This window comes from Dreissena polymorpha, chromosome 1 (genome assembly GCF_020536995.1).
Source record: "Dreissena polymorpha isolate Duluth1 chromosome 1, UMN_Dpol_1.0, whole genome shotgun sequence".
In the NCBI taxonomy this organism is placed as follows: Eukaryota; Metazoa; Mollusca; class Bivalvia; order Myida; family Dreissenidae; genus Dreissena; species Dreissena polymorpha.
In genome coordinates, this window is record NC_068355.1 from 156369403 (window position 1) to 156441491 (window position 72089).

The 72089-nt window shown below is 33.7% G+C and overlaps 2 protein-coding genes and 1 pseudogene across 4 annotated transcripts; all 3 read left to right on the forward strand.

Annotated features, from left to right (window-relative positions):
* Window positions 1-11362: 11362 nt before the first annotated feature.
* Window positions 11363-12776, forward strand: LOC127859975 (uncharacterized; annotated as a pseudogene).
* Window positions 12777-25029: 12253 nt separating this feature from the next.
* On the forward strand, window positions 25030-30891 carry LOC127867507 (uncharacterized). The gene is made up of 6 exons (XM_052408694.1): window positions 25030-25135; window positions 26037-26294; window positions 26743-26882; window positions 28298-28475; window positions 29047-29100; window positions 29912-30891. Exons 2-6 carry the CDS (start codon window positions 26039-26041, stop codon window positions 29968-29970), a joined length of 687 nt encoding a protein of 228 aa, XP_052264654.1. The 5' UTR covers window positions 25030-25135; window positions 26037-26038; the 3' UTR covers window positions 29971-30891.
* Window positions 30892-32828: 1937 nt separating this feature from the next.
* LOC127857515 (uncharacterized protein SYNPCC7002_A0175-like) lies at window positions 32829-50764 on the forward strand. 3 transcript variants are annotated; one of them, XM_052393928.1, is made up of 6 exons: window positions 32829-33878; window positions 35051-35274; window positions 36371-36560; window positions 36986-37087; window positions 50057-50164; window positions 50645-50764. In XM_052393928.1, the coding sequence occupies exons 1-6, from the start codon at window positions 33716-33718 to the stop codon at window positions 50743-50745; spliced, it is 888 nt and encodes a 295-aa protein (XP_052249888.1). In that variant the 5' UTR covers window positions 32829-33715; the 3' UTR covers window positions 50746-50764. The 3 variants fall into 3 exon arrangements, with proteins under 3 accessions (XP_052249888.1, XP_052249879.1, XP_052249898.1); XM_052393919.1 differs by lacking the exons at window positions 50057-50164; window positions 50645-50764 and adding exons at window positions 38295-38402; window positions 38892-39023 and having other exon boundaries at window positions 33059-33878; XM_052393938.1 differs by lacking the exons at window positions 32829-33878; window positions 50057-50164; window positions 50645-50764 and adding exons at window positions 34471-34608; window positions 38295-38402; window positions 38892-39023.
* The last annotated feature ends 21325 nt before the right edge of the window (window positions 50765-72089 follow it).

Genomic DNA, 72089 nt, shown 5'->3' on the forward strand with positions numbered 1-72089 from the left:
AAATAATACCCTGAAAACATAAAACGGACATTTTATATGCAATCTCTCACGAGTAAATGGTAATTATCTCACATCGCACTGACGATTTAACGCGCTAACAAATCGATAATAATATTCCATTTACTTCACCTTCGTCACCGAAAAACATTGTATTGTAATTCATGAGTAAATCACAATAATACCGATAAAATTAAGCCATTTTACAAATATGTTTTCATTATTATATCACATTATTCTAACATGAAACCATGATTCTGATGCTTAGTTATTCAACAACTCAAGAAGAAAATTGTTGTTACCTGACCGATTAATATCATTAAACCAAATGTCGTTTATTCAATAGATTTATAATAATTTTTATGTCATAAAGGTGTATATATCATCACCAGAGTGTTTTTTTACATTGTGAAGCACATTGCAACACAGTATTTGTTTGTTTTATTATATATTTGAGCCGTGCTCTGTGAAAAGGGTGTTTAATGCGTGTGCGTAAAGTGTCGTCCCAGCTTAGCCTGTGCAGTCCACACAGGCTTATCAGGGACTACACTTTCCACCTTAACTGGATTTTTGCTAAGTGGAGACTTTCTTGAAACGAACGATATCTTAACAGCGTAAAGTATCGTCATTGATTAGCCTGTGCGGACTACATAGGCTAATCTGGGCCGACACTTTACGGACATGTATTAAACCCCTTTTCACAGAGCACGGCTCATTTAAAGTACAAATGGCTGCACAATTCTCTAACATGTGACGTTTGGGAGACAAAGCTTCTGTTTAGTATTGTCAACTTTGTTTTGAAATTATTTCTAACTCTATAAGATGGACATTTTACAGTGTTTGATCGTGGATTTATTAAAAACGATTTTCTTTTTTTTCCGTCTCTAGATTAGATTCATATAAAATGTTAAGGTTTGAAAAGACAGTTAATGGTCAAATAACACTTTTTAATGAATGCGTATTTTAGAATTGCTTACATATAAGTTTTATAATTCGATGCAAACACAAGCACACAATAATTGTCAATATAACCTCATCAACTTGTAAGGGATTCTATAAAATCATGTTCGAACAATCTATTGTATGAGCATCATTTGTGTATGTACATACATTTATCGATGTATTTAAGGGTTTAAGCGTAACGACTACAACAGGTTAATTGCGGTATAGCTGCTTCACAATTGTTAGATAATGTATGAATGCATTATATTATGTCAAAGGTACAGTTTTCGCTGCTTCAGTCAATAAAATAAAACTTTTAAAGAAGTTATGATTTTTTGTACATGCCTTTGTTCAGTCGATATACCGCCTTTAACCCCCCTAACAACAATGAGTTTTAGAGGCTTTGCTACAACCAGGCATACGCTTTGTTTTACTTTTGATTTATTAACAAAATTAATCGTCATAAATCAAATACGTAACCTTGTATACCAACGACTAATTTCGAATCTTAACAACGCCATTTCGTCTAAACACGAATTCGTTTCGTCTACACTTGGTGACTTTTCTAACGCATCACTTTTCAAACTTGAATATCTCAGTTATTAGTAAAGATTTTGATTTAAAATTTTACATACGATCATTTGACTACATTCTATGCAAGCTCACGATAAAATCATTCATCCGTGACGATTGGACGCTTTAGCACGTGGGGTAGGTATGGTTCCATATTTTTGCACGTGGAAATGTTGAAACGTGATTTAATTCTTGTTTTATTTCAATTTAATTATTTTAAGTGGTTCTTACACAAGGAAAAGATAAAATTAATATACAAAACGATATAGCTCGTATGAATATTCAGGAGCGCAATCGCGCACTTAGCATTTTACAGGCTTCCTTTCTCACTTGCTAAAGCGTCCGATCGTCACGGATGAATGATTTTATCGTTAGCTTGCACATATTGTAGTCAAATGATCACATGAGCATTTTTAAATAGAAATAAATACTCCTTACTGAGATATGTAATTTTTTAAAGTTGTCACGTTATGGTAGGAATTTGTAGGTGGAATATTTTGGGATTACTTTATTGAAACATGACAGTTACAAAGTGCACATATGTTCAAATAAGCTTATCGATGAGGGAGAGATTAAATAATAGTATAGTTGACACAAGGCCGGGTATGTTTGTATTGGTCAAGCAAAAATGTTTATACAGATAAAGCTTGTAAATATTTGGGTGGTTTGTTTATCCCGTTCCCAGGGCTTCATTGATTCAAAATCTTTAGTAATCTAGCCAACCAGCAATAAGCACGCATAGAACACTGACCAATGGGATTCATAACTGAGTTTCACGGGGCAAATGTTAGAGGGAAATGGTTAGTTAGCATTAGATCTAGAGGTGAACAGATGGAAAAAGATATAATCATGTAGCAATCACAATGTATTTGTACAACTGAAAATATTAGTTATGTCAGACATTAAACTGGATTAGAAACTGATATATGTGTTGTTGAATATTTTATCCTACATTTTGCAGAGAAACCAACATTAATAGAGAGGGACGGACTTGTCCCATGCGCGACACGAGAAAATGGTAGTTAATGCAAATCTCGTCATCATGACAATACGCGCATAACGAGATATTGAATGATAGGCTACACACCAGTAATTTAAGAGTAATGAACATTGTTAGAAACTATGTGTCGACCATGAACTATGAACGATTACGCGACAAAGTGTTGCGTTAGAAAAATCAACAAGTGCAGTAAAAGGCGATCTGCATGTTATTCCAATTTAATTTCAATTTCATTATTCTAGGTAAGTTTTTACACAAGAAAAACATTACATTAATTAAAGAAAAACAATAGGGCTCGTATGAATATTCAGGGGGAAACGGCTCAATCGGCATGTTGCAAGCCGGTGAGTTATTAAGACGTGTAAGCTTATGCGTCTTACTTTTCACATTGTTATTATTTAACGTTGTACGAGTTTGCGAATTTGACTTTTGAAGTGACGTTTTTAATTGGTGAAGTTTTATATTTTGTTGTTTTTCAATTTCAACTAAAATTTCAGGAATTATCAGATATGTGTTGAATTACTATTGGTCCAAATTTCAACACAAGCCGTTCAAAAATAAGAGAGCTATATTGATATGATTAAGTGATGCGTTAGAAAAGTGTATGTGTGCTTTAATGCGTATGCAAGGGAAGGGAACGTCCGAACGGAAAATTGGTTGTTTTGATCTTTGTTTTAAACACGCATGAATATGTGGACGATGCATTTTGAATAACGCAAATAATACTGCGCAATTAGTAGATACATTATTTTATCTTACACAAACTAATTGCCATGCACGTTTATTAGTTATCAACAAGTAAACCAATTGAAACCAATTAATAAATAGTAGTTTTGCTTTAAATTATTCTGTTTAAAGCTAAAGCTTAAATATACAACAATAAGACCATTGTTGACAACATATTAAAGTACAGTCGAAATCAATGTCGCGCTTCTTGTAAAAATTGTATTGATAAGCGAGCGTGTTCTATATAAACGTTTTTCTCATTCTAGGTTCTTTTTATCATAAACTAAATTATACATTCAATGAAAATTCTCGGGTAAACATATTGAAAGGGAAAACATAATACACGTTATTGGATATAAAAACATTTAATTCCATTTAAATAACTTGCATTCGCTGATGAGTGCATACTGTAGTTAGTTATGCTAAAAAACACAAACATTCTCATCGTCGCGATCAAAAAGGTAAAGTTTCTTATAATCATCCAGGTATCCAAATTTCGGGATTTTTATAGTCGTTCCAAAGAACAACTTTTGCAGACACTTTCAGGTTATAACACTGCTTTTTATCTGCCGTCGAACACTGTTACAAATGATTTAAAATAAGCATTCGTAATCCAATTTTATCCGTGTTAAAAGGTTAAATGTTTTATGTCATCTTTTACTATTATCTCAGCATGACGCATGATTTATTTTTATCTATTCTGGGTTAGGAGAGGTTCGGATTTTCATCAGCAGTCTAAAGTATAAACAAATCAACCACAGAGTTACAGCAAGACCACCGTAACCTTTGTGGTTACTGCGTCTCTGTGCTTGGTATAAACAACGACGGTGCCAGTAACCGCCTTATTCCAGCGGTTATGTTAAACGCACCTCTAAGTGCTTGTTAAGCGCTGGTTAACACACGGACCGAAGGACTAACAGGCTGCTTTTTCTTTCTTTAATACACAGACAACAGCGAAAATTTGGACTAACAAACGTCTTACTGACTATTACTGCACCGAAGGTGTAGATTTCCTTCCCAGAGCTTAGACAGACTTGTCGACCATTTCTACCCTTTTACAACGACAGACACGATGAAACCGGTCTCTGTCAACGCGACAGCAGTTACTTATTACTCTACGATTTTTGGCTATTGGGAATGTTTCATGTGTGTGACAATTTCGTCGTCGTCGTCATTGCTACCTTTTAACCACAGTCGTTAGCACTATATTTGGACTGAAGGACCGATTTGTTTTGCTTCCAACCATTGACGAAACCGACGACGACTGACTAACGACTTCTTCCGAGTTCGAGGTTTTCCTTCCGTCATTGGTTGCATATACGAAACCCACGCCCGAATTATATCACCATGGAAAGCCGGACGAGGCGGCATACGCTTGACGGCAGCATTTTCATTCGATCAACGTGCAGGCAACGTGTGACAGAAACTGTATGTCCATTATAGATCTTCATAGAAATGCACTTTCTTTTAACCGAATGCAATCTTATCCAAAACAAACAGTTCATACTTAACTATTTTCATGATGATCAAAATGCAAGAATTTCGTCTTAAAATATTATACGAAAAAACAGCCATGTTTATATGACACAGTGTCCGTTTCTATAAAAATGCGACCAGCGGAGCAACATATGACTACTGGTGAGTGTATTTACAGTATTTCATCACATATTCTTTCGTATTCGGTTTTTCAAATAACCAACACAAAAAGCAAAATAAAGAAAACCAAATCGTTTGCTGCGCAAAATACTAAAAATATATTATGCTTAAACCGTAATTTAGGGTTTGTCGTGGTTTGAAAAATAAGTCAAGTGAACGTCGTGGCTTGCAAAAAGGTCCAACTAAGTCTTTCAATTGTATTAGACCGTTTTCAAATAACCGCCATGCAAAGCTGTATTAGATATTATACAATGTTTGACCGTATACAACTTACTTCGCTAGAAGCTTTGATAAGCGTACACAGCTCTGCTAAACTGCATTCTAGATTCAAGCAAAAATCAATCGTGAAAAAAATCAGCATTTGCAAAGCTTAAACCAATGTTCTGGAAAATGTACTCTTCTATATATAAGACACAGTCAGTTAAATAAACAAAACTTGTTCAAAAGTAGACTTGTGTGCTATGCAAGATGTAAAAACAGCTAAATTAAAACATTGTTTTATTGATGGCACGTATATAAATTCTGTACATTGAAACGAATGAAGTAATCATTTAAGTCCTAAATAGCTCATGCTTAATGGCATGTACATTAAATCCCTATTAGCTAATGCATTATTAATGAACTTTATAATATTAGACGAGAATTTGTTCAATTTGTTCGCCCCATACGAGTCGAGCGTCGCCAATAAAGCTCGAAACTCGCCTTATACGAGAAAAAGTCGGCCAATATGGAAAAAACACGGCCAATACGGAAAAAGGTCGGCCAATACGAGATTCAGCCAATCAGAAACGAGGAAAAACTCGGCCTTATATGAGAATCTGAATTTTCGACAATTTTGGACGCCATTTTGAAGTTGTATGCTAGGTTTTGGTGCAAAAGTTTAAATCGTTAAAATATAATATTGCAGTTTACTTAAAGCACTCAGCCCCTCAAATATTCAGCGTCCATGTTCAGCTCCCTTTTTCGACAATAACAATAGTGCAGTTTAACCACAACAGTAAGGTTCAATATTTGAGTATTTGTACATAAATAACAACAGCTACAATGAACGCCGAAGACAAAACTAATTCGAAATCATGGAGGATTTACACATTACAAATGCAATTTCTAATGTCAATAAGTAAGTTTTCAATCCTTATTCAGGGGGGCATGCGTATACGGAAGCTTACCGCGTTTAAGTGAGAAAGTTATTGCAAAACTTCAAAGATGGCGTCGTTTGTTAGATTTTCTTAAAGGAAGGGAGGATATTTTCACCCGGTAAGCCCCTTTGTATTTATAATTATTTAAAATGAATACGCCGTTTTGGCTCTCCGCTGTGTGTGCTTCCATCGGTTTTTTATTTCAAGATCTTAGACGTCGGGATAAAAAAGTTATTGAAGGAAAACCGTCCACAAATCTGTTGTCTACTTAAGGGACATTCGATAAATTTGATGTACAAATATCATTTTCTCCTATAATACACAGTATTGACACACGTGAACAGTAAAATATAAATAAAATCATGATTATTTCATTCTACCCACGCCGTTTTATCACTGATAATTAATTTATTGGCAAACATTATTGGTTTAACCCCCTTATTTGGAACTGACTTCCTTTTAAGCACATTTTGGGACCTGACTACCAAATGACAAACAGCTCTTTGATATGTAAAAGAGCTTGGAATGATATACCTACCCATCTTAAATAAAGTTTATATGTTTACTTCAATATTATAGTTTTATAGCATGTAACGTGGTGAAATATAAGTGTTTTCTTAATCACGTTACTTACTGTAGTAGAATAATAATAATGCAGTACGAAAAACCTGCCGACCAATTGAATCAATTCACCTATTTTCAAGAAGATGGGTTGTGTGGTGGCTGATGTACGAGATAATAGAACGTTTATCAGCCCTTTAAGTAATATTATAATTAATTTAATGTATTTTATGACGTGTCGACCTTATTCTGATATGAACTTTTTTCAAACCATTCTTTTACTGTCTTTTCAGATGATGCAGGTTAAAGGGCGAAAATAAGTGCATCTTTCGTTGCAGTATATGTAATGAGGAATTTTACATCAGGGGAGGATTGAGATACCATGCCCCATTCATGGATCACACGAGTTTAAATGTAGAATATGCAAGAAAGAATCCTTCAACAGAGCCGGACTAAAACAGCAAATAAAAAAACACGAACCAAACAAAACATGTACAGCTGATGTTTGTAGTGTTTTTGTTTTATTTATAAAGTCTACATAGACACGTCTGACATATAAATGCTATGAGTGCTACTTACTTACACGTTTTGTTCCGTATATGTCATGATGCTAGTTTCTCATTTTGTTATGAAAATAAACCATTATCTGTGTTACGTCATTTCTTCCTACGATGTCTCTGCGTTAATTTTCAATTGTATTCAGCACTTACATACATGATAAAAAAAGATTTGGGTCGGATTTAATTCGTTATGCATGTGATATATTAACATTACTTACGATTAGAAGGCAATGTTAGGAACAAACGAAATAATCTTTTTAAGTGAACCAATACTTTATTCCCTCAATACAACAGTCATAAATAATTTGTATTCACATAGGTATAAAAGAGAAAAAAATGGATGTATATATTGATCACTTCTACTGAAATCATATCGTGTATTGCATTTGCACAAATCTTTCTATCCACTACAAATTCACTTTTTGCGATTATAATATAGTGACCAACTCAGAACTGGTTTAAAAGAAGGTCGTCCAAATTGTGTCACATCAAAGTCACATACATGTATCAGTATCGTTATGGTAAAACGCGTCAAATGTCATTGTATTTAATAAACAATTTATATTTAAGTTTTCATAAAAAACATCCACCGATATGCATATTATAAGCAGATGTCAGGTTTTCCAAATTGATTCATGTATTCCGAATCGCAACAATGGCAGTATTTGGTTACATCAACCTTATACTAGTATCAAACCGGCTTTACCCTTTTCTGTTTTTCATTACACTTTTATTGCACGTATATGTGATTGTTTGGCATGGTACTTCGACGTAAGCTTATTTGTTTCATTGGTGGGTTTTCATGTACCTATCGCTTTCTAGAGCGGTACAAACTTCGTTACACCGTCTTTTTTAATCTTGTCATCCTCAACATATATAACTGGCGTCTTGATATCTGGAAATAGTAAGCATAGTATTCCGTTTAGTAGGCATAGTATTCCGTTTGATGCATATTCAAACATAAGTATGTCCATATGCGTTAAAATAAACAGGTAAGAATTACACTGTGTTAATAATACCGTCGAATGTCTTATATTACACACACTAAATGTTAGCGTTAAGTACGCGATAAAACATATAATAATAAAAAATAATAATATAACAATTAATAGAAAAAAGATAACTCTTGATTTCCTCAACAGAAAATGTTTTCCAAAACATTCGCACCAATGCGGAATTCATTCACGAAAGTTATTTCGCATAAAACCTTCTAACATAGGAAAGAGCTGTTTATCATTTGGAAGTCAGGTCTCAAAATGTGCTTAAAAGGAAGTTTAGTTCCTAAAATGGGGGTTAACGATATAATTCGGCATTAAATAAATTAATAGACATAAAAACGCGTCGAGATAATAAAATAATCGTGATTTATGTTATATTTTACTGTAAACATGCACAAATACTGTTTATTATGAGAGAAAATGATATTTGAACATCCAACATCTCGAAGGTCAAGAAATTAAACAACAAATTTGTCGACGGTTTTGCTTCAATATTTTTTTTATTCCAACGTCTACGGTATTTAAAAAAAACCGAAGGGGGCACAAACACCGTAGAGCCGAAAGGGCTTATTCATTTAAAAGAAATATAAATATAAACTGGCTTAACGGGTGAAAATATCCGCTACTCCGTCACGAATAACACTTAAACGACGCCATCTTTGAAGTTTTGCAACAATTTTCTCACTTAAACGCGGTTAGCTCCCGTATACGCATGCCCCCTGCTTATTGTCTTTCTGAGTTGTATTAAAAACAACGGTAGTGGATCCGGTGTGGCTGGAATGTTATTCAGGTAAATTTTGCATTATTTCGCAACCTGTTAAAAAGTGTTCCTGCATCATGTATCGATAATGTCTTGAAAGCATCTTTCGTCACATATTAAGTATAAATGCTATTGTTCCTATGCTTTATCAGTAAAATCGCCTTCATATTACAATATTAATGAAAAAAATAATTATTATTCTGAAATTAAATGCATGAACATTTGTTTCCTCTTGCAACAATATTCAATTTTCGTTTTAAATTAACAAGATATCTCTTAAAAGGTATGTTGGTGTACATAACATTTTCAAAGCATTTAAAGCATTTTGCATGGGAATATAAACAGGCCAATACGGCTGTCTTCAGCTCAATAACAAAGCCAATATGAATTCAACTTTTTAACAACATTATATTACAAACTGCATTTGATTTGATGTTAAAAGCAAGTGCTTTCGTTCCAAATACTTATTTTGATGTATATTTAACAAATTTCACATATCAATTATAGAATCTAGCGTGCAGAACGCAGTGATGCAAAACGCAAACATTTATTGCTTAAAACTGTTAACATCCGGGCTGCGATTACAATTATCTTTAATTATGTAAAACGAGCATGCCTAAGTTTCGTTTTTTTGCTGCAAAACGTGAACTGTTATTGCATGAATATAACCGGTACTCGATGCAGTTAATTTGATGCTCAATGCAAGTGCTTTTGTTCCAGGTCCTGCAAAATGCACCCTTTTATTGAACTGTTATTGTATGAAACTGTATATAACTGTTTGTAAACGACTGTATTCAAACTTGGCACACTTATTTAGACCCCTTAATTTCAATGATTTTTTTTTGTAACAAAAAATTGTTGTACCGCCCCACCACATACGAAGATACGTTTTCAAACATACTTTAACGACGTCATGCTGATGGATTTTCAGTTGCATTTTCGTACCTGGGTAGATGAGTAATTTTCCAAGACAGAAGCGCTACTCGTGTTTTATTTACCGTTTCTCAAATGATAAACGAAAAACAGGAACATACACTTAATTTAAATTTTCGAATATTATGTTTTTATAATGTAGAATGTGTCATTTTTGTTTATCCGTACTTTTTATTAGTGTTGGCTACTTGAAAATGGGAATATGAACTAATATGTTTATTTTTTATATTTCGTATAGTTCTTAACTAAATAATATTTGGTATAAAAACGAACCAATGCTGGCTTAATCCAATCGGTTTCCTCTGAATGCACGTACACATGAGTTCAAGCAATATCAGCTTGTCTATGGCCAACAAGCCAGGCCACTTTCGTTTGCTTTCCGTTTAGGAAGATGTTCTATCATTAAGTCCGTAATAACGTCCACTTTTTTTTGTCACCAAAGGTCTTAGCCCATTATTCGCTTATGTTTTGTGGAAGAGTTACAGACGATATTGCATAATGTTTATCTGACAAATTGCGCAAAAATAACAGTGTTTTCAAAATTCAGTGTTGTATTTTTGTTAATTTTACTGTGGTATGTTAACAAATTTCAATGGTTAACTTAAAGCGCAGTAACCATCGTTTGTACTAAGAGAAATATACGGCGGTAACATATAACAAATAACTGATGTAATCAAGTTACTATATTAACCACTATAATTTATAGAATTGGCTGCAAACAATTTTAAATCAAAAATAATATGCATGGACAGTTCCAATGTGGCGATCCCAGTTTTAAATTATTTTTTTTGTATTGTTGGTGTTCTGTAATAACAATAATTTCTCCACTGACTAGTATTTAGTTTTTGGAGTTTTATTTTGTGCTATATTGTCCTGTATTGCAAGAAGATTTGTCACTTGCCTTTAATATAAGAAAAGGTCATGTAAACAATAATGTTCTCCTTCATGAAGACTTGGATTTAAAACCGAGCCCGCGATTGTTTTACATATTACTTGCTTACATATATAGGTCATCTGAAACGGATATTTCTGGTTCAAGGCTTTTAAGATTATAAATGTATGTTTTTGTGAAATAATAGTATTTAATATTTACTGCCTGTAATATTTTTTTTTCTATATGAGACAATATAACTTATTTGAAACCATGTGACTGTATAATGTTTATTTGGTACAGCTGAACACAACCGAGCTTTGTAATTTGGTCTTTTATAAACTTATTGCGGCACCTTACTGCATTGCACGACGATGATATAAATATTACAACTATGTAATGCTATGTTTCTTTTAGCCTTTTAATGCACATGGGAACTAGTTTAAACTTGTTTTGGTTTTATTTCATCGTGCCTGAAACACAATTACGATTGCAGTGCTCTGGTGGGTAAATGATTTAAATAGTGATGTTATGATGTTATTTTTTCTGAACACAAACATGTTTAATGAATAATTCTGGACCAAGTGTCAGGTTTGGTGCTACATAAAACTGGTTTAACCCACATTGCATTTGCATTTACCATTCCATGGCGTTGAACCAAGATGTGTTGATGGCAGTGCGTTGTACACGTGTGTCTTGTCTTTGCCATACATAAAGTACTCATTGATATTGGTAATATTTCTCATCGTGTTTGAACACTTGTGGTTGAGTATTGACTAAGTTTCGATGGTTTTAGTCACCCCAAGGGCATTGTACTTCCCCAAAAAACATTTGTTACATGTTCATCTTGAGTGACGACAAGATATCATTTTGTTTTCAAAAGTTATTTCTCAATTGATGTAGTGATACCAGTTAAATCAGAATTTGTTGACGAAATGAAGCTATATTATAGATTCTTCTGCACAATTCAGAAACAAGAGTTCTGCAATGGAAATTTTGTTGGATTTGAACATAAATGGGCGCTGTTGTGGTACTTCCTGACAGAGGTTATGGCCGCTCTGGTGGAGAAGACATTTCTGAGGTATTAAATCAAAGCGAGGATGACGAGTATTATAAGCTTCAAAAAGATATTTTACATTAAAGTGCCTCACTGGATTAAAAAATTTTCAATTCAATAAAGTAAGTCATTTACATAAATGGTTGAACGCGATAGATTTTATAGAATCTTCGTATGGGAGTGAAAGATATGCCGAGCTCTACACGATTGTTGTTCAAAGATATGAATATGCAAACTTGTATCACACTATGACTGACTTTTATAATGTCTTCCTTTTGCTTGAAATGTTAAATATGAAATCAGAACATGTAAGAATTCTGCTATTGGATGGTCACCCTCATGGTGCCTTGGATACAACATGGGGCAAACTATATAACGGATATATTCGAGCCAGTGATATTAAACAACCTACACTATTTCCGTGTATGATGTAAACTACGGTTGGATACGATAGTCCATTAAATCAACATCAAGTTACCCACGTTCCTAAATTAGAGGAATTCAGAACGTTTTTCCTTTGACAACACGGACTAGCAATAAACGACAGGATCAATTGTAATAATTTGACTTTTTTATTTCTGTGGCGTCGAGATTATTTGGCACATCCAAGAAATCCTTCAGGAACAGTATCAAGAAAAATAAGGAATGAAGAAGAACTAATTGCAGACGCGATATAACATTTCTGTAAACACACAATACTGGATCTTCAACTAGATCTTCTTGAATTGAGGGATCAATTGATAATGGTGTCACAAACAGATATTCTGATTGCAATTGCACGGCGCAGGTCTGTCCCACACCCTATTTCTACCCCAACACGCCGGGCTAATAGAGCTATATCCTACCTACTGTACATTTCAAGTCTATGGCTAGATGGCGTAGCTTACACTATCTTAGTTGGCAAAATATGGACTCGACGAAAGAACTTGAAAATAAATGTACCATTGTTGACGTGAACAGTGTGATAACTCTTTTAGATGATATGGCGCATAAACTATGTTGAACACTATCAAATGTCAACTGCTCCACGTGTAATTGTACAAAACACACTCTGAATGTGTAAAGTTAAAACGCTCGTGGTCAAAATTTTGTTTCACTCATATATTAAATGGATAACATTTATTTCTGTCCTCTACTACATACATATATTATACCTCACATAAATTTGTTTCTTCTTTGCGTATATAAACTACACATTCCATTATTTTGAATAGTGCCCTGTAAAGATGCGCGCGGATCTAGTCCGCGGGCGCTATTTAGAATGGAATAGTGCCCGCTAGAATGGTTATTTGTATCATTTGTGCAAGTTTTTCAACACAGAGATTTTTGCTTTATATACTTAAAGGGATCTTTTCACGCTTTGGTAAATTGACAAAATTGAAAAAAGTTGTTTCAGATTCGCAAATTTTCGTTTTAGTTATGCTATTTGTGAGGAAACAGTAATACTGAACATTTACCATGGGCTAATATAGCCATTATATGCATCTTTTGACGATTTTAAAACCTAAAAATTATAAAGCGTTGCAACGCGAAACGATTGAATAATTTGGAGAGTTCTGTTTTTGTCGTTAAATTTTGTGAAACTACGAAGATTTCTTATATAAGGTATACAATACGTTAAGTATGTGTACTCGGCGGAATAGCTCAGTAGGCTAAAGCGTTTTTACTTCAGGACTCTGGCAGGACTCCAGGGGTCACTGGTTCGAAACCTGCTCCGGGCAATGTTCTTTTCCTTTTTTTAATTTTATTCTTGATTTTTTACTGGAGCTTTTACGATCCAATGTTTACATTTATCAATATAAAGCATTTAATGAATAAGTTAAAAAATGCCAAAATATGTGAAAAGGCCACTTTAAGGTAAACGCACGATTCGTTTGGCAGGCCACAAGTGTGTGTTTTTTTAATTATTAATCAAATCTTAAAAAATACAAAAATTGAATGCTTTATTTATGATCAATGTTTTGAAACATGGTGTCTGAAATAAAAGCATATATGTTTATATTAAATGTATCTCAATATGTGAAATTCTTTACAATAAAAATGAATATTGGACAAAGAAGCAAATTTTTCCGTGTCCAACTTCCGCAGGGAGACAACTCGCGCACAACAATAAAACCGTACAAATTATTAATACATGTAGTAACGATTCGTTTGGCAGGTCACGAGCACAGGTGAAGGGCGCGTGGCCAAGTCACTTTAATACTATCAATTTGTCATAAAAAATTTTTTTTCATCATATTGACAAAAACAAAATTCAATTTTTTTTTCTGATATGATATATATGAACAAGGTAGGTATCTCTTGACACAGGAAAATCACCTTCATCCACATTTTAAGCCATTAAGTGCCTAAATAGCGGTCGATTTTCGTAATCTATGTACCATTTTGTTGGGAAAGGTTGCCTCGTGACGAAATATGACCACAAACGGCTACTTGCCAACATAAACTACAAGAAAATACTTCTCGAACTCGTAGAAATACTTGGTAGGCTTCGATCTGACCGATAGTTCAGTGCCGATTTTACAAGAGTAAAACTATCGAAATACCACAGCTACCGAACATAAAACGCATTGGTACAATAAACAAATAAGAGTTTATCAACTTACAACACAGATTTGTCCTTTTGTTTGCGTTATAACGTCGAAATAATTGTAAATCGGCATTTTTTATCGGCAATTTCGTGTCAAGTTCTATGTCGATTAGACGCACAATTTCAATACGGTTCTCGGTTTCAGGTACTCGGTAATTCTGAAGCGCGGAACCAAAAGTTCGATAAATAGCGTAAGGTGAAGGACGGATCATCGTACATGCTTGAAATAAACATTTAAACTTAACGATTATATTAGTGTTTGGTGTGTACAAAAAGACAAATCTGTGTTTTAGTTTGATAAACTCGTATTTGTTTATTGTAATAATGCGGATTATGTTCGCTAGCTGGGTTTTTTCGGTACTTTTACTCTTGTAAAAATCGGCACTGAACTTTCGGTCAGATCGAAGCCGACCTAGAATTTCTTCAAGTTCGATAAGTTTTTCTTGCAGTAAGTGTTGGCAAGTAGCCGTTCGTGGTCATTTTTCGCCACGAGGCAACCTTTCCCTTCAAAATGGTACATAGATTACGAAAATCGACCGCCATTAAGGCACTTAATGGCTTAAAATGTTGATGAAGGTGATTTTCCTGTGTCAAGAGATACCTACCTTGTTCATATATATTATATCAGAAAAAAATAAAAAAAAATGTTGTCAATATGATAAAAAGTGTTGTTTTATGACAAATTGATAGTGTTAAAGTGACTTGGCCACGCGCCCTTCACCTGTGGTCACGAGTGTGTGTTCTTTTTAAATTATTTATCACATCTTAAAAAATACAAAAATTAAATGCTATATTTCGGATCAATGTTTTGCAACATGATTTCTGTGATATAAGCAGTATTTCTATATAAAATGTATCTCAATATGGGAAATGCTTTACAATAAAAAGAATTTTGTATAAAGAAGCGAATTTTTCCGTGTCCAACTTTCGAAGGGAGACAACTCGCGCAAAACAATAATACGGAACATAATAATACTAGTTACTGATAAATATTTATGGAATTCATATTGTGTTATTAATTTTTATTTCTATTGACAATTGTCTGCACAAAAATGTTCGGTAAAATATAAGAAATAGAAAACCTCACTTCAGGCCCAATGGCTTCGGTCCATATACTATTTGGGGCTTCCTGGCTGGTCACTATTCTGCCATAGGGCCCTCAGTGAGGTTTTCTATTTCTTAAATAAACAAAAAGTGCCACTGAATACAATAATTTAGCGTGTGTGTTTTTATTTATAACCAACTAAGTTACAGACTCTGTTATTAAAACAACAAAAATACATTTATACTAATAAGATAATCACAAACATGAGATATTGTACAAATACCAAATGTCACATGCATTCAGGTGGGATACATATCGTTATTATTATCAAGACGGTCAAGCTTAATCAGCTCGTCGCTTTAATGCTATAGTGCTCTAACTACCATTTTCATTTTTTGGAGAAAAACGCATTTAAATAAAAAACTCTGTATTTATTACACCAATACAAATATATTTTTATGAGAACACTGCAAGCGATAAATCACCACTGTAAATTACTTTTCAAGAATTTGTTCCGCATTTCACGATTATTTACTCTATTTCCGCATACACTTTAGTTTGAACAATATTTATCGATAAAATATACATTCGAACATTAAACCAAACAAGCAAACGTGGTAATATTGAAAAGGTACTAATTGCATATATCAAAACGACACTTCAAATGTAATACACATTATTAAATGAGTAACTATCTGCAAAGATGCTTCAGAAATGACTTGATCATGTTATGTAGTTTGACAGCATTGAAACGGGATAATATTGCTATTGTCAGATTCGCTTCTGTAAAACGTTATCAATACGCAGTTTCATCCTACCTGTTGTAAAAATTGACATGCTGCAAAAAGTTCAGAGCACATTTGATAATGTTAGAAGTAATTGATAAAGTAGAGCGTTATGATAAACGCGCTTTACAGAATGAATACAAAGTGTAGAAAATGGACTGATAGCACAAGAAGAGAATAGGCAGTAGTTTGTCATTGATTAAACACCTTACCTCATTGAGGTGTGATCTAAAGTAAAACATCAACACGGATGAAAACATATTATTTGTGTCTTTCTATTTTCGAATATTTTCAATGCTTGTATTAAAATGACTTGCTCACGGATTTGCGGATTGACCATTGATAATAACAATATCAAAGATTTCCAAAACAGGAGGGGGAAATGATTGCAGTAAATCGCTTGGTCAGGACGAGGTCAGTTGTCGAAACCAACGAGGGTAATAATATAAAACCATTGACCCTTGGGTTTTGGAGATCTTGTTAATGTACTTACACTACAAGTCTATATTAATGATGGAAGACCTGGTGCGTGACCAGTTTTGACATATAGATTTGAAAACAAGAGTGCAATGATCGCCCTCTAGCGATTAATTTACTTAAAGGGCGACTATTTTTGAACCCTTGACCTGATAGAAGGTACGAACTTAGTAAGATATCAATTGAATAGATCTAACTGAACAAGAGATGTGAAACCTTGAAAAAGCTTATTTACTCTGAGGTAGGGAGACAGAGCCTTATTTTTGTCATTAATGCTGCGTTAACACGGAATAATAAACAATTACTTAACAGTCCATATATGCTGTTTATCGTCAAATTTGATCTTTTAAGTGTGAATTTGACATTTGAGTTATGGAGACAAGTGAACCACGTGACAGGCCGTCTTCTAATATATTGCATTTGGTCCACTTTATTGTAAAATCTTTAAAATCCATTTCAACGTTAAGGAGTAATCAGGAATTTTTCAGGTGTTTTGTATCAATTTTAATAATTGACATTTACATGTGGCCTTCAAGTTTTAAATAGGGAGACGGTTGTTATACGCGGCACGTGATAACGGTTGTACCAAGTTATAAACGAATTCCCCAGTATTCGACGAAGCTATAGCTTACACAGGAATGTTCAAGCTATTTGATGGCATAATATGACCTTAGACACCAAGTGTTATCTTGACCTTTTATATAGGAAGACGAGCGCTTCACTCAAAACGACGTTTTATGATGGTTGCATTAAAAAAAAATCTATATAGTGTATATATGGCCATTATGGTTGCGACAGGAAATTGCGCACAGATAGACAGTGCGGTTGCTTTGTTCCCCCATTTTCGAAAAGGGGATAATTTTAATCGAACCTCTAATAGCAATAGCACACATATGATGCCCATAAATACATTTACTGAATATTAAATACCATTGCATTCCACTGTGAGTTACTGCACCATTTTTATTTGTGAGCTAACATGCAGACCGAATTTTGCAAATCAGTATGCCTTAGCTACGCTAGGAACCGTAACCCGTGACTGCCTGTGTGGATAACTACAGTAAAATTTAGCAGACGACAGAATGCTAAAAGCGTTTGCTTTAATCACCGCATCTGCCTGTTCTCACTGGTAAAGTACATAGTGTGTATTTAACAGCTTGTAAGATAAGGTTGGCCAGTATTGCATTAATCATTGAAATTTGTACATATTGGCTGCTTTCAGGGAAAACAAGGCTTAATGCATGTCAAATAAGATTAGCCTGTGCACACTGATTAGCTGTATTAATGATTTGAAAAAACAACAACACACATCTCGACCTGTGTTTTAAGCCACACTCTTTATAAATTTGAATGGTTTGTGGTCATTTCAAACTTGCGATGTAAAATCTATAACATAATTTTGAAAAATGAGTTGCGTCTAAGATTATACAACAGCGAACAAATTCAGTGCCTTCAGCGCTTTGATTTAGTGTGAGCATTAGCTCACACTAATTTTACAGAGCATATTTTGCAAATCAGTATGTGCTTAGAAGCGTAAGCTACACTATGGAAAGACAACCACTGCCTGTTGCAGCAGACAAAAAATGCTAGGAAAGATAACCACCACATCTGTCTGTTTATAGTTCACTACTGGTACACTGCAGTGGGTATATATGACTAATAGTGTTCAACAGCTTGTAAGACGAGATTTGCCAGTCTAGTGTTTATCATTGAAATCTGTACATATTGGCTGCTTTCAGGGAAAACAGGGCTTAATGCATGTCAAATAAGATAAGCCTGTGCAAAGTGATTAGCCTGTGCAATGTGCACAAGCTAATCAATGACGACATTTCTGATTTTAAAATGTTTTTTGTTTAAAGAGAGTCTCTGTTACTGGGATGACAATTTATGCATATGCATTAAGCCCTTTTTCCCAAAATGAAGCTTAAATTATATTTTGTATTAATGATTAAAAAAAAACACATCTTGACCTGTGCTTTAAGACACACTCTTTATAAATTTGAATGGGTTGTGTTCATTTAAAATTTGCAATATAAAAAGCTACAACATATTTTTTTTAACTGAGTTGCGTCTAAACTTCTAAACTTATACAACAGCGAACACCTACAGTGCCTTCACCGCTTTGATTTCTATAGTAATACGAATTGCCGCACTTGTAATATAAGCTTACGTTATTACTTCCCAAGATCGATTAATCTGTTAACGAATGCCAAACACTATCAAATTATTTTGCCAGTCAATGCCACCATGAGTTTAACAGCGAACATTATTTAAGACCAAAACTAACGGCAAATTTGTAATGTGTTATAGATATTCTATGCACAGATCAATGAACCATTGCTGAGGAGTTAAAATTGCTTGCACTAAATTCGAGATTTTGTTTTGTTTGAGTAAATAATGAACTTAAAGCTCAATTAAAAAAGAACGGTTTGTGAAAATCTGCGAATAACGCATTTAATAAAGTTCCACTGATATTACACGTATTTACTTGCTAATCTTTATACCACTTAATTACACGTCTATTTTGGTATTTTGGTAGGCAGTAATTGAGTGCTTTGCGTATACAATTGTATAATTTAGAAAATAAAAATTAAAACAGACATAGAAAAAAGTATATAAAAATACACGAACGTTGTCTTCGTTTTGATGTTCATGTTTTATAGAGAATAAAAAATACTATGGTACCTATTTTCACATATAGACCTCGCCGTTGTGTAATGTATATGGTGTCCACCTACCGACCAGGAGGTCACTGGTCCCCACCGTTGGAGCATTTTTAAGATCTACCCCACCAAAGACACCAAATACTGATTCTATACCCAGAAATCTCACTCGATAGTGTTTCAAAAAGCCTGAGGTTTGTTTGTTTATTTATTTTTGCAATCGAGAATACTATACGTAGATCTTCATGCTTAGTTGCGCAAATAGCTGTTTTGCAGTTTTAAATGATCTTACTAGAGGTTTAAAATATGCTTCTATATAATATACTTGTTAATTTCATTTTGTCTGGTGCTCTGTTTTGGTTACAAAATATAATTTGGCAGCGCTTTGAGAAAACGGGCTTAATACATGAGGGTAAAGTTTCAGCAAAAAACGTTGTGCTTCGTCATAACATGCTAGTTAGTTTCGACTATATTATTTGGCATATAGTACAAGTCCTTTTCTATCTGGATTTGTTTCATGAACAAACAAAATAATTAGTTGAGTTATTGCTATAATAAACTTAAATTATTATTGAAATAACAAATGTTTCGTACTTTATGTAAAACGTGGTATTCATTTCACAATTATTTAATTTAAATCCTCATGTAATTAAATGTTATGATCTCGCTCATAGCCAAAACTAAATTCATCATTACGTACGTCTAAACTTTGATCACTATACGTTTTTGAACAGTCATTCTTAGTTGGATGCATTGAAGTGATATTATGGGCATCTAACAGTATATAGGTGTCTATCGCAACCGTTGTTTATTTTTGGTGTTTTCACTTCATATACACTTATATTTGTTAATGCAGCATCAACATACTAAAACAATATCCCGGAAAGAGAAAAATACTCCATTTGAATATCAACCGTACTTTCGTTTTGACAACTGACGACAGAAATGATTCGATGTACGATGTGAGTCTAAATGTACTTTTCATGCAGATTCGTTCGTACGACACATTTTTGTTTTACGGATCATTTCGGCTTAGAGGACTGGGTGAGTCATGTAAAATATCGAAAATAATATATATTTTTATAAACAACTGTTAACAAGATGAGTTGTAGATAAAAATTGGTCAGTTACCTCATTTTAACTAACTCTTTTGACCAGTTAATTCTTTTCAGCTCAATTCAACAGTGAAAAATGCCCATAATATCACTTTACCTTAAAAAAAAAGTTGTATGTGGAATGTAAGAAACACTTGACAATAATACAGTTTGATTGGTTTTTTAGCAAAACATTAAGCTTAATTGTATTTGTTTGTACCCAGCTTTGCGAAATTTTACAATTGCATCCTCCAAACTTAGAAAATGACATCCCTAATCGTCCATCCTATGGTATTTACATTTCTCAGTTGGTACGATACGCCAGAGCATGTTCATGTGCTAAAACAATATATTTTCTTTTATCATAACTTTCGACGTATATTCGCTAAAGTTAACAAGTATTTTGATATAATTTCAAAATATAATGTTTCTTTTAAATGGCATTTAACTAATGGAATTTTCCACACATCATTATTTCGCGATTATTTGAAGCGTGTTCGCAAATTAAAATATCTTGAAGCAAATGTTTTTATTAAACTTTTAAATCTACTTAACTCATTGTTATCAAAAGGATATTATGCTGACGTACTCAAAAACACATGCTTGTTGGTTTTCGATTCACTTTGGCCTAGTATCACGAACATACTTAAGTCGATATTTTGACTGAACTTTTTTAAATCAGTGTAAACACCTTGCTCAAGCTGGGACGAATTCTCAATCGTGTGACAAATGCACTGTGTGGAAATATGAATCAATTCATACTTTTCCCTGCTGAAGAAAATAACACAGATAGAGTAAAGCGAGAGTTTTACAGCATAGCTGGTACTTTTCTTTATAAGAGTCTTTAATCTAACAGTTGATTGGTTGCCAAGTAAACATTAAAAGGGAGACAACTTTCCATCTTCGTCCTTCGTCTTAATCTCGTACAAAACAGTTCATTTATTTAGTTATTTTCTGAATAGAAAAAATATTTAAAAAATGTTACCCATAGCCGTGAACAGAAACATACTAATAGTTATATATAATGTAATCATCAGTTTGTCATTTCGGCTATATTTCAGAAATTAGCATATGTGATTTAAGCTATATGTGTACACTGTTTTATATTTGTTATTATTACGCATGGGTATTTATGTTTTCGTTATTGCTTGTATGTATTTGATGATGAGCTGTATATGCTTTAATCTTAAATAGTTTAACATTTTATTTGTTCGCAACTATATACCAGTTATGACTATGATGATACCTCTAGGTACAACATAGCTCTGACAAAGACTAGAGTTCTAATAGAACAGACCTTCGGTGCTCTTAAGCGAAGATTTGCTTGTCTGAGTTTATGGGTTGAGGGTGGACGAGACGAGGGCATGTCGCATCACCATGGCTTGTGACGTATTACAAAACCTCGGGATACTAAGACAAGATGTGTATTCGAAAGGGACGCCGCCATCTGACGACCACCCAATGACTGTTACCGAGGCTAACATCCAGAGCGGGGAACACTACAGAGATTTCATCTCTGCGACCTACTTTCGACAATAGGATTGTCAAAGGTATATTATTCTTTTTACTATTACATTTTTTTGTGAGTACACGATTACTTTTTGTATTTTGTTACTTAATTAGATCTCTTTTAACAATAAAAAGATCCAATTATTTATACAAAGAAAAATACCTACAAACAAAATACCTATACTACAAAATGAAAAACAACAACTTAAGTGCTAATATTGAGTGTATTAAGTAACTACATAACAGATATTTTCGTAAAAAATACAACATTAAATATCAGCTTTGTCTTACAACTACAAAAGATCATAATAACAACATCTCTTGAACATTTAGAAAAAATATAATTAATTGTAAAATTCATTACATTTATTTAGCATTATGATTAAAAACATTAACATAACAAATACGTCTTTTTGTTATAAGTATTTATGTTTTAATGTCTGTCTGAGGACAACTTATACAAAGATGTTCAACCAGTGTACTTAAGATAATCTTTCAGCTATACAAATCACTACATAATACAAGCATCACCATAAACAGTCATAAAATTTACAGTAACAGTGTATTTTAATCATCCAATCAGAATCAACATTTGTCGTCTGCTAATAATATAATGAGAGCCGGTTGGATTGTTGGCGCACATGATGCAACATCATTTCGCAGTTTTGGAATTCTTCGTTAACCGCAACAATGAGTAATAGCGACAACGTTTTTGATGTCGTTAAATATCCAAGGACGCAAAACATTAAATAAATCAAAACAATAGCGGATTCTTCAAAACGGTAACGAAACCGAAAATGAATATTAATGACAACTTTGTGAACGCGGTCAACACCTGCTAATTAGTTTGCATTGTCAATTAATAATTGGATTAATCGACTGTTAATCAATAATCCCATATACAGGGCTCGAAATTAACACTCGCACACTCGCAAAATGCGAGTGAAAAATACGGATTGCGAGTTAAGTTTTAAGCCACTAGTAATTTTTTGCGAGTAAAGAAATAGTGAAAAAAAAAGAAGTTATATTGCTAAATATGCTCGACGTTCTGAACGCTAAACCGTAGGTCATAGAACGTCCATATACCCGTATGCGGAAGCCCGCACATTGTTTGTAGACTGGTATACTTATAGTACAGATACGCGGATGGTATTGGTACAGCGAACGTTAAACAGTCTACTAATTCAAACGTGTTCATTGAACTTGAACAGACATATGGTGTCGAAGCGAAAAATAACTAGTTTCTTTTTGCCCACAGGCGTAAATAACAATACGAAAGATAAAGCAAAGTTAACCGTTGAGTAAAAAACCAAAAACCTTAAATTATGTTTCCAGCAAAATTTTCGAGAATGTTTTTGATTTTGCGAGTTGGTATTAAAGCTGCTCGCAATGTTTTGCAAGTAGAAAAAAAGTTAAATTCGAGCCCTGCCATATATGTCCGATTTATATTTTTAAAACCAAATTATGGGTGGGTAATATAGACGATAAGAGTCATAAACAAACGTTTGAAATTTTCTAAAGTGTCAAATGAATTTCGGCATATGGATCTATTTAAAGATATGATGAAATAAGCTCCCAATCAGGACCGTTGTAGTGCAACATGCGTAAATAACGTGCCACGGTTTGCACGCGTTGTGTACAGCTATTTTAGGTTACAAAATTCTACATTTAAGAAATGAATTTCTTTGTCCTGATAAAAAGCGCGCGAAAATTGGCGTGGGTGAATTTATTTGTAAATAAAAATGTCGTAGCGGGTACAACATTGAGATCATTTAATTTCCATTAAAAGTTTCGTTGTGAATTTCAACTAAAGTACCGGGGTATCTCGCGAATTATTTGGCATTGACATTTTCTCTTAATAAAATATCATGTAAACACGCTGTATCGTTACCGTTACGCTGTATCAGTTCCTTCATTATTGAAACAATTATTGTATTGTATACTGACTGCACACAAGTGTCGTAACATACGGATGCAATACGTAAATTCGGACAGTACTTTAAGTCGGACACAAGTAAATAAATGATTAAATACTCTTGATTTCTTGAAACTCGGTATTTGTTGTTAGAAAGGGCAATTGCATTGATTAACACCATACGAGTCAATCGTATTGATCATCTAAACGCTTTATTTACGTTACGACTTAACGTGCTGTCCGAATTTAAGTACACATACATGTGCACATACATGTAATATCTACATGTAGTATATGATTTTCTTTGGTACATTTACATTTAAGTACACGGTGCCTGTACTGTAACATTAATTTACGATATTGACTGTGTACATCAGACTACTTGCTGTTTTATGTATATGTATGTATACATATTATGTACATGTAAATGAAGAAATAAAATAAAGATGAAGACTTGCCTCTTATCATTTTGTAGGAAAATTTTATGGGCTACCAAATATTTTTATTGGTAGCCCAGTGGGCTACCTGAAAAATAAGAAATTTGTCGGACACTGCATAAATAAAACCATAAACAGGGAAACACTATTTCAAGTGATTCAAGTAATCCAAATGGAATCAAAAGGCGGTGGACGTTTCACATAGGGCCTTGGGGTGACGAATAGCTAGAGGTTATTTGAAGCCTATAGCTTTATTGAAGGCAACGGTCCCCTGTCTGTCGCACTGTAAATATTCGTGGCGACTTGATCACTTTTTAATTTTCTAATCGAAAGACAGGTAACCTGAGGAAAACATTGAATTATATTGTTATTTTGTAATTGGCCTTCCGAGGGTTTCGGAGGGTTCGAGGGTTTTTTGGAAATAATTTGTTAAACAACTGACGTTTCAGTCACGAACATGTTTGATTTTAAATCTTTAATTCACACTGATTGTGATTATTCGTGTTCAACTTGATTAATAGTTTGCGCAATGTCATATTTTGTAAACAATTTAGTAATTACAAAATATTTAAAATAAAAATATGCAAACGACCTAAGACGTCTTACCGTGACTACATACGTTATTTAAACGCTTTACTTGCCAGCGAAATTCGGCGAATGAAGTTTACGTTATTGTTCTTGGCTGCACGATGATGTCTTGCATAATATGCTAATTACGAGCCACACGCGTGATTTTTGTATGGGCCTATTTATTACTTTTAACTGCACATTGAATTCATATGTTGTTGTCTAGTGTAGAAATCAAGTTTGACACACAGATAATAGGAGTTACTCATTATTGATTGAGGTGAGATAATTCGTTATAAATATATAAATAAATAAATAAATTTATATGTGTGTGTGTTCGGAATCAAATTAACAGCATTTTTATAAGTTTCAGTGTTTGTTAATATTTTTCGTATTCCTTGAAAAGTATTTTTAAGATATAATTTAGGATTCGATGACTTAATGGCGAGGGCGTCGGCCAATTGTTTCTTAAACAAACATAAGAACGACACATATATGGTCATGTATATAAAGTCGAAGTTTATTCGATTATGAGTTAATATATCGATGCTTACTTAATCTGACAACAACATTTTGTATATTTTCAATGAGAACAATATACTAAAATTTCGTGATAATATTATTTGTTACAAACTTAATGACTGTAACTATGTCTTGTTAAACGAAGATATTTGAGTGCAAAGTAAGGACTTTCAATATTTATGTTGTAATAGTCAAAACTACGATAAGTAAACTACTTACACATGAGATTGAGTTTCTTTTTTAATATGCCAAAACGGCTAGTGTACACTACATAGAGGATATTTGTTGGGTTTGGTGAAATATCGATTTAAATACACGAGTGATCATAGAAAATAATACTTTGAAGAGTTGTATGCTTACAATGATTATTTTTGTTTTTTTGCTGACCATCATTACCACTAGAGCTAATACTGCTTCAACTTCTTCTTATAACATCAATACCTTTGCCCCAACAACACAAATAAGTAAAACTATCGCCACCAGCACAATCGCCGACGCCACGAAGACAACCACAGCAACAACTTCTACTGATCGGCGTTGTTGCTGCATGCAACACACCTTTCACACTTTCGTCTTAATTAATTTAGAACTTTATAACACAGTTAATTTAGTAGCTTATTATTCAAGTTATTCAGGTAATTCTTAATTATTTCCTTCAGCCATGTATCTACCATTAACCCAGATAGTGATCCTGATTTCCCTTACAAATGGACATGTGATAAACCCTGCGTTTTTCCCCCGACCCCCACACTTCCCCTTAAATCACGATGACCTTCAAGTGCCTACTGTGGTATTGAAAAACAGAAGTTCGGTGATCCCAACCATGTCGGAGATGGACAAACCGGGAAACTCTTTGATCGACTCCATCAAAAACACTGTTCAAAACATCCATCTCAAGACATCGACGGACGGAGAAGGTATGTGAACATAATTTGCGTCGCCGTCTTCATTGTCGTTTTCTTTATTCTGATCAATTACATGTACGTACGGAGTCTATTTTATAAGTATGATTTTCAATGGCATATAATATGTTACGTATAAAGATTTATAGTCGATACAAAAAAGAAGGAGACATATATTACGAATAAGTGACATGATGTTAATGGTAAAATATATACATTGTATCCCAACCATTTCGTTAAGAGTGTGTGCAAAGTTGTACATATACGCATTATTAATCGAATTGTTATTGATTCATCCATAATCATGCACGCACAAATCTGTTGACACTTATACAAGTCTTCGATCAGTTTCATGAAATACATACTAAATTATCGTAACAATCGGGCACGCGATCATTTTAAGCTGAAAATAAATACACAAAGTACATGGGCTTCTTTTTAAATTTGATCAATATTTCGCCAGGTACGAAACTTCCGGCTCAAATTCGCGGCGTAACTAACGTATGCAGCGTGATCTGCCCGAGATGGTGCGAGAAACAGAGCAGACCTGGGGCGAACGTCACTCACTGCCATATCGTATGCGGCGATTTGTGCGAGGGGCAGGTAAACAATATGACTTAAAACTGTAAGCTCGTCAAAATATATCTCCGTATTGTACAATGAACCGTCTAATTACCTATAAATATGTGTTTAATTTTATCATTTTGATACGATATGCTCAATACAAATGCCTTATTGACAATGTAATATACGCTCCTTATTCAACAATATTATGCATTTTGTTTTTCAAAATATGGATTTTCGGGAGAATGAAGATTTAAAGAGTGCTCTTTTTGTTTTAACAAGTAAAGGGATTGTTTAGATCCGCAATTTATTGGAATCAGGTATACACACATTTTTCCTCATAAATTATATAATTTTGGCTCTGAGTTTAAATAACTTAATTCAGAAAATAGCTTGACGTACTAAAAAAATAAATTTTCCGTTCTCATTCAATACTTGTAACAAATTAACCTGCCTTGTTTGGTAAACATCGGCTATAAGTATTTGTCTAAAATTATCTTTGAAAGAAAATATTAGAAAAATATATTGCTCACATTTAACTTCATTAAGTAAACGAGATTTACATATTCTTTCATTTCTTGGAATGTGTTGGCGCCAATCAGTTACTATAAATAGAACACGAGAGAACAATCTCAAGTTTGCTATTATGTTTCTATATTTCGAATTGTAAATTTTGTCCAAATAAACGGATCTTTCGAAAATGGAAATTGAAATAGTGCCATTTACATTAGTTCGCCATTTTGAAATAAAAAATAATTGTTATCAATGGCGCAAACTTGTAAAAAAGCTGCTAACATGACCAGATTCCGGATATGATCATACGTGATTAAAACGTGATTCTTTAAAATGATTCCGAAAGTTTGATGCCCATAACTTTGACATAAGGTTTTCAGATGCTTTTGAATCATTGTCTACGGTTTGCCTTAAATACAGTTAGACGATTTTCCACTTACAGAAATTAACGAAATATTGAACTATACGCGTTAATATCAAAAGAAAAAAATAATATATATATATCAGGATTTCGGTATACAAAGCATTTGAGTTTATGGACGCTTTCACATTTAAGAGCCATAAACATATTTTGCGTTGGACTCGCTCAATATTCTGAGCTTGAGTACATCCCCACATCTCGCAATAATTTAGAATCGATTAAACATAGGCAGCAACAGATTAAATATGATTTTAACAGGGCATTCAAAGACTTTAAGAACAGTGATTATAAGACTATAAATACTAATAATAAGAAACTTGCTAATCTTTCTTATCGAAAAGTTTCATTTGAAAAGTCAATGGAAACGAACAATCTATACACAATTTGAACATTTAACGTAATTTAATTCTTCAATGGGCAACAACAGTAAGCAAGTGTTGTCGTCAATTCTATGAGCGTATTTCAAAACGTATTTTTGAAGATATGACACAATTATGCTTACTAGTGTGTTTACTTTTAGATGCAGTCCAACAACCCCTACGTGGGCAACCCATACTTCGAAGTTGTCGCCACCGACTTTGAGTTTGAACGGTATGACACCGACGGGGATAAGCGAATTTCTGTGAACGAGTTTGCAGCAGAAGAAAACGTGCCTGTGGAAGACGCCCAGAAGACATTTGACTTCTCTGACTTTAACGGTTTGATGCCAATATATTCGCGTTTTAAGTTAAATAGTTTTTGTTTATTTTGTGCTGAGCGCTTAAACATGGAAACATATATGTTACATAAATTCCAATATCTTTGATTTATTTAAATCACATATAGATCTATAAAGAGGATATTTGTTATAATATTAAATTAATTTTTATTTAAATTTTTATCCGCGTTATTAGTCACGTGCGTGTTTTAAAAGTGCGAACATTAAATGTTGACAATAAAATCGTAAATAATCGCTCTTATCAATTACAATTCTAAACTACGTCTTAAAACGTAAATTTTAATTGATGCGAAAACAAAGTCGCTCGTGAAAATATTAAATGTTTTCCTTTTAAGTGACGACATAACGCAAACCGCAAAAATATCTTCTTAACTTTCAACCATCCCCGAACTGCACTGATGTATAATTTATTCGTAAACAACACACCGCTCAACCATCCCCGAACTGCACTGATGTATAGCTTATTCGTAAACAACACACCGCTCATTCATTTTAAGTATCAGCGTAATTTCAACGCTGTTTTTAAACTAATTATTTATGATCTGCTTCAGACGATGGCTTCATTGACGTAAACGAGTTTCACGGCGGTCCATTTATTTTCACAGGTAAAAGTAAACCCTTTCTTTTACACCTAATTATAAAATATGACATTATTGCAGTGAAATAACAGCAGTGAAAATAAACAAACTGTTAACAAATTTTCGGAACTCCTTTTTCTATTTCTAGATTATCATAAATAATTTTATATATATTTTCTATGATCACGCGTGAATTAAAATCGACTTTCCACTGAATCTAACAAATTTTATTTTAATTTTATGCTTTTTCACCGTTTAATGACATTGTAAAAGAGTTTAACTGGAGAATTTCGCTGGTATTATGATGTCATTTCGTCACACTAATGACGTCATTTTGTGTTTTGAAATGTATTGAGGCACGCCACGGGAGAAACGGTAACTTGTCAGCGAAGGGGAAACAGCTGTTAATTATTTTATTGAAAGAGGGGCATAAAAGAAACAGAAAATGTGTTCATGTCAGTGTAAGATCGTTTGTTATTTCACTCGTGATCATAGAAAATATATTTTCACGAGTGGCGCAGCGCACTAAAATTAGTATGCTTAGGCTCAAATCAAAACATCAAAAGAACTCCGTAAATGAGTACGAGATGCGAGCAGTATGTCAATGATAGTTCTAATGTTTGATTTTTCCGATATAATCATAATCTTTCACAACTCTTCTTATACAATCTTGGTAAAATCCCTACAAATTAAAACTACAATTATTTCTTAACTAGATATTTGTTCTTTTGCGCTTAAATCCCGTAAGGGTAAACATATTTAAGTCGGCGTATTTGAAATTGTAAATGTAATTTGGTACCAACTCACCATCAATTAATTTTAATTTGTATGTTTTCAGTCCAAATGGCTGCCGAATTCTCCAACATGGGACGCATTGGGCAAAAAGCTGCTGCGTAGTTAATTAATTAAATGCGTGTTGGTATTATTTTGTACATCTTATTTAACTGACGCTTTCATAAATATTTGCTTTTTTAAGACCTAGATAACATTGATTATTGCAATTGTAAAGTTAAAAAAAAATCATGACATGTTGAAAGTTAAACTGATGAATATTTATATTTAGAGAAAATTTCACACCAATTTGCAGAGTAGAAAATGCCCTCAAGTAAAAAACAAAAGTCAACCAAAACCACATAAATTTCTTATCGCTTTGATATAATCTACAAATGTGTGTGTACATTAAAATATGTACATAAATGTTTGGTTCGATCCTCACATCGGATTATTTCAGTGGATTTAAGCATGACAACCGATAAATTATTGCATGCAAAGATATTTTTATGATTTTAAATCAAGCATTTTGTGCTTGTGCGACTTTTCTACAGATTTTGTATGTCCTTTTTGCTCAATCAAATTCTAATTCCTCAGGGATGACTAAATTAAAAATAAAAGATTATTTTGTTTTACTTCTAAGTATCGAATTAATTATGTTTTGACACTTGTTAATATACATACATTTTAAGAAAGATCACCACATATTAAAATATTATTGTAAGGTATTGTTTAACTGCAATACTTTTATGCACATCTTGAATTGTAATGTGTTTTTTGTTATTCAGTTAACATGTCTGAACATATGATTAGCAACTTTATATACAGAAAACTGCAACATTTAGGATAATCTCAAACAACGGCTAACGTACTGCAAGTACGAACAGATACACGCAAGAATATTATCGACTTTTCTTTGCAAATTGATTTCTATGTGACAAATGTTATTATATTTTTTATATTTGTTTTAGATAGTGTTTATGTCGATATATATTTGATGTTTTCTAATAAAAATTCAAATGCGAATCATAAAAAGTAAATGCCTATAGAGCTATAAATTATTTTCAACATTTGCCGCACATGGCTCATTTGTTTCTTTCACGACATCTTCGTGAGGTTTTCTTAACGTTGGAATAGCTGTGTTTTTAAGGTCCACTTATCATTAACAAAACTGGTAACCCATATGTGTAACGCAAATTACATAAAACTTGCGCGTAGGTTTTTAGAATCAATCTTGCAGAAACGTGGACAAGCACGATTTCTACTTGCTCAAGTGAATTTTCTTATTAAGTTTAATTTCAGCGTTCTTATTGAAAAATAAGACAATATGTAGTGAAGACGCTGTCCAGACGTTTAGTACGCCAAAGTTAGCGAACTTACGGCGACTGTCATTAAAAAAAAATAAGTATTATAAAGTTCGGCGTTGTTACTGCGTCCTGGCTAAAACACCGCACTGTCTCTATCAATGCGCAACATACACGAAGCAACGCGTTAAGTACAGACGTACACATGCGAACAAATACTCTGTTGATCGCTTAGTTCTTTCGAAGCACTAAAAGACGTTCTTATCACGACCAGTGGCCATAATAAATTCGCAGTAAAAAGGCCAAGGTCCCGATTGAGTCATAGAAGACACGGAAAGTACAAAGTTTTCACGCCGAATATGTAAATTAAAATTTGTTAATTTAAAATACGCATTATTAAGTTCGGCGTTCTAAATGCGTCCTGGCTAGAACACCACACGGTCGCTCTCGTTGCGCAAGAGACGCAGAAGTAACGCGTTAAGTACAGACGTACACAGACGATCAAATACTCTGTTGATCGCTTAGTTCTTTCGAAGCACACAAAGACATTCTTATCACGACCAGTGGCCGTCATAAATTCGCAGTAAAAAGACCAAGGTCCCGATTGAGTCATAGAAGACACGCCAAGTACGCAGTTTTCACGCGAAATTTGTAAATTTCAATTTGTTAATTTCAAATAAGTATTATAAAGTCCTAAATGCGTCCTGGCTAGAACACCACACGGTCGCTTGCAATGCGCAATAGACGCATAAGTAACGCGTTAAGTACAGACGTACAAAGACGATCAAATACTCTGTGGAGCGCTTAGTTCTTTCGAAGCACTCGTACAATACAGTTAACACCTAAACATTCAGACTTCCTTATAGCAAGAGCCACAATTTCAACGCTGGATGTGGTATGATTACATAGATTTGTGTAGATACAAATTGCTCGTTTTTATTTATTTGTGGCACAATTATTCCATTTTAATTTCCCGCGAATATATCTATTCATACGACACACGAACACTAAAATGGTACCAATACAAAACAATAATAAAAACGAGCATTTTGTATCTACAAACATCTATTTTACCAGACCACATCCGGCGTTGAAATTTCGGCAATTGCCATAAGGAACAATGATTTTTAATTGTTTAGCTTTATTTTACGAAATATTGTACGAAATGTTCGTTGATTTTGAGTAGTAATGTCACTTTAAAGTGATATTATGGGCATCTAACAGTATATGGGTGTCTATCGCAACCGTTGTTCATTTTTGTCACTTCATATACACTTATATTTGTATATGCAGCATCAACATACTAAAACAATATCCCGGAAAGAGAAAAATAATCCATTTGAATATCAACCGTACTTTCGTTTTGACAACTGACGACAGAAATAATTCGATGTACAGTGTGAGTCTGCACGTAGTTTTCATGCAGATTCGTTCATACGAAACAAAGACACAATTTTGTTTCACGGACCATTTCGGCTTAGAGGACTGGATGAGTCATGTAAAATATTGAAAATAATATATATTTTCATATACAACTGGTAGCAATATGATTTGTAGATAATTGGTCAGTTACCACATTTAACTAATTATTTTAACCTGTTAATTCTTTTCAGCTCAATTCAACAGTGAAAAATGCCCATAATATCACTTTAATGAGTTTCTATTTTGCAACCTGAATCGTTGGTATGCCTTTTGGTATGTAATCTCCTTTTATCACGTATGGATATGAATAGTACTGACAGGATAATTTTGTTTTTATTCAGAGGATGGATTTTATAGTGTCACTCAATACAAGGTAAATATAAGAATTAAGGTCTTCAAAATATACACAATAAAATACACGTACTAGATTTTATTCTTAAACATATTTGGTTCTCTTGGTATAATTCAATTATAACACGAACTGTATCAAAAGGAATTCATTCGATATATGCATGCGTTTTGTGGTAAACAATTAAATAAAAGGATATAAGATTATTTATTAGATTCAAAGCACTAATGTCTTAAAAGGAGACCAACAGAAAATTTCCCATCATAGAAAATACATAGGCTTTTCAATTAAATGGCAAATTGTACAAAACATACGAAGACTGAAACACACATACAAATACACCGCTTGAATTAAATATGCACATAATTTATGATCCTTCAATAATGTTTACATCAGCCAAAGCAACCTTACAGAACACAAGGTCACATACTACTAAGATACTAGCCCTCTTACAAGTATTCTGTATTCATTGCGCAATCTAACAGTTAAGCTGATATGGTCCCTTTCACAAAACCGACCACATGTCACGAAACGAGTTGAACTGATAGCGGTCCAAACCAAACCTTATACAACTGCTCAATGTTACCACTCAAACCATGGAATGACATTTGAAGTCTTATCTACAGCGAATTATGAACGCTTATTTAAGATAAATGTTAACATGAAGGAACTGTGCCCAAACACGTGATGAGCAGTTGATAAGAGTCTGTTTGACATCGAAGACAGCATAGTTTCAAGCAACTCGTACAAGGAAATTCGTTTACATATCTTTAGTTGATAAAATAAAACACAAACGATGTTTAATTTATTTTTGCAAGTATGCATTTTACCTGCTTTTCTGCTTATCACTACGCATGTGGAGTCTAAAAGTGTAATTCAACTCGCGCAAGACCTTGGCGCAACCACTCTTGTTGGTTTTATCAAACAAGCTGGGCTAGAAGGAACTCTTTCAGGACATGGTAAGCGGATGCGTTTATTTTGTTAGTAATTCGGTGTATATAAATAGTTTAAGTGCGTATAATTTGATTTAATGAGCATACATTTATGCTCCAAGTTGAATATAGAACACATTGGAAATGCAAAATAATGTTTATGTATTGTCATTTTGGAATGACGTGAAAAGCTATGTTTAATGTGAAGCGAGCGGAAACGAACACATCATTTTAACGAAATACATTCATTTTGTGAATGATTATGTAGGAGGTTTGTAAAAAATCTGAATTACAGCTCAAACATCACTGCATATATTTAAAGACATTTACCAATAGAAAACGCATATTCATTACCCGCTATTAAAAGAGCTGATGATCTTAATGCAAGCAATCTGCCTTTCCCACATAACTCGAATTAAACCCAAACCAAAAAATGGCAAAGACACCGCGTAAAATGAGGTAATACGAGTTAAAGTGATATTATGGGCATTTGTCACTGTTGAATTGAGCTGAAAAGAAGTTACAGATCAAAAGAGTTAGTTAAAATGTGGTTACTGACCAATTATCTGCAACTCATCTTGCTTACTAGTTGTTTATAAAATTATATTTTATATTCGATATCTTACGTGACCCACCCAGTCCTGTAAGCCGAAATAATTCGTAAAACAAAATTGTGTCTTTGTGTCGTATGAACGAATCTGCACTAAAACTAAATTTAGTATCACATCGTACATGCATGATCAGTTGTCAAACGAAAGTACGGTTGATATTCAAATGCGTTATTTTTCTCTTTCCGGGATATTGTTTTAGTATGTTGATGCTGGATTAACAAAAATAAGTGTATATGAAGTGAAAACACTAAAAATAAACAACGGTTGCGATAGACACCTATAAACTGTTAGATGCCCATAATATCACTTTAAAAGCACATACTCGTAAATTAGTGTCAGATATAACACCAACTCGTGCCTCATTTCGTTCACTTCGCATGATAAAAGTTATAGTGGCTCACTTTTATTTGATGACGGTTTTCTTAACTCTATGTGTATAACTGCAAACCCTTGATTTGTAGCTCTTACGTAGTTATTCATATTTATCTCTCCGCATCGTGGTTTGTTCGATCACATTATTTCTCAACAATACGAAGAAAGCGTTACAATAACACTGCCTTTCAATGACATGTTTTGTTTTCGTGGTAGGTCCATTCACAGTTTTTGCCCCAAACAATGCAGCATTTGCCGCGCTGCCTAATGACGTAAAGGCGAAGCTGGCCAATGACACAGATCTCCTTAAACAAGTGCTCACTTTTCACGTAACAAGTGGGCGGGACTATTCAACGGCACTGTCCAATGATATGCTTGTGGCTTCATTAAACACTCCAAATAAAATACGGGTGAACATTTACCAGACGGTTGACACGCAGGTAATCAAGACAGCATTTCACTGTTTTCATTTGTGTTGTAATTCTGATTTGTCCATGCATGAGTTCGACATCGAATAACGGCCATTCTCATTAAATCAAAGTTGTGTATTAAATATTCATAAGTGGATGTATGTAATGCAAACACAAACTTGAGCAGTTGGTTGATGCACTTTAAAGAACGCATAATGATACGGCAAGATTTGCAGATTTGTCAGTTTTATACTCGCAAACTGTGTGCGTTGCTAACATATAAGCAATAAATCTGATTTGGTGACACTGTTCCCGCACAGCGTTTTCGGTTTAAAACATATAGGCGTTCATATTCATACATAAAGCCAGTTGAAATTGTAAGCTGTATTACCAAATTAAAATATAGTGCAAACATGATGCAACTTGTGTTATGATTAATTGTTTATGCGTAGCTGTCTACACCATTTAAATCTATTAAAACATCTCGATACGAGACCGAGCACAAGTATCTGTGCAAGTGTGATTTAAACGGTTCACATGTAAGTACATGGACTACAGCTGACGTATTCGTTAAGTGCTTCATTATATCAGCTTGGGTCCGTGTTATATACATATATTGAACTGAAATGGTCATAATTACGTATCATATATTGTATTGAAATTGCAACTTTAATGCATGTTTGTGAAAATTTTGAAATGCGAACGAAAATCATTGTAGCGTTTCTGTTAAACGCCGGCTTTGGTTGGCAAGAGTTTTTGATCTGCTTATTATGATTAATTGTAATATTTCTCTTTATAATAATTTAAATGTTACATAACATATATTCGATAAGCACTTCAACTTCCTTGATAAACGTTTCTGAGGTACACAAATATATATATAATCGAGCCTAGCGACCGGGAGGTCACGGGTTCGATTCCCGCTGTGGGAGCGTTCTTTCGATCTCCCATATAGACACCAAGTACTGGTTCTAGGCCCAGGAAACGGACTCGAGAGCATTTCAAATAAGTAGGAATTACTTTCTATGCAATCGAGCTAAAATAAATAGGTTTAAACTAAATATATATTTAAGAACATAGACTTAATTTGCAATCACTCATTTCTGCATCCATGCATATATTTCAGATATATACTGTGGATGGCGCAACCATAGTGACATATGACCAGAACGCAACTAACGGGGTCATCCACGTGATCGACAAGGTCATGTTTCCCATTCCCATGGGGCCGATTACAAGCGTCGCAGCCCTTAACCCTAACTTTGGGACATTGATTTATTGTCTTCAACAAGGACAACTCTTGGAGACACTTTCAGGTGAGGACAATTCAATTACCTCCCTTTGCACACTGAAACACATGATAAAGGTTATGCATGCACATGTCTGTGCCTTCAATGTGTAATACAACATTAAATGTGCTATCTTAGTTTTCAACATGACCAAGCTGCCAATATATCTCAATACATTGTTGGATCGATAATGCCATCAGCGATTTTAACATCAATCATATGCCATTCGTTATCGCCGTCTGTTAACGAATGAAATGCGTGCTGTAATCGACATAAAGGTCTTTATTTAATTAAATAAAAGGTTTTCATTGTTAATGGAACCGTTCCTTCTACGTTGATAGCCTGTTGTAGTAGGCATGATGCGCTCTAAGTGTAAGTGAGCTATATAACAAGATAAATATAAGTTCACAATTTGAATACTTTTTATCCAAACCCCATTTATTCAATATCAGGAGCTGGACCTTTCACAGTGTTTGCTCCTAACAATGCTGCATTCGACAAACTGCCTCCAAATGCCCTAAGCGACCTGCTTAGTAACCAGACTGCATTGGTCGGTAAGATTTGTTTTGACACATGATCATCTATATAACATCATTTGACTATTTATAGTACTTTTCACGAGAAAACTTTATTAAATAACGTTTGGTTTGGAGTGCTTTAACAAGTATGAATCAGGGTTAACTACTCCAAAAGCTGAACTAATTGTTGAAACTAATGTACGAACACATATGTAAGTAAATTGCCGCGGGTGTGTCAGACTAAAGTGTATTATGAGCGTAACTGTTATCAATGATGTAACAAGTATATCGACAATTAGACTTTTATCATCCAATAGGTTTAAACTTGAAAGCTTTCTCATGGCTGAGCATGTAAACGAATTTAACAAGAATTTGTCTCTGTTAATTAAATATCAAATGTAATAAAGTCTTACTTACGGTGGCATAGAGGTGACACCGCTCTTTTTTTAATTGTACGCCGCTTTTATTTAGTTTTGCATTAAAGCAGGAGAGCAATTAAAAAAAGAGAAGTGAATGTCACCTCTATGCCACCTCTACTTACTGCATCGTCAGTTGTGAAAAGTTTGCCAAAATATATGTATGTGCATTCATGATAATGTTTATTGTGTTCTCTTTTCACTTATGCATGCACCTTTTTATGTATATCTTAGCTGTATGTATACGCATATATGATTTACTTAATTGAAAAAGTTAATTGTTGCATGATTGTCGTACTGAACATGAGTATCACGAACGCACCCACAAGGTTAGGGCATATTTCCAGTTTAATAACACATCATTCCGATATCCTTATGTACCGATATTTTTTTCCAATTTTTAAATTAGAATGCGTTGAATTTCATCGAATATTACCATTGGTAATTTATTTACAGTTTAGTTAAATACTAGTCTAATTAAGGAATAATTTGGGACAGAATTATACTAAGAAATGAAGATATATTGCATATTGGTAACGCCTATAGTTTTCATAGACGATTCAACTTAAAATGTAAATAATTGACTCTTGTATTAAAAATGATGTAAATGCCTAAAAACGGGATGAAATTTCTGTCGAAAAGTGCTCTTTGTTTGCCTAGAAAAAAATCATCTTTTTCTTATATATATTAATAAATCTATAACAAACAATAAACCAACCCACGATACCAGTGTAAGTGTACCAATCACTTTTCAAAGCTTAAGGTTTATTATCTGACTTATAAAAATGGCGGTCTCGTTGGTGTCATAGGTATTGTCTTTGTTTCAGCTGTATTAAAGTATCACGTGATAGGTGCCACTTACTTTAGCGCAGGCCTAAACGAAGGGGATATCCCCACCCTCGAAGGCAAATCTGTCAAAGTTTCAATTGGGAATGGTACGTAGAAAAACACGTGTTCTAACCAATTGCGCTAAGGCTTATTTTAGCCATGTTTTATTGCTTTATACCGTTGTATTTGTCTCTAACAACCCGTTCCCCCAAAAAGTAAATTTTTGATCTAAATTATTTAGAAAATACCAGTTTACAAAATAACATAAAATAACGAAAACGTTATTGTAACGGTTCAAAAGGCTATTGCTTCAGCGTTTATAACTGTTATGTTCTGCTGCGTTGTATGTTTTGTCCAGTCATTCATAGACGATTGGTCATTTGTCGTTGAGATACGACTTGTGGATGAACAGAATAATTTCTCCCCTGATGATAAATCTTTTTATTTTATTTTAAAGATAACATTTTAAAATTACAATTTAGCCTAGCTCCTTGTTATCATATTACAGCCTTCTTTGGTTTATTTATTCCCTTCCGCACATAAACAAGTTCGAAACAAATGACGTTAGTTTACATAGACTCTTCCTCTTTTTTCAGATGGTGTGAAAATAAACAATGCCAAGGTTGTAACAGCAGACATTCCAGCGACAAACGGTGTCGTCTATGAAATAGATACCGTTCTGTTGCCGCCAAATTAATACCAGACAATGAATAAATAATTTTATTTTACATTTTTCAATAGCAAGTTGACATTTCTACACAAGAAACATGGTGCTGTTTATCTTTATTCCGGACTTTCGCTCCCACGGACAATCGCTCCAATATTATTTGGACAACCCGGCCAGTCGCTCCTACATTATTTTTGACAACTAGGAAAATCGTTCATTTTCCGGCATTCTATATATACAGTATTTAGTCTGTGACAATCTATTTGGACACATTACTTTCAATTTTAGTATTTGGCCTTACATAAGTCCTTGAAATGACTACGGAATACATTTCCGCTAATTCAGACAATGTCATCTTGCGTTGTCAATATCATTTCGTCGAATGTTCAAAACAGTGAATGGTTGAAGTCCGATGCAGCGTTGCGTGGCACTATTAGCAATGGATACACGTTCAGCCTCGTTCTGGAACTCTGTAAGTCACGTGACTTTGCCTTCTTATCGATTGAAGTATAATGAACAATTATATCGGAAGCATATTGTTAGAACATAGCAAAACATAGAGAATGTTTAGCAATTCATTGTGATTCATAATTTGATAAGCACAGGGTAAACGAACATGTAAAGACAGTTTGTAATTTTCTGTCATAAAGAACAAGAACAGAGCATGGTAATGTGACGTTTTATACAGTTATTCGCCGACGAAACAAAGATTTAACTTATCCATAAACCGGCACTTATGTGCAATTCTTGGATTGCCTGAACGCGGACCCGGTAGAGTCATATTAAAAGATCAACTATAAATGCAAGATATTACACAATACATTCCGGTAAATCTTTTTCCGGTAACCGGTTATTTACCAGTAAACCTTTTTAGTATTACAAATGTAAGTAAACGTTAACATGTCATATCGCTCGAACATGTATTCTATGAAAACAAAAGTAATTTAAGATCACTTGCGATGATAACATATCAGTTGCTTAATAAAAATGTATTTTAACGTTTTATTTCAATAACTTTGTAAATGATATATTTTTTTTGGATTTTACATTCCCTGCATTTAAGTTTAAGTTATAAGAACTACACAATGTTCATTGTAACTTATCGTTAATTTTATTCTGGTTGGGCCGTTTATATTACGTTCGCATCGTATCTCCCTCAATAATGTTGTGTTTCCGTGTTCATTCTGTTTAATTTTGTTTTAACTTAAATTCACTTAATATACAAATATTAAATAAAACTTGTGCAACACTATCTCACAGTTGAAACAAATCAGCAAACATACTCTGTCCACTAGCCCCTGGCTGATGCGGTTGCGAACCTTGGTACTAATACCTGTTTTCGAGAACACTCGCTCCAATGGTACCGATGAGGTTGGCACGGACAAAATCTTCTTAGGCCACATACAGAGTTTTGGGTAACGTTGTTTATTGTCACACCACCATGTCAGCGAGTCGCCATCGGGTTAAAATTCCAGGCGCATGTTTGTTAACGTACCGTGCCGCGCAATTTTTAAGCAATTGCTCTTATACCAAATGTAATGATTTAATAAAAAATAACCTTTCAATTGATTTTAATTAATTCAATTAGTTTAATAAACAGCTTTCTTAAATCAAACTTGCCTCAGACGGTAGTGGTGGCATCGTTGTTGACGTAAATAACTTCTTATACTATACATTGCTAATAAAACATCAACGCGACAGGTGTGTAATGACGAATGAATTGATAGATACAATTGTTTATTATAAACACTTTTTTATTAGAGCAATCGATGTTGGATATTTGTTCACAAAACAGCAAAATAAGCCGTCAAATGTCCCAATTTATTTTTATCGCGAGTTAGAAAATGTGAATTACGTCTTCGTTAATCGCCCCTCTTCCTGCAGTTCGCAAGTAAAATTTTCCCGAGTAAAAAATAGCCATTTATCAAAATGTACACCCTGTTTGTAACAATAAGGTACTGATTTAGTGCTTGATTACTTTGTTTGTTGTCACGTAATTTATTACCGTGGATGGTGAGGAATGTTGTTCTAATTAGTCACAAGCGCAAGCTTGAAGTATGTCGACGCAAAACGTAAAATCATGCGAATTATTCCATGAAAAGAAAAGCTTTTTGGTGTCGGTCTTCTACGTCTACACTTCTTGTGATAAGAAAACAAGAAAAGTCATGACATTTATAAATTTTATTAATATCTTCTGGTGCTTTATTGTTTTGCGCGTAACTTTTTGCATATATGAATACAAAAACCCAACCAAACGTTAGTAAATCTTTTGTTCGGACATCATACATTTTTTACCAAGTCATGAACATCTAACTTTATATTGACTGATTCCGGGTTGAAGAATTCACATGAAATGTCAACTAATGATACGGAATGTAATAGTTTACATTTTACATCTCTTTAACGAGACACGTTCTACATGTCACGAAGCGAACTGAACAGAGACCTATGGAAGGGTATTTAGGTAAAAATTACATCCTTCTTTGTGACTGCGTCATGATTCTTGATGGTACTTTCAATTTGTATGTAGACACCTTTTCATGCTTGATGACACTTAAATCTTGCCTGATGTCCAATGTCTATTTACATTCTGCTAAATGGTATCATGCATGTATACAGATGCAACATTGTTCGTTAATTGCATGCTGCATATGTGTATGTTGGTTTGTGCAGAGAGACTTGTGCAATAGGCGCAGTGCATAATGGAATCAAATATTGATGCGTTGAATAAATTAACGCGATGGCAAGATGTGAGTTTCACCCAAGCACAAAGCAAACATACAATCATGCATGATACAATGATGTCAATTGACAGTCGTTCCGAAATGCTACGGACGACTACGGAAATTTACGGCGTAAAACGGAAATTTTATGTTATAGGAGAAGTTGCGTCCCTTGGTAAGATATTTGCTACTGAACCGAAATTAACCGCGTGTTTGTAGACGTAACTTTTTTTTGGTTAACGACTAACCATAATTTTGTACATTAATTTACCTTCAATAACCAAAGAAATTATATGGATATATTTCAATATATGCTACTAATGCATGTATGCAGAGCTCCAGATAAGACGCTTAAAGTCGTAAAAAATGAATTAAATTTAGTAAAAAAGTAGACTTAAATTCTGTGCGTACGGTTACACATTGGAAAAATAAAATAAGAATTCAAAATGTGTGATCATGCGTGAAACTCAATATCAATGCATATAATGTAAACATTTTATCAATGAGTTCCCACTCGTCTAGGCCCTCATTACAATTATGAAATCAACAACACTTTAACGTTATTATGAATAACAGACCATCTTTAAAACAGTCGAAAAGCCGAACGTTTTCCATTATCTGGTCCTTTTATCGCAAAAAGTCTGCTGTAACCCGGCAATTGTCATGAGCTCTTCTTAGACTATAAACCTAAATGCGGATGTGCCAAAAAATATACTTACCTGAAAAAAGGATAGAGTGTAAACCAAGATTTTGCTGAAAAAGTTATCTGGAACTCTGTATGTATGTTGAGAGGAAATCCATTACATAATTTCAAATCTACTAGAGTACCTTTATATTGCACCACATAAAATGCTATACAACTATTATATTGAAGTGCACGTATAAACTTTATTATAGATGGGTAGGTATTTCTTGTCAATCTCTTTCACATATAGAAGAGCTGTTGGTCATGCTTTAAGTACATATAGATGCATGAATCAATTTAGATTAAGCAAAATAAAACACTAGGTATTTGCCAAGAGTCAAATATATACGAGCAGTAAGAGCGTACTCGTGCGCAACGAGACTTACTCATGTAGAATTGAAACTCTTATTGCTTTCTTTCGAGATAATTTCATGTGTCCGATCTAATATGCAATATGCCCGGTGTTTTTTTAATGCGGATAAATGCTCCGTTTTAGATCCATAATTAATGAATGCCTCAATATTTGCAAAAATTAACACCGGAATAATGTTCACCGACATTTTTTTATACAGATTGGATATAAATATTATAGAGCTTAACAAAAAATACATTAAGCCCTGTTCTCCCGGCACACGCGCTGGACACACAGGTGGTTAGCGTGTGGCTATAATAATAATTAGTGAAAACATCTTTTTGAATGATAAATAATCATATTATAAAGAAAAATCAACTTTTCTATAAAAAAATTCACTATCGTTTCAAATATAACAAGGTATCCAACTGGAAATCATCCGAAAACGGGGTGCATCGTTTTGAACAGCCATTTCTAAATTACTTTTGCAGCGATTTTCATGAATCCGGTCTTATTCAACGCAGAAATGAATTTCCTTTCAGGAAATCTATATATCTTGTTATATATCTACACATGCTGGGTCAAATTTTAAGAAATAACGCTATACACAATTCGATTGACCCAGTTGTGATCGATCAGACGGTATTTATGAATGAAATCTCCAGTTGTAAAGACACACCTCCGCATTGGACCAATCAAATCGCTCGTGTGTTTAAAATGTCAGTTAGTTGAAATGCATGCAAACAAAGGTTTCAAAATGCGCTGGACAGTTAATTTTGATGCACAATGCAACGGCAAGCACGGTAAGGATGTTTTTCATACGTTTTATTGAATGATGGTATCGACGTTCGTGAACTTTGCAGGGAAAATGCCCTTTACTCCGTGAAGAGTTCAGTCATGAATACTGTCAGATCGATCACAACTGGGTCACCCGAGTTGTGCATCGTGTTATTTCTTAAAAGTTGACCCAGTATTTGTAAAAATATTGCAAGACATATACATCTCCAGAAAGGAAATTTATTTCTTCGTTGCATAAGACCAAGATCGTGAAAATCGCTGCAAAATTGATGAAGTAATGGCTGTTTAAAACGATGCACCCCATTTTCTGATGATTTCGAGTTGGTTACCTTGTTATATATATATTTGATAATGAAATATTTTTTTATATAGAAAAGTTGATTTTTCGTTACAATATGATTATTTTTCATTCCAAAAGATGTTTTCACTAATTATTATCATAGCCACACGCTAATCACCTGTGGCTGGACATACACCTTTAAAAAACGCTATACAAATTCAAGTACCTATGCACTTAATTGATTGTTTACAATGACGGTTGAAGTTCGTGCGTGGGAATTTTTCTGGTAACCAAGAGCGACGTCAACGTTCATGACAGACCTGTTTATATGACATTTATTTATTTATTTTTTCCAACTTGATTGAAAATTATGTTTTATGATATTTTAATACATGTAGTAGAAGTAGTTGTTTTCTCAACGAGGAGTACAATAGTTGTACAGTATTAGTCACGAGTTCTTATAACTTTCAGGTTTCTCTTTATACCACAGACATTATATAGTCATAAAATGATAAATATGTGTTTATAGACATTGTAATTTTAGCCTGGTAAACAGACTAGAGAAATCTGAAAGTTTAACGATAAGGTCTGTGGCAATGGGGGTTTGGGCTACTTTATAAATATGAGGTCGATATACAATGCACATCGGTAGATTACGTCTACTGTAATTATTTAACTAGGGATGGGCCACACTTCCAACACATCAGCCCCGTTACGTCCTGAATAAAATACATGTATAATTTATTGATTGCCAATTGCATCTTACAAATATCAAAAACATTCACGGCAGTCAATACATTGTGTAGGGGCCTACTGGTCTTCATGGCAATAATACACGTATTTAGTTTAATAGAGATTGTATAACAAAGGGAACTTATTCAGCTTATTCAGTTTACTAGTCAAAATGATTTGGATATTTTCGCTTTTTTTTTCGAAAAGTTATTTATTCAACATACGGAAAATAAACGCGCGCCACCTGTTGTCATAATTTAGTTACTTGCCTTCTGCTTAGTTGCATTCTGCTTACTGCCTGTTGCTAACTGCCGTTGTTAATGACGCTTAGTGGCAAACCCGATTATGACTGGTTTCAGGAATAATGAACACACAAACATTGGATAGTCACCAAGCATGTTGCAAGAATCATCCAGTATAACCGATAGAGAACAAGCATGTTGGAACTGTCATGAAGCATGTTAGAATAAATATCACGCATAATGAAAATATTCATCATGAATGATGTATTGTTGCAGCAATCATCAAGTATAAACGAATTGACAACAAGCATGTTGGAATTGTCATAAAGCAAATATTCACCACGAATGATGTATTTTTTACCTAAATACCCTTCCATAGAGACCAGTGCAAACGAACCAAAATCTTACATAACGGCGCAATGATACCACGTGAACCCTTGAGACATGTGAAGTCTTATCTACAGAATACGAGACATACTACAGAACATTTCAGAACAATGTCAAATTGACATAACATAATTGTGTACAACACGTGAGAGGGCAGTTAATACCAGTTTGTATAGAAACAAACACAACAAAGCATTCATTTTATATAATACAATTAAAACACAAACGATATTTAATTTACAATTTATCGTTCGTGTTTTGCCTGCGTTGTTGGTTATGACTACGCCTGTGGAGTTGCAAAATATAATTCAACTCGCGCAAGAACTTGGCGCAACCACTCTGATTGATTTAATAAAACAAGCTGGGCTAGAAGGAACTCTTTCAGGACATGGTAAGTGGATAGGTTTTCTTCGTTAGTAATTTGGTTTAAACAAATATATTAAACTCATAAAATATGTCAAATTTAATATAAATCTTAAATGTGCATGTATTGTAATAGTGGAATTTTATGTTGAGGTGTGTTTAATGTAAACCATGCTGAAAAAACAACTCATTATTTTATACTGATCATTTGTAAGATTTGTATGGTAAAGAAAGTACACAAACAATTTGAATTACACTTCCAGCATTATTGCCTATATTTGGAGAAAAATACAAGGAAAAAACGCAATTGCAGATTTATTTAAGTGTATTTATGAAGCTTTTGATCTTTATTGAAGCAATCCGCATTTCTTAAATTTCTCGGTTAAAAGCCCAAATCTTCAAATACTTCCAGGATAGATGACGTAATATGAATTAAATAACTAATAATTAATAAGTGTTAGATACAAAAACTTACCCATTTTGCTTTTTTTTCATTTCGCTTGATGAGTAGTTTTGTTTGAACACGTTTTTGTTGACTAAATGTTTGTATTACTGCCAAACGTTGGTTAGTTTTTGAAATATGACGAATTTATTCCTATTAATCTTCACTTTCTATCGCGGAACGAGTAATGAGAACGTTGACTTTAAATAACATGGTATATTTTTCTGTTAAGGTCCATTTACCAGCCTTTGCCCCAAACAACGCAGCATTTGCCGCGCTGCCCGATGACGCCAAGGCGAAGCTGGCAAATGACAAGGGACCTTCTCAAACAAGTGCTCAATTTTCACGTAACCACTGGGCGGGTCTATCGAAGTGTTCTGTCCAATGATATGCTTGTTTCATCATTAGACACGCCCAACAAAATACGGGAGAATATTTACGTGAGAATTGACACGCTGGTAAACTAACTGCCATTTCAATATTTAAAGGTTTTTGATATTATTAGGTGTTATGATGTCGATTCTTTCATGAATAACATGGATTTCGAACACGCCCATTCACATTGAAATAAATTTGTTGCGTTAATATGCAGACGTTTTTGTAATGCTCAGAAACATTGGTATAGTTGGGCAATATATATTAAAAAATGACAGAAAAATTGAACATATAATAAGAAACATATTTTGGTGTCAAAGCGTTTTTTGTTTTATATCATATAAACGTTCAAATTGATATATAAAACATATGTAAAGTTGAAAGATCATTTACCTAACTATAATATAGTGACACAATGAAGGCACCGGTGTTTATAATTAACAGTTCTAGTGTACTCTTTCCACACTCATTAAACCTTAATGAAAATCCTTTGATAAATGGCAAACTTCCATTTTCATTTCTTCGCATGTGTGACTTGTTCGGTTTAATTAAATAGGAAACAGTTTACTTTGACTTCGTGCTGATTTATTCGTTCAAGTGATTCATTATAATAGTTTGTATCAGTGTAGGTCAATGCACATGAACGTGAAATTTGACAATTATTCATTAAATGCTTATTTAAAACAGTAAAGTAAGTAATTGACTGTCATAAATGTTATTGACTTTGCAACTTGAATGAGTGTGTCAACAGTTTAAAGTAGAAACGAAAAGTCACGCAGCGTTTCTGTTTAACGCGGAATTGGTTGGAAAGCGTTTTCTACATTGATATTATGGTCCACTGTTAAATTTCTTACAAGTTACCTGACGAGCTAAAATAATACTTATTTAATGAATATTACAACGCAATTAATAATGATTTACGAGAAACGAAATACATTTTATAAGAACATTGTATAATTTGCACCCACTCATGTTCGCAAACATGGTAATATATTAGATATATACGCTTGATGGCGCAATCATCGTGACATATGACCACAACGCAACTAACGGGGTCATCCACGTGATCGACAAAGTCATGTATCCCCTTCCCACGGGCCCTATTACAAACATCACTGCCATAAACCCTAACTTTGGAACACTACTTTATTGCCTTCAACAAGGACAACTATTGGAGACACTTTCAGGTGAGTACACTTAGGCGTTATCTCCTGTCGCACACTGTAACCCATGCACAAGAAAGTACCTTCAGCGTATTTTTTTATAATGCCATTAACATTTTGGAAAGTAGCAGGTCATATATTTATTAAACTGAGGTAACACACACTAGTTTTGACGGGCTAGGGCTCTGCTTATTTTAAGAAGAATATTGGCCTTTTTTTCAGCTACGAAAAACTAAGAGGGAACCTAGTGCAAATACAGTTTTCATATCTTAACATATGTACATACGACTGACATAATGTTACTGTCTTCTTACGTTTATTATATCTTACGTTTAATAATTGATACATTTTGTGTTTTTGAACAGTTTTAATTAGTACCGACCAAACCCCTTATGAATACTGAAACATAACTTGCTAACATAGACGAGCCTACTGAACGAATATTTCCGAGCTGTTGTTAAAAAATAAATCGGGAAAGTAAAGACAAATTTACTAAGTTTAATCTTATAATATCAAGTAAATTGTGTTTCAAAAATGTGTTGATAAGATACAGATATGTTGAATTCTAAAAATGGATACAATATAAATATTACACTCTCTTACTGCACCGCCAAGATTCAAAAGACAATTTCACTGGCATGAAATTGTAGTAGTTGTGCCACTTGTGTAATGAGTTAAAACAGATCTTAACAAGTTCAAGGCTACGCATACATGATCTAGTTGTTAAAGCAAGGCTTTATTTTTTAATTTATTAATATTTCAACATCAGCTGCAACATACGTCGATAACGAATATAACGAAAGGAAAGCGGTCCATTTTCGACATAAAGGTATTTAAAAAAAAATAAATTAGATAATATGACTGGTATTACAAAGCCACGAAAAGGGTTTCGTGCTTGTATTGCTTAATAGGGCGTTAACGATGCGATGTTAAAGTGATATTATGGACATCTAACAGTTTATAGGTGTCTTTCGCAACCGTTGTTTATTTTTGGTGTTTTCACTTCGTATACACTTATATTTGTTAATGCAGCACCAACATACTAAAACAACATCCGAAAAGAGATCAATAATGCATTTGAATATCAACCGTACTTTCGTTTGACAACTGGTCATGCATGTACGATGTGAACCTAATTTAGTTTTAGTACAGATTCGTTCATACGACACAAAGACACAATTTTGTTTTACGGATCATTTCGACTTAGTAAAATATCGAATATAAAATATATTTTTTATAAACAACTGGTAGCAAGATAAGTTCCAGATAATTGGTCAGTTACCACATTTTAACTAACTCTTTTGACCTGTTAATTATGTTTAGCTCAATTCAACAGTGAAAAAAGCCCATAATATCACTTTAAAGGGGCCTTTTCACAGATTTTGACATTTTTTAACTTATTCATTAAATGCTTTATATCGATAACTGTAAACATTGGATCGTAAAAGCTCCAGTAAAAAATCAAGAATAAAATTAAAAAAAGGAAAACAACATTGCCCGGACCAGGTTTCGAACCAGTGACCCCTGGAGTCCTGCCGGAGCCCTGAAGTAAAAACGCTTTAGCCTACTGAGCTATTCCGCCGATTACACATCCTTGATATATTTTATACGTTATATACGCAATCTTCGTAGTTTCACAAAATTTAACGACAAAAACAGAACTCTCCAAATTATTCAATCGTTTCGCGTTGCAACGCTTTATAATTTTTAGGTTTTAAAATCGTCAAAAGATGCATATAATGGGTATATTAGACCATGGTAAATGTTCAGTATTACTGTTTCCTCACAAATATCATAACTAAAACGAAAATTTGCGAATCTGAAACAACTTTTTTCAATTTTGTCAATTTACCAAAGCGTGAAAAGATCCCTTTAACGTTGACCAGCTATACAATAAATAAATAAATATAAGTCCAAACGTTGAATGTTGATTATTTAAATCAATGCATCATTTGTTACATATTAGGAGCTGGACCTTTCACAGTATTTGCTCCTAACAATGCTGCATTCGACAAACTGCCTCCAAATGCTCTAAGCGATCTGCTTAGTAACCAGACAGCTTTGGTCGGTAAGCATTGTGTTTATAAACATTCTAAGATACATGTTGATGATGGTGTATTAGTATACTGTTGAATTTGAGTTCTAACAAAAGAGTAAATGTTAAAAAAAAAAACACGGATTGTGTATCCTTCATTTTGTAAGCTTACACAATCATACCTAATTGTAAATTACAAAAATATTAAGTATATTTTTCCGAATTGCAACTTATGATATCGTGTACAGGCAATACATTCAAATATTCTTCAAGTTCACAATTCTTTATCTTTACCACCAATGCTTAATTTGAGCTCGCTTCGTGCAAGGATATATTTATATCAAGATGCCATCAGACTTTTTTAACTGTTCAACCTGGTTTATTCGCACCAAGTATCTTATCAATTCAAGCAAGGCATGTATTGATTGAAGTTCTATTCGCAACTCTAAGACTTGATACAAAAGCGCAACTTTCGGGAACAAAGTAATTTATTTGAATGTAACCTTGTGTTTTTCAGCTGTATTAAAGTATCACGTGATTGGTGCAACATACTTCAGCCAAGGCCTTAACGAAGGAGATACCCCAACCCTCGAAGGCAAATCTGTCCACGTTACATTTGGAACTGGTATGTCTGGAAAACTTCAAATGCATTGACGAAACGTTTTAATGACCCCGCTGTATTGATTTGTACAACATGTTGTATTTGTTTCTAACAAACCTCAGAATGAATACATTATGTTTTCCATTTATATTATGAAGATATAATTGGAAGATACATTGAATAAGGTTAACATTATTATGAGCTTTAAAAAGACGTTGACTCCTGATTATGTCACTACTGTGCTGTATATTTTGTCTTGTACTGCATAGGCGGTTTCATGCGTTATTAAACGAATAGTGGATTATAACGACAATTACCATCTCCATATGTTATATAACATAATGTTTAATGAGTCTAATTCTTATAAATATCATTAATTCATTTTTTATATAATTATAATACAGCTTTACTTCGATTGTTTAAATAAAGATAAGGCTCTGGATCAAATAAAAATTTTCGAAAGATAATGCCACAAAATTTATACTCGCCTATCTCTTGTTTCAGATGGACTGAACATAAACAATGCCCAGATTGTTACTGCAGACGTTCCTGCGACAAATGGGGTCGTTCATGAAATAGATACTGTTCTGTTTCCACCAAATTAAAATCCAAATGGACACACTGTATGCAAACTTATTATGCTATACATGTGTCTGACAATGTACTACACACGAAATATGGCGTTATTTATCTTAACAACTGATTGAAGTTAAATGAAATATGAAATCGGTAGTAGATTACTAGAATGTAGCAATATGAATATATAATTAGATTCATCGTCATTTTTTTTGCGAGGCAGCAGGTATTCGAATCTATACATATAGTTTATAGAATTTTCCTGGCATAACGAGCTAATAGCCGAACTTAAGAATAAGGCGCTTTATCTAGTAAAAGAACCCGCAAAAGAAAAAAGGTTTTACTCAGCCATAAACTGTTGTTTGATTAAAGCATTGCCCGAACACGGACCTGGTAGAATATTATTTGTTAAAATGAAGTAAGCAAGAAATTGGTTGTCATTAACTTTAAAACACATTATATTTTTTATTTAGCTCCGTGGTGTTTTATTTTGATAGCCATCGACCTGGTATTTCATTAACTTAGGCCATTTAACTTGTTTGCGGTATTAAATGCTGACAAGACACCTTATGATCATCCCAATCACTCGTTCTTATCTGTGCAAGCACACTATACTAGCCATGTTTTGTTCATCGCCAAATCTCTATCCCTGATGTGTTTACTATTATTAGCAGAAACGTCATATATTTGTTTTTCGGTCCTGTAGGTCCTTACTGTTTCCGATGTCGAAATAAGAAAAATCCAGAATTACGAAGATAAAACATTAATATCCGGTGATGCTTTATTTGTGGTACGTGACTCATTTCCACATACAAGAACACAAATCACACAGAGAAAAACATGAATATTACTTTGGTCCCGACATATCCATTGAGTCCGGATTAAAGAATTTACAAAATGTTTAATATAGTGTAGACCATGGTTTGAAAAATCATGGTGTTAGTCAACTGAAAACCTTTCAAGACACGTGAGTTAATGTCTCTACTCTCGATAAGGCATTTTTGCGGGTGTGAAGGTCGCCAACACGTCAACCAAGCAAGAACGACAAATAAACAAGCCGGAGCGGCTTATGAGGATTATATGGCGTGTCCACATCTTAGCGCCAATCACATCCGCCAAAACACAAAAATGACAAAAGAGAAGCGTCAATGCGTCAAATGTGTACAGGCCAGAAATAAATAAGTAACAAATAACGTAAACGTAAGATGTGAACTTGTGTTTGTTTAAGTGCGCCACTTTTGTTGTTATGGCATGTTTGCGGGTTTTCACGACAATCACAGACTCCTATACGAGAAATAATGCCCCGCTGTTGTATTTATTAATTTAAAAGGCACCTAAACGACAACAAGACAACGTATTTACGACTAATGTCACAATAATTGTTGTTCCGACCTGTCATTTGTCATTCTGCATTGGTCCTTTTCAACCCCGTCATTACGAAAGAACCACAAATGTACTAATTGTCGTACGGGATATTTGCAGTTCAGAACGAATAATTTATTTACCTTTTAAGGCGAATTCAAAATTGTCTTGTTAGCGCCTCACATTTTTCGCTCCGGGTCCTATTGTGACAATACACACATATTTACCCATCTACCCGACTAAAGGTATTTGTTGTTTTCGCGTTCATCTGTGTTTTGAACCAGCCAACAGACCAGAAAGATAAGGCAGAGATTAGTCTTCATTATGACCGTATATCAACCACTACTCATCTGAATATTGGTTTCTGAGAATGGTTGAAGCATACGCGAGTAAATTTGTAATATCCACGGCATTGTTCAATACCTAAATAAATATTGACGTGTTTTAAATAAGTGTCTTACATAGGCTATTTTACTACGATCGACCTTCCGTTACTAATACATGTTTTTTTTTACTGTTAGGACCTTCCGTTATTGATAAAAACAGTTCCAATCAACAAACACGATCAGTTTGGTATTACAATTAAATGTGTTGAATAGTTATAGTCAGTTATATTTGTTTTCTAATTAAACAACAACAATAATCTGTCACAATTACCCCTGCTTAAATGTTTATTTACCAACGAGAAGATATTGTGATAAATGTTTTTGTGATTGATGTGGTGTTTAATGGATCAGTTTAAAGGGGCCTTTTCACGGATTTTGGCATGTTTTGAAGTTTGTCATTAAATGCTTTATATTGATTAATGTAAACGTTAAATGTTAAAAGCTCCAGTAAAAAATCAAAAATTTAATTTAAAAAAGAAAAAAAGTAGCCCGCAGCAGGGCTCGAACCAGTGACCCCCGGAATCCTGAAGTAAAATCGCATTAGCCAACTGAGCTATCTTGCCAGGCATACATTAAGTGCGTATTTTATACATTATATAAGCAATCTTCGTAGTTTCACAAATTTAAACGACAACAACAGAACTCTCCAAATTGATTATTCAATCGTTTCGCGTTGCAACGCTTTATAATTTTTAGGTTTTTAAATCGTAAAAAGATACATATAATGGCTATATTAGACCATGGCAACTGTTCAGTAATACTGGTTCCTCACAAATATCATGACTAAACCGAAAATTTGCGAATCTGAAACAACTTCTTTCAATTTTGTCAATTTAACAAACCGTGAAAAGATCCCTTTAACATAAACACTTGTCAATATTAATTCATTTTTTTGTGATGTTGCAATAACAGTTATTTACGATTTTTTTTAAAAATATACCTTTTTATAATTATTTGCGCAGAATGATATACTTTTAGAAACATCATACTTTTGTAACACCAGCAAGATGTATGGAAGTCAGGAATGTGTTAGCGATGCAACGGTAAAACTATTCCGATACTCACGAAAAAGATGTATTACTCGTTTCATCCACACGCGGACGATCTAACGTAAACCGTTCAGGAATAGCACAAGAATATTCAACACAATTATAGTGCTAAGGACGTTTTAACTGGCCGAAATATTTTTGTAATTATGTTATGTGAAAAATGTATGAAGACATATGAGAGAAACTTCTCCCAGGCGGTCATGTTTTTCAATAAGCCGATTGAAAACCCGTAACCATTTCAGCTTAAACAGAACAAATGCCTGAGCTAGTGATGATCGAGCAAAATGAGTTTTTCGAAGTGATTAAATCCACACACCTTGAAATGAAATACACGTTAATCAATACATATTGAAGCAATTTGAAAGTGTGCAAAATTGCCATTAAGTCTATAGTCTAGTTAGCAAGTAATTTATTATTTTTCAAACGGCTTTTAAAACCGAAAGTAGGATTTCTATACCTATACATATGTGCGTTAATCTCGAAAAACGTGATTATTTTTAAGTTTTTAAAGCTCAAAAAGACGAATTTCTACCTTGCAACCACTAGATATATTATGATTGGCTTAGATAAAATTAAATCTATAGCCTAGTTAGCAAATAATTTATTATTTTTCAAAGGGTACCGCTTTTAAAACCGAAAGTAGGATTTCTAGACGTATACGTCCGTTTCGACAAACGCGATTATTAAGTTGTTAATCGTAAAAAAGACGGATTACTACCTTGTAACCACCAGGTATATTCTAATTGGCATAGATAAAATAAGTTTCTTATTTATTCTTATATTTACTATGCCAGATAAGGTGTGTGGCTTTAAAAGCAATGTTTGAAAGTGTTCGTTTTAAATTTGATATAGCAACCTAGTTTTATTTTCTCATATACATATTTTGATCTCGGACCAGATATCAAATGTCATGATTATTGGGTAATAACTGTAGCCTCTTCAGTATTTACAATTTAAACGCTGAACGTGCACGGAAACCATCTGGCAACATCTGGCAACATCTTGAACGCCGATGATTAGTGGATGTACATGATTTTCGGTGCGATGTACATATTTCAACCTATGCATGCTAGTGATACGTGTTTGAATCGGTGCCATATGTTCCGAACTGTTGAAAAGAATGTCAAACTTGCAGGCTTCGAAGTTGTTCGTAAAGTTTTATTTCCAGGTATTTTATCTGCATATATATATATATATATATATATATATATATATATATATATATATATATATATATATATATATATATATATATATATATATATATATATATATATATATATATATATATATATATATATATGTATATCGATTCGATGTCTTGTATTCGTGTCAATTCATTTTGCGCACATTTGAGCATTTATATATAAGTATGTGCTATTAATGCCAATGTAAATGTTGACACATTCAAAAGATTTTTTATGATGAATATGATACAGAAGGTGATTATTGTAATGATTATGATACGGATACTTATGATGATAGTTGCATTCAACAAAGTTATTACAATGTAGGAGCTTATGATGGCAATGATGGTGATGATTACGGTGTTATGCTGATGGTAATTCTAACCTTTATATGGTGATGATGTTAAAAAGATTTTTATGATAATGAGGATTATAATTATTGATGATAATGATGATGATGACAAAGTTGACGACGATTGTCATTGATAATGATGATGCTGCTGCTGTTGATGATGATGATGCTGATGATACTGATGATGATGATGATGATTATGATGATGATTATGATTATAGTGATGATGATGATGATGTGGATGATGATGATGATGATTATGATGATGATGATGATGATGATAATGACAACAATAATGTAGATGATGATACATTATTTATTATTGTTGATGTTGAGGAGGAAGAGAAAGTGTATGTCAAGGCAACTTTTACAATGAAGACAAATTATAGTTACCTTCTCCCGTCGATGTCTGAACGTGAATGTGTTGAGCAGTGTTCCTGATGTCGCCGATCAGAGAGTGGCCCGGCTTTCCCAACTCCGACGGGGGAGGGATATCTCCGCGGTTGTGATTTAGCACTACTGTAGGAGCCGGTAAGTCACCGTGCTTCATTGGGAACAGTGGGGGTCGGGGAAGGATCGCTGGACTTATCACGTGACCATGTGTTAGCGAACACTTGGTCAGTAACTGGGCTAATAGCAGATACATGGTTAAAGTAAAAACAGTATACACAATATTTAGTATCGTTGAAAATAGAGTATACAGCAACATCAATGTAGAAATATTAAACGTGGTCGATTAAGAAGCAAACATAGCATTCAGAAGTTATTAAGAAGCAATGTGTTCAATGAAGTATGATGTTAACGGTATATACACGAAGTATGAAGTCAAGTGCATGCGTTTTGAAAGTACGCTTTTGTGACATACATGGTCAATACAAAGGATTAGTGAAGCGATTGACGATAAAACATGTCTTTCACAACAAACATGTCCTCAACACCATATACTTCCGTGCAGATATATAATTAATTATAACACATGTGATAGCTAATAATGAAGCTTTATTTGCGATTTATTTGTGCATTATGTGCTGTGGTTATTTCGTCGCTACTGACGGCATTTATCTGGTCTCATCACATCACTCGATTTAATGCTAACATTTTTGTGGAGCAACCGCAGCGGAATAGACCGCCGATCAATTTAAGCGTGAATGATAGAGGAAACCACACATGGGCGTCACGTATTAAAAGAAGAGAACGAAGGACGCCAATGATTGCTAAAAGCGAGTTTTGCAATGGAAATTTCATTGGATTCGAAAATCGTTTTGCTATCTTAAGAAAAGTGCTGATCGACCCCAAGAAAGGTTTAGGGCGCTCAGGTGGGGAGAAAATTGAAGATGTTTTGTACCAAGACGAAGACGACGAATATTACAAATTTATGCAAGGGTACTTCCAAATACAATGTAAAGTGGAACATGAAACATTAAACTACACATTCACCGGAATAAGCCACCTTAATAAATGGATAAATGCTTTAAAGTTAAGTGCTAATGTGGTAAGAAGTATGCAACGTGTAAAATTATATACCATTGCTGTTCAAAGATACGAATATGCAAACCTTTATCATACCATAACTGACTTATACAATGCATTCTATTTTCTTAAAGTCTTCAAAATCCGCCCAGAAAACGTACTTATTTTGTTTCTAGATGGTCATCCATTTGGAGCTCTGGACAATACATGGGGGAAATTATTTAATGGATTCAAACGTGCTAGTGATTTTAAAACATCGGTCATGTTCGACAATATGATATGGTCAACGGTTGGATATGACAGCCCGCTAAATAAACATGTATTATCACGTGTTCCAAATCTAGAACAATTCAGACAATTCGTCCTTCGCCGTCACAATATTTACGAAGACGACAGACTACAGTGCGACAATCTCAATATCGCGTTTATTTGGCGGCGAGATTATCTGGCCCATCCTAGAAATCCATCGGGGAGGATACCTAGAAAAATACAAAATGAACAGGAACTTCTCGAAAGAAGCCGACACAAGTTTTCTAATCATAATATCCGTGGTGTTCAGATAGATTTACTAGAAATGGGGGATCAACTTAAACTGGTATCGCGGACAGATATTCTGATTGGAATGCATGGTGCAGGTTTGACCCACACTCTTTTTCTACCGCGACACGCGGGTCTGATTGAGTTAAAGCCCATGCATGGATCAACCGAAAATAAGCATTTCATGGCCATGGCAACATGGCGTCGTTTACATTACATGTGCTGGCGAAATACTGACAGTTTCAAAGAACGTCCTGGGGGTTATACGATTGTGGACGTTGACAGGGTTGTCAATATGATTAAGCAAATGATCGAGGAAATATGCAAATAAAGCACAATCATGTTTTACTAAAACGGCTAGTGGCAATCAAGTAAAATAATTTATAATAACGGTAGAGCAACAGTCGTCAATTAAAGGTAATATATAAAGTATACAATGCATCGCTTATTGTGTGAGCGCGGATGGCCGAGTGGTCTAAGCGATAGACTTTTTTTCAGGGGTCGGTGGTTCGAGCCCTGTTGAGGGTTACTTTTTTGTTTCTTTAATTGTATTCTTGCTTTTTTGTACTTGTGATTTTAAGATCCAATGTATAATTTATCAATATAAAGCATTTAACGACAAACTTCAATATCTGTCAAATCTGTGAAAAGGCCCCTTTAAAAGAGACCTCCTTTAAATGAAAGATACCCGTGAGCTGCACAGCTGATCTAGGATGCCACCTTATGCACATACATAAAAAGCGGTTTTCCCGGCACATATGAATGAAATGTTCCTACAGTACTACCTCATACTTGCGACCTTTCTTTTTTATTAACCTTTTTATATAAGTTTCTTTACGAGATAACCAATATAATAACATGGAATAAAATTTGCTTTAATATGTTAATATATTAAATTGTATTATTGTAAATATGTCGACAGGTTTCCTTCAATGTTGTTTATGCTCGCATCTTAGGTAATTTCACCTGCTCTTGGCTTTTTATAAAGACACTTTAAATTATCAGAATAACAACAAACATTCAAGAAAATTGGATTGGCACCAGAATAGTTGTAGGCGAAAAACGTCGACTGTGGAAGAAAGAGCTATTTTACTAAGTAGAATATTTTGGTCAGATAATTTCGCCCGAAGGATGTTGTGCATATTATATATAGCATTACCAGAAGATCATATGGGGTAATCATATGGTGATTAAACAGTTATCAAGACGGCGACCTCAATGACATAACATGTAGTTGTAGTGGGGTAGGGGTTGGAAACAACTCATGCCCTTCCAAGGTTAGGATGTTTATGAGCCCGAAAGTATATCGGGAATTATATATATATATATATATATATAATATAATACAGCCTACAAGTACAAACAAAATAACAGAATTACAACACGCCGCGACATTACAAACACAAATACAATGTTCCATATAAATTAGATTCATTTGCAATGCAGACAAAATAAATAGATGCAAATACAAATAATTTCAAATTCACCAGGTTGGTAGATGAAGTGCACACAGCAATAGTGTTAAGACAAGTGTGTCTTTCGACAGCCTATGAGCAAATAAAAGCAGGGTCAGTAATTTTTACAGAATTTTACAAGGGTTTTAGAACTGACCAATGCAAATCTTGTTTATTTGCTAATTCACATTCTTACTGGACAAAACAAGTATGACATCACAGTGCATGGCTGGACGCACACAGGACAAGGGACTGAATCTCACAAGAGAAGCAAATGGACACATACAAGACAAGGGACATAAACCATAATACATGAGACATAGACACATACAGTTACACAGAGTGACCTATCCTACATATTTGTTTTCCGTCGTATACTCTTTATTTCTGTATTTGTAATGCGGCCCTCTTTCAGCAATGTCAGCGGGGACTGTTGCATCCGTAATACGTGGAGTATGATGGGATTCACGAAGAAATCTTATCATGAAAATATAGACATTCACAAGCAAAAACATATAACGTTTATTCATTGCCTATTTATTAATCTATTTGGATTAGGAAAGCATGCTGAAAAAAGGTGGGGGTATTAATATACACGCTTACGTGTTATCTTTGTGTTATTTTTTCTTATTTTATGTGTTTAACTGAGTGTAATGAATATATCTTACATCAATATATGCCATTTCATATTCATGCAATTACAGTGAGCTACAGAAAGTGATACACATAATAAAGCAGTCGATGAATATGGATCTTATTTAACAAAAATCCACAAACGTATCAATTAATTAATGTTTGTCTTTTTCCATTTTCATACGAAATTCTTGGCTTACGATTTTATTTGATAAACAACTGATTAAGTGACATTCGTTTAATTCGTATGTGTCTTATAAATTTGTGTTGTTTTTTCATCTAAAACGTATTCTCCATCGTTGATGGACACAAGCATTTGATTAATTCCTTCTTTCTACATGATGTCCGTCATTAATGCAAGACATAGTTCTCATATTTTGTAATGTATATTATCCATTGTCGGTAATCTTGGAAAAAATTAAAGTAAACTACATGTTGGTATAGAACGTATAGTGGTACATGTACGACTAAATTCATGAACAAATATCTAAGGGTGTTGTCGTTTGACAACAATTCAAGACGCCTTATAAGCAAGGGTGGGAATTTCTAGTCATTTTATGCTTTTCATCGGTTGGTTTCAGGTCCTGAATATCGCTTAGCTTGATGACCGTTACACTGTTTAAAATCTTATCTTTTTTTCTGTAAAAAAGCCCTATTACAAATGTCATAGATGCCTAGTAGATTGAATGCTTTTAACATAGCTAGCATAAAAATAATGCCTCTTCTTAAGCTGGGTTTCGCTAGACATTAATATATTGGCTTATAATTAGACTCGTCAATTTACAGCACAATTATATTCGGTTAAACAAGAAGTGTTTTCGGGCAAACAAACGAATGTCATCGTGACTATAATTTTAGTGAGACATTTTTAAAATGAGTCACGCCGAACGGTATTACACAGAATATGTCGGTTTTTAATTAAATCACTAGAAGGAAAACATACTTTCTTGCATGTCCTAAAATAATTCCTAAGTCCAATGCTCTCTGAAGTAAAAACATGTCTTTTACAAGAGAAGCATTATTACGGGGATTATAACATTCTCGTTCGCTGCGTTAACATGCGTGATTTGGCGTTCACACAGGACTTAACGAAAGTCGTAAGCAGCAGACGGCAACTAAACCGCTGGCAAACATCGCATTATGGCATTAGGCAACAGACTGTACAAACAATGCAATGCATTGTTGAGAGCATTAATACTTGTGAAAGTTTATTACGTGCATTTCCTTGAAAAGTATGTCGTTAATGAGCAATGCGTTAAGCTAATGCATACCGTAACACTATTTGATTAAAGAACATAAATCGTTTTATTTTTTAAGTTATTTAACGAGTTTTATTGGTGTTGGTTGTTGTTGTATATATGTTAATTTGATATGATTTGTGCAGAATTTCTTGTTTTGGGAAAAACAAATTCATACAATAATTATGGACGTTGGCCTTAATCATATTACCATTACATGTTTGTTTATTTAAATATCAAACCTCCGTATTGAATATCCCCTTGACAAACTTGAATATTAATATTTACTGTTTGTTATTTTACATTTGAAAGTTACACTGGTAAGCACTTGAGCCTACGAAGTTTAAATTTTGCTCGAACGAAATTCGTTTTTTACATTATTAGCGATTCTTACCATTTATATATTCCAACATTGTACGTTATTTGCATCAATTTTCGTTTTTAAGAAGTTTGGCATTTGTATCTGTTAACATGTTTAAATTGAATAAAGAATGTTAAAACATTGTGCGTCAAACTTTGAATAGATTTGATAGTGTCCTTGTTTCATGGAACGCCCGTGTCGCTACGTTCACGGAACGTCATTGTCGCTACGTTCATGGAAAGCCATTGTCGCCACGTTCATGGACCGCATTTATCGCTACGTTCATTGCTCGTCATTCTCGCTATGTTCATTAAACGCCATCTTCTCTAAGTTCATAGAATGCCCTGGTCGCCACGTTCATGGACCGCATCTGTCGTCACGTTTATGGAACGCCATTGTCGTCACGTTCATAGAACGCTATTGTCGCTATGTTCATAAAACGCCATTGTCGCTAAGTAAAGGGCATTGATATATGTTTACCAAATTATAAGGTGCATTTGGAGAAATGAACAATGACATTAAACTATTTTTATATTTCAGCTCAATGAATTTGAATTTCACACGATTTCATAATAAACGCCATGTTTTCTACGTTCATAGAACGCCTTGGTCGCTACATTCATGGAACGCCAGTATCGTCACGTTCATGGAACGCCATTTTTGCTACGTTCATACAACGCCTTTGTCGCTGTGTAAAGTGAATTGATACATGTTTACCAACTTATAAGGTGCATTTGAGGAAATCAAACATCAAACTATTTTAATATTTGAATTAAAATTAAATGAAATTGAATTTCACACGATTTCATAATATCATGCACAAGCTTAATGATTGTATACGTCATCAATCAATGAATAAAAAAACACAACAATGTCATTTGTTAAAAAGGAGAGGATTTTTTTTTATTTATCAAATGTCTGTGTTTTATAATCGTTAGTTGGGAACCGTGTTAAGCTTGTCCTATTTTATGTCGACAATAGATTAAATATTTAATAACAGCAGAAGTAAATGTTAAATTTGTCGTAGTGTATTATGTTTCTTTTCGCGCGTTGGAAGCATTATCTGTCAACTCGGCATGTTTCTTGACTCCTACACAAATTCACTTTCTAGACTCACTACAGTGGGTCAAATCTTGAATATGGCTATGATTTGCAGCCATTTAGTTTTTAGACATAATTACGTTTGGTGAGATCTTGTTCTATTAAGGGAAGCCGGGGTATCCGCAGGAAAATACATATGTCCGTTATGGTGAGGGTCAACCATTAATAAATGCACAGGGAGTGGGTAGTGAACCAGGGTCTTCTATGTTTCGATGTCGTTTGCTAACCATTTAAGCTCACTGAATAGTTGAAATAATCCAAATCACAGCTATTGACCTCCCGGGTCGCTGGTAGTTGGGACGCGTTAGGGCTTGTTCCATTTAAACTCGCCGCTTTGCATCCAAGCGGTATTTGAATCCGTAATATGAGCCACATAAAATGTTTCCTAACCTACGTAAACAAGTTTCTAACACATCAACGGTTATAAAAATGTCCTAGTTTTTGAAATAGACAACGCTGAATATTGCGGATTTGAAAAATATCATCGAAACATTACTTTCAACAGGTTTCTGTTGATCCATCTTTACACATGTGAAACGATTGAAAGGGAGATAACGAATGAACATCCAACAAACACGGTCGCTCAAAGTAATTCCTCTTTCCCTATCAATATCCGACAGCAACACACATGCAGTTTACTGAGTTTAGAGTATCCTTTGTTAATTATGGTTAAGATAAGTAATTGTAATATGTATATCTTTCTCGACATCTTAAAGTCGCAAGATTTCCGTTGATATGAGATATTCCAATCGTTTTAAATGCTTTTCCTAAACTTTTACTTTATTCTCTATTATACACAGGTTGCAGGATCACATGACTTTGTGGAGTTCCCCCGTTTAACTTTGAACGATGTATACACGACGGTAAGAGGTGATTTATTTTGAAATAACTTTTTAAAATTATTTTTTTAAGAATTTCAACTAGTGCACGAAAGACCGATTTTATTTTGATTCCTATGGCAATGTGAGATACATCGGAATAACTTTATTATTAAGACTGTGTTCTTGTTAAAAAATGAACGCAACGTAAAATTTTGAAAACGATTTCAGACTTATTCGATGATTTATTCTTATACCTTCATATATCTACACAGACTACAAAACAAACTGTCTGTTATGCACTACAGATTTGTGTAAATGTATTTCAATAACTTGCGATTTTTGCAAAAGTTCTTAACGGCGTGTTTACATTCTGTCCAGCCCGTGTGTAAAACCCGGGAAACCCCGTTGATTCTGCACCTTGTACAATGCATTATTTTTTTTTGTTTTACTTCGGTGTTGACTAATAAAGTTCAAGTAGGCTTTGAGAAGCCTGTTATTCTGCCATAATGATCATCAATCATAAACCGAAAATATAACAGTTTGACACTGAACATAAAAGTGATGAATTGCATCGCACTGCACTTGCCCCTTGAGAATCCCATGAGTCGAAGCTAACACGGACCTTTCATATGTGCTGAGTATCGTCATAAATATCGATGATATAGAGCGACAGATAATCTGACACAATCTACCGTCAGTAGTATCTGCCTCACGTACAACATTGACATATGAAGCACCTCGCAGTCAATAGTTTATTTGTTGTCAGTTATGATTAATAAAAATAACATTTGAAACAAAACAAATTATGTGTAACCTTATTAGGAAATGAAGAATCACAAACGGCATAATCTTCAAGAAGTAAAATGTATTTTATACTTAGTAAACAAAAAGCGCGTGAATAAAGTGCACACCAGCGTCATATTTCTAAGTATTTGACTTGCAGTTTATATATAGTGTTTTGTTTTAAAGGGTGATTCTTCTTTAGTTAGGTGGGTGAATAACGAACACCGAGATAATAGCACGGGAACATTTAGTTTGCAGAGCACCATCTGTTCATTATAAAATTTGACCAAAGTGACAAATTAACATGACAATAAACTAAGCACATTAAAACAGGTCTGCGTTTAAAGATTTTTTAACAAGTTGTGATAGCAAGTACTTTTACACTTCATCGCCATGCTGTCAGAAATGTTTCTATATTAAGCTCTTCATGGTTATTTAATGAAAGATACAGGCTGCTAATATGTTCTTTTTTTATTTTTATTTTTTTATTTTTTATTGTCTATACATTTGCCTACTTCTCCTGAAAACATAAACACAACCCCTTTAATTCACACTGATTAAAATATTTGGGTAGATGAACTGGTTTTACATATTATTATTTGTGAATGTTTTAGTATATTTTCAGCTTGATTTTGGCCATCACCACTTCTCATCACTCTCTTGAAATGAATTGCTTTCCGTATATTTTCACTGGAGAGCGAACGAAGTATCACGTTAGGCTGTTCTATTCGAAGGCTTGTGAATGGTAGCAATCGAGTCTCTGTGTAAACAGTGCACGATCCACTGACCTCCACTTGTTATTATTACACAAGTTTCAGTGTAAAGAGAACCAAGATAATACACTTTGCTTCTTTACCAACGTGTTCTTATTGATTAAATTTTGCCGATTTGAAATGCGTGTCATTTTCAACAATTACGCCGCCATCTATCCCATTTCGCCGGACAAACCCGTTATAATGCGTAAAACATATTTTGCCACGATTTTATTGTTAAAATAAAATCTTATGTCCATACATTAGCAGTCACTATAGTGTCAGTATAAATCCTATTCCTTAACGCTTAGTAAATGAAATTCATTGTGATTGCTCAAGTATTACTGGAAGACAAATCTGAATGCGCATGCTAATGGCGTGTCTTACAAGACAATCTGGTGCCATTTTGGTCTCTTTTCGGCGCATATGTTACGATGGAAGGTGTGTATAAATCGCTCTCTAAAGTTTAGTACGTATTTCAGGAGTATGAAGGTGGCAGCAATCTAGTCTACGTTTATGATAAAATAATTGAATTTATATTTGTTATAGTTTTATTATAATTATTATACGCAATCAACACAGTTATATTGCCTTATGCCTATTTAGGCGTATATTTGTGATCCACATATTAACCAAAATTTAAGAAGCACTTGAAACTAGTTAATCGTTCCGCGTTTTAGTAACGTTTTGTAATTATATTACTTTCTGAAGATAATTTTATTATTTGTGGGTTATACGTTCGATCTTGTTTGAACCGAAAATAAAACACTACCACTTTAGTATAAAATATCTTGTTAAGAGATTTTTTATAAAAACACACTTATATTTACTATTTTCATTTATTTTACTGCCTATTGTAACTTATGCATCATATAAACATTCTCTTTGATTTTCCTGTAAGATTACGCTCTGACTTTAAGTATTGGCAACCAAACTCTAGCAGTCAGCTTTACTTTTATATATCAAGATAATGGAGTAGGTGCTATTGTAGTGTTGCTACAAATACAGCAGGGTTACACGCTCTGTTCTTAATCCTGTATGTGTCATTTTACGGTATACGCATACACACTAAAAGCTAACTTGCCGTGATACTGTGTCACGTTTAAGTATAATTATATATACATTAGTACATGTGTTCTACGTTATATAAAGTAATGATAAAAATCCGCTTACCTTTGTAAACCGCGATAGTGTGAACTATAATATGTAATTATCATATCTATGATAGTATTAAACACTTCTGGAGCACAAAGGCATGTCGAAATCGGTTAGTGTAACTAATGGTTTGCTTGTTTTGTATTTGATACTCGTAAAAAGCTTTCAAGATAAAGGCATGTTTCTCATAAATCATTGGTTTAAAATATGACAACTTGACACTGATTGCACATATGATTTATGTTCATCGCTATGCTAACTTCAATATTAAATCTTTAGCGAAGACAAAGATATATCTTGATTGATGTTAAAATCTTCAAATATGAACCCATCTATTGCAAACAATCGGTTATCCTACACACATAAGCAATTATTATTTACTATCAATCTTGGGAAAATGTGTGTCCTTGACTGGTCTTTAAAATAACATGATTGGTGTTTTAGAAGAAACAATAACGTTCCGAATATACATAATAAACCCAAAATAATGTAACAACTTAATGTATTCACTTTCGCAATAGTGTATATTATGATTATGAATATGCAATATTGAACTTTACTTATTCGCGTTATATCAATGAAACAAATTGTCAAATAATAAAAAATCTGCTATTTTCTCAAATGTATATGTGAAAGTGTGTTAACTTAGCGATATCACATTTTATAGAATGCATAGAATTCTAACAAGGCACGCAAATTGTTTTTATGGACAAAGAAGGAAGTCAAGTGTGGGTTATTCTGCAATAACTTATGGGCGGAGCTTAATGTTTCGAAAAAAGATCCGAACAAATAAAGAAAAAAATGCAGTAAAATGCACGTGCTAAAACCGGCTCTAAAAGAAATGTAATAAATGTACCAAGTCTATAAATGTAATGAAAAAACAAATTGTATATTTAGTGCTAAGTGGTATAACCACGCCTACAAAGAATGTTATAGTTAGGAAACGTATTTAAGAAAACATCTATAACATGTAAACTTTTCAGTAGCATCAATAAACGTGACGTAATTTAGTTTCTACGTTTGTTTTTCTCAATGAAAGTGACGTCATTGGCAAAATATTTATGAATGAAAACGACGTCATATGTTTGTACAATTCAATGACGTCACTAAATAGTGAACTTGTACTAAGTATGGCGGAGTATTGAAAAATATAGTTCACGTCCAAAAACTTGAACAAAATCAATCAGAATCGTTTTAGAATCGAAATAATATTTTTTATGATGGTTTGTCGTCACATAACCCATAGTAAGGAGTATAGATGCGTGCTATCAAATTACTCGTGCTTAGCACTCGTGATTTAATTCCTACGCATCTATACTCCTTACTTTGGGTTATTCGACAACAAACCATGATAGAAAAATATTATTACTTAAACAATAATTTTATTCAAACTAATCGTTAACTCTTTTAAACAATCAACAAACTGCTGTTCCAGGCAACACGCTTCTTTACAAAAACAAGACGCATGTAGGTGTAAAAAGACAGACAGACAGTTTATTCAGACTTATACATAAGTACATCGTCTTCATACTCAACTATACACATTATTTTCTGTCAAGTAATTAAGTATAACCACACTCATGTTGCTTTGAATTAATACTATTCATTGCTAAATAACACTCGCATCAGTAAAGGTGCTAAGTTCTAATATTAGTTCTTAGCTCATTCGATCAACAAGTCCTTATGGTGATATTTGTGGTGACAATTTTTTTTACTTGTGTTAATTACATTTCATCAACTTTCACATTGTTAACACATAGGAAGTTATATCAACTGCCCCATCATCCTAAGGTTTCATCAGTTAATTTCTTACCTTATAGAGAGTCATGTTTTATAAGATAAAACTGAACATACAATGAAGCAGTATATATGTCAGTATTCTTGAATCGTGTCCAAACCAATTAATATGTCGGCCACGACAAACAGAACATTTCGGCCAGTGGACAGACCAGCTTTTCTTATATGGACATCTTATGATTAGACTGCTCGTTAACATGATGATGGCTCTATTATTTGTTGCTTTTTATGAGATCTCAGCCGACTTAAAAAAGTCTTTTAAAATTTCGGTTCAGGCGGAGAAAGCGGGACAGTTGTCCCAATATGCCTGTATTTTTATTTGCACACATAATACTAAACATCAAACACACAATTTCAGCCCATTCAAAGTTGTAATATTAATTTTGTTTTAGGCATATTGTATACGCAAAACTTATACTTATTAATACATTTTTTTCAGAAACTTTAACACATTCCAAAGAAAAATTAATAATAGGATATTTCCATGCAAATCGAAACACCATCAAAAACATCAAAAGGCAACCGTGGACTAATTGCAAAACATTTAACGTCATTACTATTTGGTTTGAAATACAATTCGTTACCTATGTCTCTCTCAAACACATGTTGTATTGTATTCCATGTCAAGACAAACAATAATAGTAACGAAATAGTAAATGTTAAATACGGGTTTTTATCATTGTTTATCGGTGAATTATTTGGAGTTCTTAAGTCTAGGAATTACTATAATTATTGCAATGTTTCTGGTGCAGATTTTACCCAAGATAAACAGGATGTATAAAGACGTGTATGATATTCAATTTTAAAAATAGTTTTTCTTTGGTGTTAAGCATCCTTAAGTTGTCGTTTACAAAGTCTGTAACACAAGAATCCTCATAAGATTAAGGCGTTTAATGTCCGAGGTTAACATGATGTGTATATAATACATTTTTGTTTTATCTTTTTTAGTGCGGCCCGTTCTTATTGGTATGTGTAATATAATAGTTGTCCTGTACAACAAATTTCAAATAATGCCCCTAGGGCAAAACTTGCAAATTTATAAAGACTTAAATGCAATGATTCTTTTAAACAATCTTCCATTGCGACACATAATCCAAGATGTATTATTTTTTGCATTTAAAATGAAACATCATGTACAAGTCCTCAACTAGATTTTAACTCAGATTTGATGTGTGACCTCAACATGATTTTGGTTTTATAAAATATTGTATCTTCAAACTGACTTCGCGCCATTATAAAAGTGAACGATCTGGGGCCCGCCATCTTGGCTCTCTTGTTTTGATAATGATACAATAAGTATTGATATTATTAATTAATTGCTAGTTAATACACCAATAGGTTGGTGGGTATTTTTAACTTATATATATATATATATATATATATATATATATATATATATATATATATATATATATATATGTATATGCAAAAAAGGAAATTTGAAAGAAAGTATAAACAGTATAATGATAATACATCGCCATGATTTCTATGATTTTGTCTGGTAAACGTTCATGTGAAATGCAATACACACGACCCTTGGATAATGATATGTCTTCAATGCAGATTATTTCGTGAATTGGCAAGTCAGTATGTGTAAGCATAATTATAATTTTAGCTAGATGTTGCAACGACAACAACAATGTCTAACGAATATCCGTATCATATAAGTATAATCGTAAACGTACGCAATCAATAATTGTCGTTGCACTTGCATAAACTCTAAGGACAAATGTCACTTGGTAAGCTGAACAAATATAGATATTTTTATGAGAATTGTGTGTTAAGCTTTTGCATTTGGTTAAGAAATACGAGTGAAAATATTGTTTATTCAAAACAGGAAAATGTATACAGTACGACATACCAGTTTTTTAAACATCATTATTAGTTCTCATCAAATATTATATACAAAAGGAACACCGCAAACGCATTTTTTTCAGATGTAAGATTTTGACGACAAAGAACGTAATTAATGGCTTACACATTTACACTTCCAAGGTGTTGGCTAGATAGCGATGATGACCATCCAGAATATTATTAGACGATATATCAACCGATAGTCTTTTATCTAAGGCATGAGCCCGATTTCCAGTACAATACATACAAGCAAATACAAATAACACGACAAAAAACGTGTAAGTAATATGGCTGTTGTCACCGCCTAGTAACACATCTGTGCTTACTGTTCTTGATTATATTCAGTTTGCGGCTATTGAAGAAAATTAATTACTTCTCTTTGTTTGAAACATATTGCGAACATAATGCCTAAAGCGACTGTTCCATCAATAAATGAGAGGATTGGGAAACTTGTTCGTGAAAGGCAGGTGAAAGAGAACAAACATGAATGTGTTCATAGCGACGCCGACGTTGTAGTTTGAAGCACTTATAATTGATACTAGGGTAATAGGAACCGCTGTAGAGAACAAAAACACAACGAAACCAGTACCAAGCTTATTGTAGCTTTAATTTTTGCCCTTCGCGTTGTAACGAAAGCCTCGTTTATGTTGCCAAAGTCCGTTGGCGCAACACGTGCGACATTGCGGATTATTGGAATGATGTTAAGGTAACATTCGCACGTTAGCGCGTTCGATATCAGTATAACAAGCAGGTACAAACCATTTACAATAGTTTGCAGCTGAGCCTTTTGTGTGTCAAAATATCAATACCCAGTGTTCTTGCGCAGAATTACTAAAGGGGATCAGAGACCGATTGGAAAACATATCATAAATGCTCCGAAAAATTAAGACATCCTTGCTGACATCATTTTCCGATTGTTGATCATTATGGACCGATGGGTAACGGCGGTAACAGTGATCAGTGTAGTCGAGGCTTTTAAGAAAATGAAAAAAATCATGAAATGAAAACTGCAAAGACTTGATGGAATGAAGTAATTCCACATTTTCGTGATCGTAAGAGTAAATGACGGTCCGCACACTGCCAACGAGCAGATATCACAGACTGCAAGATAGAACACAAACCAGTCAGTCGCTGTCGGCTTTTTAAGTCGCCCATGCACAAGCAGGACGAGTACATTTCCTGGCAGTCCGAAAAGCATAGCTTAGGCGATGTAAGCTGTAATACCGTACATAAAATCTTCAAATGCAGCAACGCTGCCTCTAGTGCCTTGTCTTGTGAAATTTCGTTTGTACCTTTCGTCGAGCTTGTCACATTTAATGAATCCATTCCGATTTGGGTGCTCAAGTTATGTCGCGTGTTCTCAAAAGCGGTGTACGCATTCTAACTATTTGATAATAAGCAGTTATTTTAAAACTTACCGATCAAAACATACGAAGACTACTGTAGTATCTGATTGAGTATCGCACACTATCAACAACTATGTAATAAGTAGGAAAAACACCGTCAAATATATAGCATGATTCAGACCAATATTGGTTCATGTATTATATAACGTATATAACATCATAAAGACAATTGTGATTGATCAATCATGCGTCTTGTTTGTTAAAAAGCAGTGTTCTAACACAACACCAGCTGGTTTTCCTATAAACTAATATCAAATTTACCCTGGTCAAAATTCAACTTAAAAACGAAAAAGATCCAAACCTGTATACATCATACACTCGCATGGATTGTATTGCATTCTTAAATTAATGTGTTTTTTCTGACAATCAATAAATCATTATCCATGACAACAATGTTCGATATAATTGAGGCATGTTAAGCGAACAATAAACATCATTTTAATTTCCACTTATCTATACTTGAATATACCGTTAGATGACAATAAAGATCATATTTGAAAACAATAATATAATTTTGATAAGTGAAAGGATTGTTTTTAGACATGTATTGTGCCAATGGAAATATTGGAATGCATTTATTTAATATAACATTTATGGTTAAATTTACGTAATTAGCTTCCCTGCCGAAAAAAGTACATTGAAATGTGATGACGACAAAGGTAGTTAAACATTTAATTGCACATGTTATAAATATCCTCGATACCTTGGTCTTATTGTTTAGTAGGTTAACGAGTTTGCATATACTAATGACACACAATAGCAATATTGAGACGGCGATATCAATTCCATTTCCATCTTATGTATATCAATGTGCAATAAATAGTGTTCAGTTATATAATGTAATTGTATGCAAAACAAAATATCATTACGTATACGAACACGCAAGCCTTCGCGAATATTTTTAAGGATAAAAACATAATAAATACAATTAATTTGTTTTCTGAATCAGCCACACACATGACTTATGATGTTTATCAGATGATAACTGATGTAGTTGCACAGCTGATACAAATCCAAATCAATACGAGGCCAGGGCTTTGCATATTGATTACATTATACCAATCGTAATGAAGTGCATTTATGTTTTGGTTCATACAACAGATTTTGAGTATTGAACTCTATTATAGAAAGTATAAATAGTGCATAGCACAAAACATAAAAGGGCATTACAAAATATTGAAACCGTAAAATATATATGTTTTCGGTTATCTGTTTTTTGAGTGGTTTGCATGAGAAAGGCCGAAATTCTATTTATTTTAAAGTTGCAAAATATTGTGTTTCATGTTTTCTTGATAATCTAAAAATTACTTTAATCATATGCACAGCGTTATGAATGAATGAGCGAATGTATATGTCATATCGCAATGTGTTTTGTCACCGAAACAGTCAATGTCATGGGAAAAAAATGTTTTGTGTTTTTTAGAAATCTTACTTATATCTTTCGACATAAATGTACGTAAATAAAATACATTCATTGAATTATTTAAGTATAAAATTATGCATACTGAGAGATGTTGAAGTTGTTCATTTTATAAGTTACACATTTATAGGAGAGAAGTCATGATGGGATACGACAAATAACGCGTGTGTTACCGATTGTAAAATGAAAACTGAGTAGTCTAGTATCAGGTCTTCATAAGAAAACATAGCTTACATGTTTTTGAATCTGTTTTTA

Excerpts from the sequence above, each read along its gene's own strand:
- LOC127867507 (XM_052408694.1), top strand. The coding sequence starts at position 26,039 with ATGTATCTACCATTAACCCAGATAGTGATCCTGATTTCCCTTACAAAT. Across the intron at positions 26,295-26,742 it reads GACATCGACGGACGGAGAAG|GTACGAAACTTCCGGCTCAA; the intron begins GTATGTGAACAT and ends ATATTTCGCCAG. Across the intron at positions 26,883-28,297 it reads GCGATTTGTGCGAGGGGCAG|ATGCAGTCCAACAACCCCTA; the intron begins GTAAACAATATG and ends GTTTACTTTTAG.
- LOC127857515 (XM_052393928.1), top strand. The coding sequence starts at position 33,716 with ATGTTTAATTTATTTTTGCAAGTATGCATTTTACCTGCTTTTCTGCTT. Across the intron at positions 35,275-36,370 it reads ACCAGACGGTTGACACGCAG|ATATATACTGTGGATGGCGC; the intron begins GTAATCAAGACA and ends CATATATTTCAG. Across the intron at positions 36,561-36,985 it reads ACTCTTGGAGACACTTTCAG|GAGCTGGACCTTTCACAGTG; the intron begins GTGAGGACAATT and ends ATTCAATATCAG.